Source organism: Ictalurus punctatus, chromosome 13, assembly GCF_001660625.3.
Source record: "Ictalurus punctatus breed USDA103 chromosome 13, Coco_2.0, whole genome shotgun sequence".
Classification (NCBI taxonomy): domain Eukaryota; kingdom Metazoa; phylum Chordata; class Actinopteri; order Siluriformes; family Ictaluridae; genus Ictalurus; species Ictalurus punctatus.
In genome coordinates, this window is record NC_030428.2 from 11,561,893 (window position 1) to 11,633,277 (window position 71,385).

Here is a 71,385-nt window from a genome sequence, read left to right on the forward strand (position 1 = left end):
CCCAATGAGAAGGTGCAAGCCCCTTCTATGATTAAGATGTATAATATTTAATAGCAATTTGTTTGGAATTGGTTTTTATCTGACAATTCAGATGTAATAGGAACATACAGGTTCTTTAATTTCTCTTAAGAGTCAGTGCAGAACTGTAAAGTCCATGGTCACATCATGGATCACACAGAGTCATGTCTCCTGATCTGCTCCTTTCAGTTTGTCAGTAAACTTCAAGGCTAACTATGATCTTAGACAAAAAAACTAAACATAAACTGGCAACTGCGTTAATCAGTAGAGCTAATATGTGTTTAAAGGCAATAAGATGAAATCAGCTCATTTATCATTCAGTGACGATACAGGGACTTTGTTGACATGGTTAATTTCCGCAAATTAACAACTTAGCACAAAAGTGGTTTAACTAGCATGCTAACTGACCAGTATTGCATCTAGACTGTATATTAGCATGCTGTTTACATTTTAATGTTGGTTAGCTTGATCATGTTGAGCAATTAATACACCTGTTGCAGCATTTATAATATGGAATGGCTTTTAGGCATCTTATCTACAGTATGTAGGCTTGATGTCAATGATTTTCCAAATAAATATAAATAGCCAGGTCTATTCCAATGTCGGCATGGACAAAGATATTGCAATTTTAGCTGTTTACTGGAGTTGAAATTAAATAATGAAATGCAGACATTTCGCTTTAATTTGGGTTGTTTTTTGTTTTTTTTGGGTTTTTTTTACATCCGAATGAGATGAATAGTATAGGAATTACAGCACTTTTTATATGTGCCCACCTTTTTAAGGGACTGAAATTAATTGGAATTCAGGTGTGGTGTTTGCGTTTTGAATATGTTGCTGTTAACTCTCAGTATGAATTCCAAAGAGCTGTCTCTGCCAGTGAAGCAAGCCATCATTGGGCTAAAACAAACAAACAAACATACAAACCATCAGAGAGAGAGCAAAAATATTAGGTGCGTCCAAATCAACTATTTGGTACATTCTTAAAAAGAAATGCACTGGTGAGCTTAGAAACACCAAAAGGCTTAGAAGACCATAGAAAAGATATAAGAAGGATGACAAAAGAATTCTGTTCCTGGAAAAGAGAAACTTGTTCACAACAGCTGGCCAGATGAAGAAAACACTTCAGGTGGTAGGTGTGTCTGTGTTAAAGTCAACAATCAAGAGAAACTTTGACCAGAATAAATACAGAGGGCTTACTACGAGATGCAAACCACGGGTAAGCCTCAAAAGCAGGAAGTTTAGCTTTGGCAAAAACATCTTTTTTAAAAATTAAAAAATTCTTTACCTGGCCTGTGGGTATTAAAAATGATAATTTAATTTGTGATTATGTTTGTCACCCAATTTCAGTGTAAACACCAGGGGCGTTAGCTGGACTGTTTATCATCCGGGGCTGAGCCCAAATTCTTCTCCATGCATTTTTTTTCAGCTCAGCTAGTAACCAAAGTTTTGTGAACATATGACATGATCAGAAAAAGTTGGATTTATCATAAAACTTGCCTCCGGTGTTCTCACTGTTTATAGGAATACCAGACCGATAATATATAGCCTAACACTTTTCAAACTAGATTAGATTGGTGTCTCTAGCCAAAGGGAGGCACAACTAAGCTATGGGTTTAGCTGCTACAGTGCCATGCAAAGTACATTATCTTTCCTTATGCTCTGCTCGTATCATGTTCACGTAAACTGGAACTCATATAGACATTTACACTCCTTGTGTTCCTGCTCAGCATCAGAGGATGTTACTGTTTCGATTTCAACCCCTTTACTGGTTAAAAAAAAGGCGTATATCCATTTTTCTTCACACTGATTGTGTGAGTTAGCATTTGGCAGAATTGAGAGCCGTCAGCCAATAAGACACAAGTATTTCCACATATTTTCCTGTAAACCCTGTCTGATAGGTCTCACCTCCGTTCACTGAAGATATAAAATTACAACACCACCATCTTCTTTTACTGACGTTCAGTTACGTAGTAACAAACCGCTCCAAGTGGAGAAGTATTCAGGGCTAAAGAAAAAATCTTCATGGCTACAGCCCCCAAATGACCAGGCCAGGTTACACCCCTGGTAAATACCCTCAAACTAAACCTCCAATACACTGTGTTAGATGTCTAAAATAACAATAACCTGCTAAAACTTGCCAAAATACCAAGTACTCTGTTTTATTTAGATCATTTCACTTTGATTAATGTACTTAACTAACAACTACAGATTCGCACAATAAATTGGTTATGCACAACACATACCTGAGACTGATTAATATTCTCAGAGTATGTGTGTGTGTGTGTGTGTGTGTGTGTGCGTGTGTGTGTGTGTGTGTGTGTGCGTGTGTTTGTGCCCGCACACAAAAACTGTGGCTTACACAGAGGAAATGAAACATTCTGCAATAAATCTGACAGAAGAAAAAAGTTCCCGACTTAGGGCATTTAGAGGGCGTTACTTTCTATTTCACCATATCTCATACAGTGACATCAGAATACAGATAAAATATCAATTACTGGATATAGTTTCATGAGCTGTCCATGTGCCTCTTTCACCTAGCCAAGACACTATACAGTATATCATAGCATGCAGCCAGTGACCTTTCCCGAGCTGTCTAAGCTCTCTCTTAATATAGACCAAGATGGAATCTGGGGTCATCTGGAACTATGGCGTGTACATGCACAGTGTAGTAAAGGGCATCTGAATGTATAATTCCCCAGTGAGGGCTGTTGAGTGCAGAATGATACCTGGTTTACAAATCGTGACCTTAGTATTAAAAGGTTCTATCTGGGTGAAGAGCTGTTTACAGATATGACACATCAAAGATTTGACATTGCAGCTAGCAAAACTGTAAAATAATGAAATTTACATTTATAGCGCTACAAGGTTTACACTTTATTTCACTTTACATTATGGAAATTTTGGACACTGGCCAAACACAAGATTAAATACTGTTCAGTTTTCAAAAGGTTCTATCTGGCTGTTTCTTGTATAAACTATCTCTGAATCCCATCAAATAACTAATAAAAGGTACAACTCATTTCAAGCCTATTAAGACCACATTATGATCATATACAATCATGGAGCTCTTTATTTGTATTATTTATTAACACTAGCTAGGGCTTCCCTTTGCACTCAAAACAGCCTCAATTCTTCATCGCATGGATTCCACAAGGTGTTGGAAACATTCCTTTGAGATTCTGGTCCATGTCGATATGATTGCATTACCTGATTCGTGCAGATTTTTCATCCTGTGAATCTTTCGTTCTACCACATCCCAAAGGTGTTCTACTGGATTCAGATCCGGTGACTGAGAAGGCCATTGAAGAACACTGAACTCATTATGTTCATAAAACCAGTTTGAGATGACTTTTGCTTAGAGATGTGGTGCATTGTCATGCTAGACCTAGCCATTAGAAGATGGAAAATTGTGACCATGAAGGGATGTACATAGTCTGCAACAATACTCAAATAGGTTGTGGCATTCAAGTGATGATTGATTGGTATTAACCGGCCCAAAGTGTGCCAAGAAAACATTCCCCATACCATTACACCACCTCCAACCAGCCTGGACTGTTGACACAAAGCAGGTTGGGTCCATGTTGGTGCCAAATTCTGACCTTGCCATCTGTGTGCTTCAGCAGAAATTGAGATTCATCAGACCAGGCTATGTTTTTTCCAGTTTTGGTGAGTCTGTGCCCACTGCAGCCTCAGCTTTCTGTTCTTGGCTGACAGAAATGGAACCTGATGTGGTCTTCTGCTGTTGAAGTCCATCTGTCTCAAGGTTCGGCATGTTGTGAATTCTGAGATGATTTTCTGTTCACCACAATTGTACAGAGTGGTTATCTGAGTTACTGTACACTTTCTTTCAGATTGAACCAGTCTGGCTCCACTGACCCCTCTCATCAACAAGGTGTTTTCATCCACAAAACTGTCGCTCACTGGATGTTTTTCTTTATTGCATTATATATTTTCATGTGTTTATTAAAATGCAATAGCACATGCAGTACATTTTCTACTTTTGTCCAATCACATGAACATGTCTTATAGGTCTGCCAGCTAGGCTTCAGTCACTGGTTACACTGAAAAGTTCAGTTTATTAAGTGCATTGCATGTAGCTATCGAATGTCAGTAATATTTCATGCTAATGTTAGCCACAATATTCAATTTCTGCAGGGATGAAGACTTTCTAATGTGCCAGAAAGTTTAGTCATTGTGAATACAGTAGACCTGTACTGTACCTGTTTTGTACAACTCATGGAATATATGTGGAACATCTACAACTAAAAATTATTAAAAAAAAAAAAAAAAATCTGTTCTCCTGTGTCAGATTGTAAATAAAACTTGGACGCTGATTGGCCAAGACCTTCTATGTTGCATCCTGGATGATGGTTTTCTAGCAGATAGAACTTCATAAAAATCAGGTTTATCTGTGAGTTTGGCGGTAGATTTTTTAAAAAATGTCATACAAAACTCTTTGCAAAATTAAAACGTAACTCCCTAGAAGAATAAAATATCCCCAGTGATATTTATATTTAACTAATTTGTGACCAAAATGCCAGATAGAACCTTATAATACTTTATGAATGTTTAAGAAATTTACAATTAGAGCAGTATTATGTCCCGAAGCTAACGTATTAAGTTCTTTAATTGAAAGACATACATTTGCCTTTTATTAATTTTACAATTAGATGTAATCTAGATAATTTTGCAAGCATATTAAAATGAGGGTTTATAATCATGCACATACACATGCAGTACTCAGTAGTATAAAGTTCTTTAAGTAGTTTTAAGTTTTCACCAGTTTTCACAATGCTTACTAAACTGAGTTAAGACCTGACAAACATCTATTATTATATGATTATATATAAACTAGCAAGTCTTAAAGGTTGCCAAGTCATTGCATTTGTTGCAATAAGTGCTTACATACCTCGCTCACAGAGCAGGTTAAAATCATCCAGCTCTGCCAGGTACGCATAATCAGAGAATTCTGGGATGTCTAACAGGCCTTGTGTACTGCTGTGTCCCCTCTAACAGTAAAGAGGCAGGGGGTATTTAAAGCAGGCACCCAGCAATGACTTAGTTTCAAGTCAAAATGTTATTTTAATATAACTTCATTATGACCTGCAATAACCCCAGCACACTAAGTCTCTTTGATTTAGGAGATAAGGTTATGACTGCTCTGGCTACAGTATGACTAATATTTCACCACAGACAGCGAGTGCCCTAGACCTTTCTAGAGCTGTCTAAGCTCCCCTTTAAATAGAGATCCAGAGGGAATATAGAATGACCTGTCTGTCTGCTATGGACGTGTACAGCATGGCACAAGGAATAACTTACAAACACACTTAAGTGTGTTTTAATTATGAATTCATAATTATCCAGTGAGAGATGTCTTCAAGAGGGACGCCTTGTGATTGATGTCTGGTTATTAGTCTTTCTTTGCAAAAAGCATAACTACTTTGTTAAATAAAAAACTAAGAAATAAATAAACCCTAAATTCTCCACAATCCTGCAAATATAACACAATTGTACTCTTTATAGCAGATGCATCAGGTTTATTATTCCACAATCCTGCACTTTTGTCCTATAAATCATTATATAGTCTTTTTTTTTATTTTATTTTAAATATTAAATAGAAACAGTTGCTTTAAAGTGTGAGGATAATATTGTAGATATAATGAAACGTTCCCTGACTTTTATTTTGCTTTTCAGCTTACCATATTTGTAAAGAGTAATAATTTGAGCTACTGTAGCTTTCTTATCAGCTCAAACCACTCACCAGCCTCCTTTGACCTCTCTCATCAACAGGGCATATGTATAGTTCTGCTCGCGAAACTGTTGTTCACTGGATGTTTTTTGTTTTCCACACCATTCTTTTAAAACTCTAAGAGACTGTTTTGTGTGAAAGTTTGAGGAGATTAGCAATTTCTGAAATACTCAAACCAGCCCACCTGCCACCAACAACCTTGCCAAGACTTTGAGACCCCCCCCCCCCCCCCCAATTTTTGTTTGATGTGAACATTAACCGAACCTCTTGAACTGTATTTGAATGATTTTTTGCACTACACTGCTCTCACTTGATTGGCTGATGTACAGGTGTTCCTAATAAAGTGGTCAGTATGTGTTTGTATATGTATATAGTTTTGCAAGTTTTTGTATGTACTATATATTTTGTCATAGACATACAGTGCCTTGTGTAAGTGTACCAGCAGGGTGCTCTGAAGCTGTAGATATAAACACGGTTTCCATGCATAGAACAAGCTCACACAATGTTCACACTCAATGGAGTATGTTGCTGAAGCATGTTGTTGAACATGATGAATAGAAAATACATATACTGTGACTGACTGGTCTGATGATTGAGAACTGGCTGTTTTCCCAATAAAACTTTGACCCATTGCTAAAGCCAACAGAGAGCAGCTGTTTAACAAGCTTAGACCCTGCACGCCTCCTCAAAGTCCATCACCATGGTGTTTCAGCACAGCTGAAATCCATCTATCTCTCCAGCCTGGCTCAGCTCCAGCTGCACACAGCCTTCCAAATGTCTGAAATGACAGCACGACACCTTACCATTATTCAGGCTTAATACGAAAGTTTCCATCTGTCCATCTATAGATGGTTCAAATATAACCCATTTACGTGACCACAATGAATTGTCACTGGTATCTGTTATTTTATTAATTTTTTCTGGACCTGGTTTCACTCTAAGGTGAAGACAGAGGAGTGTGATAAGACAGTCCAAATAAAGCCGTGAAGGTCATTGTGAATACTATGAAGCCCAGTACTGCTGATCAATCACTTTGAACCGGAGTCATCTTGCAAAAAAGGCCCCATTTAAATATAGACATGCTCCGGATGTCCTGTAGAATTGCTCAACATGTTTCGAGACCGTGTGCAAAATTTTCCCATGATGCCTCTGCAGAGATGGTTTGAATAGTAGCAAGAACAGGTGAAAATGAACTGCATGACTCAGCACGTGAGAGACATACACACCTTTACATAGGCAACTCTATTAACTCAATAGCAGGGAACATGTAAAGCATCAAGGCATGAAGAACTCTGAAGAAGTCTTACATGTATGCTTTTAACATTTCAGATCTTACATTGTTAGAATGCAAATGCTCCATAACCATACCAGACAATAACACAGGCTGTAACTTTTACAATCTACTTTATACAGTGACTTGTCCCTCATCTTTATGAGTTTATTGGTGTGTTCTAAATGACTTTTCTCAAATTCAAATCATACCTATATAACAACATAAGCACGCAACCTCTTGAGCCGAGCTCGTCTGACCTTCAAATTCCATAACAACGTGTACTTGAGGCTCGAGCGCATGTAACAAAAGCACTGATAATGTCCGGCTAGACCAAATAAACAAGAAACTGGGCTGAAAGCTATAAGAATAATTCAGACAATAGGGTCGCTGTATAACTTTAATCATTAAGAATGAGCAAAGTTAAAATAAATACATGGCAAATACATTTGTATTCAGTCATACAACAGAATCAACAATAAAGTGAACACTTGCAAGATTCTTGCTGACAATCAAGACAATAGAGTTAATCTAATGTCTATGGAGGCCAAAACCAGAGGTGAGATTTCAGTGGAGTGGGTGGGACAGGTCAACAAGAAGTTGATTCAACAGTCTGTATGGGAAAAAAACAAACAGACAAACCAAAAAAAAAACAAAAAACAATGAGATGTTTCTAACTAGTGGAAGTTCTATAATTATTGCTGCTCAACTATAATATAATTTTATCTGAATGAGCAGTAAAAAAATGACTATCCATAAGGCCACTATTTGCATCAGCTGTATGATTAAGTGTTATATATATATATATATATATATATATATATATATATATATATATATATATATAAAATAATAATAAAAAAAAGACAGTGGGACGGTTGTAAAATAAATTAATCTCAACAGTTTGGTGTTGAAATGTTGTACCTGCCGTTATCAGATGTGTCCGTTTTCCATTCAAGAATAGCCAGTAATAACTACCACAAAAGACTTTTTAGTACAGAGACACACCATCGGTGTGTTTTATAGCTAGTCACTGTAACAGACACAAAAAAAAAACGGACATTTACACGGTTCCTTTCCTTTCACAGAGAATACAAAATTATATACAGAACAAAAGCATCTCTGAGCATGAAAACAATCATCAGATTCACTTAGGGAATATTTAGAACAGTCCAACACTGGACATGAATTGGAGGAAATACCTAAATCTATTACACGCTAACATAGCCTTGGTTATTACCAGGGAGTCATGGAGACATGGCACTGTCACTTTAAATGCTCAGACCAGAAGCAGTCTCAGTGACAGACTGTTTGCCAGCTACTTTATAGCCCAGGCTTCTCTCTGGCCTATTTTCAGCCCTCCTCATTGCACAACTGTGGGACATTACATAAAATCCCTGCTAGTCAAACAGAATCAAACTCGTAAAAGTTGCCAAGTTTGATATGGTAATTTCATTTAAATAGTTCTGTAGCTATCCTGCTGATGTAGTTGGATATTTCATGAATACATCACATGCTGCTATTTTGCCAAAGCTATAAAAACAAAACCATATTCTATTAAAACATAATGTTTGGTCCTTGATATACATAACACAATGCAAAATCTGAACACTTCTAGGCATACAGTACAGTTTAACTGGATTCTTTCTCGAATCCTGGTTCATGACAGAATTCTTACCATATATACACACACACACACACACACACACACACACACACACACACACACACACACACACACACACACACACACACACACACACACATATCACAGCCATGTCAAATGGGCTAATGCTTGTGAATCTTCAGGTCTAGCTTTAAGGACGGCTACAGTGCGTAAATCATTTACTAATGGGGCCTATTGTGCAACCATTGAACAAAAATAACAGTTACTGAAAGGATGGCTTCGGGTATTCCTTTTCCTTTAGACCATCACACTACTCCAAGCCAAAGCCCTCAGCATAGGAAATGGCTATGGTTAGCTTTTGCCGTAGTTCTTTCTTGCTCTTGTAGGGTGGCAGGCAGATCTGGTTGAAGCATGTGTGCGAAACGGGTAACCTGAAGAGAGGAAATGACACACATACACACATTTGTCTTACTATCGTTGTGAGGACCTTTCATTGACATGTACCTAAATCTAACTCTAACCTTAACCTCAGTCATCAAAAGGTTTTTGACTCTTAGTTTTGCAGGTTGTTTTTGTTTTTTTTTGTTTTTTGTTTTTTTTTACAGGGGGAAATAAATAAATAAAATCTGTCAGATATTCTGATATGGAAAGATTTAGATCCCTACCAAGACATTTAGGTCCCCCCAACACACAAACACACAGATACACAAAGAGTGAGGAAATACTTCATGCTTACCAGTCTGTGGAAACATCAATCTTAGAGATCTTGAAGTTGAGGTCTGCCATCCCTCCCACAGGAACACGGTCACTTCCTGTTGTGAAGTGAAGAAGCCTCTTCTGCAGCTCCAGCGGGAAAGCTAGAACCACATCCCAAAAGGCACTGCATTCACAAACAAACAAACAAACAAACATTTACTAAGTGCAAAATATAATTTGTTTGCATAAATAACGGATATAGAAAGCACTATAAGCTATGCACACAAAGCATATTGTTTATATACACATGCATATGAAAATATATGAATTACAGTTGCAATCAAAACTATTCACCCTCATTGCAAATCAGGTTTATTGTCAATATTTGCAACTAACCAAGCCCTTGATTAGTTGCATCAGGTGTGCTTGAGACAACACCCGTTTTGCATAGTTTTGCTGCTTTGAAGGATTCTATTCAGGGGGTTGAATCATTTTGAGACTGGAGAAATCATTATAAGTTGCATTTTGAGTTGAATTTGGGGAAACCACTTCCAGCATTCGTTGTGTTGAACTATTTAAATTGCTTTTGTTTGATTTGTTCATTGCAAACAGATGAAAGTGTGTATAATTTTGATTGCAATGGTATATGCATTTTCTCTATAAGAAGGGAAAACATGTTGTTTTGCATAAAAGTATGCCTTGAACAGTTTGTAAAGCATGTTGTTTTATTTGCAGCTAGACAACAAGTGCAGTGATGTGTGCAGATCAGTGTTACCGGATGGTGGGGTCTGTCTTGCTGTAGCCCTCATACTGCGCCACCCTCTGCAGAGAGCTCATGTCCAGATTGGGACTCCCACAAACCAGGATCTCAACCTCCTCTGGCCTCAGCAGCTACAGTTAAATGAATTGCAATAATGTTCATGACAGTGATGGAGATGCGGTAATACAGACACGCACTGAATGCAATTACGTAACACACTTGTCTGGCAGGGATATTTATCTATCTATCTATCTATTTATTTATTTATTTTTCACTTCTGCTTTTGTCTTGTGCCATTTCATACTGCCCAAAGTGTCAGCAAGCATGGAGCCTTTTGGTACTTGACCAACCCCAACATCTTATCAAATGTTTTAAAGATACTGCCACACCCTGGAGTATTGCACATTTCATTACAACTCGTTCAACTCTAGGAAAAGTCATGGTTTTTTCGGTGGTTGTGATAAAAACAAGTGGCTTGCAAAAACACCCCAAGAGCGCAATCTCATCTGACAAGTCCCCTCCCCTCTCTTCTAACACCAAAGAGTGAGTTATTACCTTCCCAAAGTCTCCTATATAAGAATTTAAAGACGCGGGTATTCCATGTGGTCAGCCCAACAGGATTTCTTTCCCAGCATGAAACTGTGTACTGCCTCTGACACACAATCTCCTCCACAACTAGTGATACCACAGAGAAACACTGATGCAGTCAGAAAGATCCAGAAAGGGCCAGGATATTTCTTAACTTACACCAGATCTGCACAGTTATTGCATTCTCTCTCTCTCTCTCTCTCTCTCGCTCTCTTTGGTCAGCTGTATGCCTGGAAGAGCAAGCTTGGAGCAGACTCTCCTTACCATATTGGGAAGTGTAATTTTCAGTCTGAACATCGCCAACATAAACAAACGCAATTTTACCTCTTTTTTTTTTTTCCAAGACTCATAGCAAGCAAAGAGCAACCTTCAGCTTCAAGTCATTTCCCCAACAGTTAACATCATGCAAAAAGTAAAAAACTAACAAGCTCCTGTGGGTTGTGTTTTCACTGTGCCTTAACAGGTGATGACATGCATGGAAAGTTCCAGCACTCAGACAGTACTGACAATTCATTGAATCATACACAAAGCATGCAGGGCAAACATGGCTAAGAAACAACTACGTGTCGACAGTCGTACGAGTCACAAAGCTATTGAAAATCTGCATGAAAAAGGCTACTTGATTGAAATGCCAGGCAGGGATTTGGGGTTGCCGCTTTCTTTGCCATGTATTAATTCTACAGGGCTCACTGGCATATTCTTTCCCTGTTGGCCTGGATACAGCTTAGAAGCAGAGCACAACACTCCACAATTCTTTGGAGTAGGGCCAAGGGAGGGGGCGGGGACATTAGATTGAGCTCAGCGTTCACACACACACACACACACACACACACACACACACACACACACACACACACACACACACACAGAGAGGGCACATTACACTCCTACTTACTGTCTCAAAATCTTTGCACTTGCCTACAAAAGCACTGTACTAATGTAAGAAATCAATGCGTCCTAACTTCTGATGTGTGTGCATGTGTGTAATATAAATATAAAAATTAAAAAAAAAAAATATATATATATATATATATATATATATATATATATATATATATATATATATATATATATATATATATATATATATATATATATATATATATATAGTTAGGACGCATTGATTTCTTACATTAGTACAGTGCTTTTGTAGGCAAGTGCAAAATGCAGCTTGGCCCATTGGTGTCAAAAATATCATGATACTTGAAGGCGTATTTATGATACAAGATATGAATTATGAAGAAACATGGCTCCATCACAGTGATGCATTGCTTTAATCCTGAGCTTGGGTTACTGTCTGTATGGGAATGCTCTGCTCGTGAACACATGGATTTCTGCCAGGTTCTCTAGTTTCCCCCCAGCTCCCAGAAATATGCTGATTGGCTACTCTAAATAGGTGTTAATGAGTGTGGGCATGGTGTCCTGCGATGAACAGGCTTTGTGTGGTCAGTGTTTCTGGGACAGGCTCTGGATTCACTGCAATCCTGACCAGGAAAAAGCGCTTACGAGACTGGATGCGTGTATAAGCGTGCATAAGGTTCTATCTGACTTTTTCCTGGCACAAAAAAATATATATTATATATATATATATATATATATATATATATATATATGTATATATATATATATATATATATATATATATATATATATATATATATATATATATATATATATATATATTTTTTTTTAATAAATCATCTAGTTTGACCTCAGGGTGAAAACTTTAATATGTAAAAAAATAAAATCACAGGATTATCAGCTGGGGCTTTATTCCTCTTTGATCTTTTTTTCTCGCGCGTTTTCTCCCAAGCTCTAGCCATCTCTCTCCAATCACACGACAGCTGCGCTCTGGGGAGGGTGTGGGCAAACACGTGCTTGCTCAAAGACATGTGAAGCCAGCCAAGCGTATATTTATAACTGCTGCTGATGCTGTGTCACAGGGCAGCGTATCACACACAAAGAAAAGGGCTGTCTACCCTCTATCGCATACCTGTGCTGACAGACACCTATAATAAGATAGTGTAACTCTGACTGACGATGAGAGACACTAATATCATCCCTCCCACCCAGACACCATGGGCAATTTTGCTCTCTAGACTGCCAGAAAGATTTATCATTTTAAAGTACTTATAAATGATACATTTTATAAGTATTTTGCTGAACTGCTGAAAAAAGTGGAACAATGTTTTCAGAAATCCTAATTTCAGGGATGCTTTATTTAAAAAAAAATATTTAATGAGTAAAATAAGAGAAACCATTTGGTACTGTTATATAGTTATCGAAGCATACGAACATTAAAATAAAGTCCGACTCACCATCAAGGCATTAGAAGCACATACACTGTGAAAGCCATGGTAGAAGGCGGCAAACTGTCTGTAGATGAACTTATTCAGCAGGAAATCGATGTACAGCTGGACGTACTCTGCACAGGGATTTATGAATAATAAATAACACAGCATAGGTGATCAGAAAATTGCAGACAATATTGGGTGCAGTTTGTCGGAGGTTTAGTGAAGACTTCACTCACCTTTTCGGTTCTGGTTAGTCACAGGGATTTTATCTCCACCTGGCTTCAGGTTATATGACTTGACGACTCCAAGTTCTTCTTGAAAAACCTGCAAAGGCGAACATAAGCATTGATCTCTGCCGGTCTCTCCTTCCCTGAACATATGTGAACCTAGGGGAAAAATCAGGGCTTGTCGGCACTACAATGTAATCTAGGGCAACCTGAATATCTTAAATAGCCTTACAGTCCTAATCATTCTCAGTGACCTGAGCTGCACAGAGGCATGTCTGTGTGTGAGAGAAACACCTGAAAGGTCGTATAGAAGTCCTCTTCGACATTTCCCTCATAGCTGAGCAGCTCTGCAAGGCCATGAGCAAGATCCTAAAACAGAAAGGTTCCACTGATGCCAAATATCGACTTAAAATACAGAGGCACCATGCACAGAGCTACATGCATGCGAAAACATACATGATCTAGAAACAGTGCTGTGTCCAGTATAAAATATTTACATCCGTTAATCTGTGGATTTCATTAGCAGCAACATATTTCATAATAAAACAATATGGGAAATTTTGCATTAATTAATTATTTAGAAAATCAATTAGTAAAAAAAAAAAATGTTAATAGGTTTGTTATCCAGATCCAACTGAAGCAATTCATCCACATAAAACCTGAAAAATTTTAATTCACACCTGTGTGACCAATAAAACTAATAAAGCACTGAAAGGAGAAAATGAAAGGTATGTTTGACATAAGCTGTGACAATATCTATATTCTCACTGTCTCTTATTAAATAACCTTCAGTTTTTCCAGCTCCACACCCTTGTGGTGGGGAAAGAAAAAAAAGTTTAGCACAAGAGAGCAAACAACACCCAGAGGCACTCGGTTATATAAGTGTGTATGAGGGCAAAATCTTTCAAATGGAACATCTGGATCGCTTAAGCTTTACTCAGCAAAAAATACTGGAAATGATGAAGAAATGGCAACTGTGTAAAAATTTCCATCTAAAAAGTGATTGGTAAATATGCAAGATTCTTAAAACATACTAGGGGCTTGTTACTTGTTGCATAAGAGCAAGGCAGTAACACTGATAATCTTAGGGCTCCCTCTAGTGGACTTGAATTGAAGTGATTCAATTTCACTAGAATCTAAGAATTTATTACTAAACTAAACTTTTTTTTTTGAGTAAATAGCAAATGCTGATTTTGGTAGGGTCATAACCAGTTTGTAACACATTTGATATATAAAGCCTTTTCATACATACAGCAATTTCCAACTCAATTTCAGACTTTTCATGTAATTTATAGGAAATCATGCCTGACAGAGCTCAGGTTTATCGGCAGCAGTAAACGAGCAGTCAGCATCAGTGTTGTACTAACAGCAGCAGAAACAATGCACCATATGGAACGACACTTTATCAGCAGTGTAGAAACACCCTCGTTCTGCCTAGCGACAGCAACAAACAGAGCCACAACAATACAACAGGTGCCATTTTAAATAACAATGTGTAATTCTCTGAGACAAATACGATAATCAATGACCCAGTGTACTACCATGTGTGGTGACCACATGTATATGTATATACATTCTGTGCGTTTTAAATGTTTTTATTTGACAGTAATATCCATATTCTTTTGCATGAATGTACTGCACTGTAGAAGGTCGAAAAACAACTTCAACAGGCTGGCTGTCAATTTTGGGCCCAAGTGTGTGTGTGTGTGTGTATGTATATATTATATTATATTGTATTACATACAATCACCTTACAGAGTTAAAAACACTCATTAACACCGATGTAGAGTAGCCAATCAGATTTAGGCTTTAACTGTGTCTTAAAATCCAAGGCATGTTGATGGATCCAATGGATTCCATTGGATCCCAATCGGTCCTATTAGTTTCGATGTCAATGCTTGAAGTTGAGTAACAATCAAAATCTAGGGTCTTAAGGCATTAAAGGAATATTTCATCCAAAAATTAAACGCAGACCATTTTCCCTTAGCCCAAAAACATAATTAGCCAAGTCAGGCTTGGTGTTTGAGGTTTACTTGTACAGTTTTGCACTGGAGCTAGAAGGCAAATTTATAGCGAACAAGTACTGTACAAACTTGAAGGAAACTTGGAGGAACTTGGAGGAATTGTGTGTTACACCTCACCCTCTCAGACTGGCAGCTGTTACATGATAGGGCAGAAATAACTTGTGGTGGCTATATCTTGAAAATCACACACTTTCATAGCACATAGTCTGTAACACATGCAACACTCATTGAAGACAGATTTGTGTTAGAATAAATGATTGAATAGTTAGAACGATAATTTCAAATTGCTTTTAAACAAACATTCTGCTATTAAGTGAAACTGTTTATGTGTAAATTATATCGCTGTGTGGTGATTTAGACAGGTGGTTTGCACCATTCTAAGTTTCCCTTAACTAAAATAAACAGAACACATGACATAATTTGGCGGATCAAATGATTTTCGGAGTGTTTCTTTCGGAAGTGCAGAAGAGCAGCGAGAGTTTTAATCAAAACAATAGATGTCACAGCTTGTGTACACACAGGCATGATTTGCTGCAGGTCGTCCAGGGTGAGGGTTGCCATGCCAACAGGTGCATCAAGGTCACATGGCACGATGGGAGGAGTCAACAGCTTCTTGTAGATGCATGGCGGGAATCGGATGTCCAGGGTGATGCTGTTGTACACGGCTAGGCCCATGAGCTGAACGAAAGGGGTTAAGAGTGAACAGCTGGGGAAGAGAGCCGAGTCTACACACACAAGCTTATACACGCATCCAGTCTCGTAAGCCCTTTCTTTAGAGAGTGTGCACTTTGTTCTTGCTCCCGTTAAATTTATAACTAGCTTGAGATATCTGCTACTGCACTGGCCACACAATAGCCTTATGATAGAGCCCAGTCAGATGTAGGGAGAGAACGCCCAACAGGTGTATTAAACATTTAGAAGAGAATGTGAAGAGGCTGCTCCTTAAGTGCTTACAGCTGCAACTGACGGCACTCCTCCATGTGCTCTCCATATGCACACGGACAAAGAGAGAGCAGTGGAAAAAGAGAACGAGAGAGGGAGGGGGAAGAAAAAAGCTCCCTTTTAGCAGACAGAGGGAAAATTTTTCGTAATGGCTCGAGCATTGAGACAACACAAAAGCCAGCCCCGGGGTCGTTCCAAATAAGACACAACCAAAGAAACCTTTCATTCATTATCCTAGGCTGATGTGACAGCACTTCTGTGTGTACTTAAGCTCATAGCTCACAAATTTCTACAATGGGCAAGCTCAGAGGAGGAGAAACACAATGACACAGACACAAACCGAGCTGCCTGAGCCAGAGGGAATGATTATGTCAGGATATGGCTGCTACTGTCTTCTTTCCTACCTTATAGAAAGCAACGTGCGGATAGCACTGCCATTTCATTACAGCCTGCATGCATTAGTGTATGAGGCCATGATTGGTTGATCAGTCAGAAAAGCATTACACATGGTGCCTCCTCAGCAGTGACTCAAACTGAGGTCTAATGCTGAAAATAAGCATCTGTCCCACCCTGTGCTGAAAGGGAAACTTTTTACAGGTTCCACGAATAAACAGTGGATGTTTCTTCTAAGTGGAAGCAGACTGTATGTTTATGGGTTATTGAAGTCTCCCAGTGCCCATGCACAGCTACCTATGCAGCAGATGAAAGGATACAGCTCCAACCAGTCTGTACTCTGAACAGTTGTCACACTTCCAGTTGCTGAACCAGTGACATTGAGATTCCTTCACATATGTGAACATGCCTGTGAAAACGCACACAGCAGCAGTTTAAGTCCTCAGAAATTGACCTCAAAGATGAAAAAAGGAAAAACAAATCCAAAGGCAAACCCAAATCCAAAAATCAAGTAACAAGTACATTTGACTTTTCCAGTAAAGACTCTTCATATCAGTGCTATGTAAATCACAGGTAGGTAAATCACTTAAATCACCATGGAAACTATTTGCACATATATTTCCATTCTATTTAAGCCAACATCAAATCTGGATGTTTTTCTTGAAATAAAATTGACCCTCTTTTCTGAATCAGAAATATTCTAGAGCAGGCGTTCTCAGAATTTGCAGCCAGGGACCGCTTTACTGTAAAATCAATTTCAGCAGGTTCATTACACAAAAGTGTACAATAATATCCTGGCTATTTATTGCAGCCATCAAGCTTTTTATTCCTGAACTTTCTACTGACAAAACACATTAAGTAAGTGCAAGTAGACATTATTTACAAGCTTTTTGAGTTACGTCATTTTGGAGTTACTGAGGTTTTTATTACAGCCTTTTAAATCAAGGGCCCAGTCAAACAGGCTATAACTATAACATCTCAATAGTAAATATAATAACTTTGATAATAGTGGGTTGTAATTTCCAGCACTGTACCAAAATATCAAAATAACAAGGGGGGGGGGGGGGTGGGGGGGGGGTTGGGACAACAACACAGACCCTCTGGCTATGCTTCACTGACCCCACTTTGAGAACCACATCTCTAGAGACTACTTAAACCTTACTACCATTGAATACAAAAAAAAAAAAAAAAAAACAATTAAGTTGTCTATTTAAACATCATTTTGTTTTCATTCAGTAAAGCAACTGGTGTTCAGGAAACTAAGTGTTTGTGGTCTAAAGTTCTGGGGAACACACTCCCCAGCAAGTACAGAATGACTAGAAGAAATCCCTTTGGTTTTTATAGCTGGATAGAGTAAAGAATGAGTAATATCAGTGAAAGTGAACTAACATGAAATCACAGCTGATCATTTGCACCCTGTTTGTCCTGAGCATCTCACCATAGTCGGTGTGAAAAATCTGTCGAATCAGGAGAAGAAACCATTCCTTTGTGAGTCCTCCCATGTCCAAGCCTGCTTCCCCGACAAACGTCACTTTTAGCTTTTTCTTCAAGTCTGCTCTCTTTCTTGAAAGCTATTAAAAAAAGCACACACACACACACACACACACACACACACACATTCATGGTGGGGCCATTTTTCCAAATTAAGCCCTAGCCAGACTTAGAACTTTCCAGACAAGACTATACTTGCGCTTGGCCAAAAGTACCCTCTCTCAGTCTCGGAAAATAAAAATGTTGAATACGGTGCTGCTTTGAACAAAAATATATAATGCGTACAAAACCACTACATTATTCTTACAGTTCTGTAAATATTTCTTGACGGTTCAGAGTTAGTGGTAAAAAGTGAAGGAACAGACAGGCGCTGTCCATGTTCTGTGAGCGAGCGCTATTACCTCATCCAGTGAGTCACTGACCAGCTGCAGACGCCTTACTTTAATGTTGAGAAAAAGCAGACTCATATCCACCCTCTGTCTGCGAGAGACCTTGTCCACCAGGGTTTGCTGCAGCCGAAATAGAAAAAAACGTGCATTTAATCATTCGACATTCCCATGCTGGAAACCTGTTTACATACTGATGCTCACTGGCACAATCTGTCTTGGGAATTTATCTTTAAGCTTCGGATAAATGTTGGTGATATTTCTGTCTGTGTTAACTTCCTGAATGCTTTAATGAAGCTGCTATTTTGTCCTAATAATGAGAACATAGTGTACACTCCTGCAAGACTGTCTTTAATCCGACAGCCACGAGTCTGTCGAGCCTACGCTCTGGTCACATATGTTTGGGAGGGAGCTTGTGAGGATTCCACCCTAAAAAAAGAACATCTCAGGCTGCCCCACCCTACACAAGACTGTATCTTTATCAAAAGACTTTCCTTAGAGTAAAATGAATCCTGCTTGACTTTGAAATGAAGCTTTTGACACGAGTAGGTTAACTCACGTGTAATTAATGGATTAGGACTGCCTTTGTTACTTTTTCAGAGCAGAGGAAAAAATTTAAATTTTAAGTAAATCTCTGGACTTCACTGGGAAGTCTCCAAGGACGGGCAGCTTAGATAAACAGTCTTGAGTATAGGCGGCCATAGAGCAAGCATCAGATCCCACGAGACCCTTGGGACCAAACGGTCTAAATCCTTCGTTTCCACAGTAACGTTCCCTGCACACTCTGGCAGCTCGGCAGTCAAGAGAACTACAGAGGAAACGACAGTGACATGCAAACTCTTACCCTGGCCATGCTGATCATCTGTTGCTCAGAGTCTCTTTGGATAATAGCCTTCTTCACCACTGTAGACAGGATAAAAGGATACTGGCAGAACGTGAACCTGTGCGAATTACAATGTGTCAGACTCAAAGAAGTTATGTTCCTCGCCCATATTAACCATATATAAACAATCATAATGCATGGTTTTGTATGGTGTTGTCAAGAGCAATTATGAAGGTTATATTGGTCCAGTAGATGTAAACAATGCCCCAGAAGGTAAATGCAACTTAAAGTTTGTTCTAGACTATTTGGAACTACAAAAACAGCTCTGATGGAAAGAGTTTCAGTGCATGTGTGCTTAGAGGAAACTGGAGAGAGTAGCGCTCGCTCTGAATTATATTTTCGTGCCACACCTGTTGGAATTTCCATGAACTTGCCATGTCTGGTAGTCCTCCATGAAATCAATGTGGTCCAGTGTGAGATTGTAGAAATCAGAGAAGGGGATGATGGGAGAAGGAGAAATGCTGTTTGCAGCATCTGAATACAGAGAAAACGGAGATGCGGGAATGTTTTGACTCTGTCCCAGCAGACCGGTCAACATTTTCCGCAGTCTGGCATTGGTTTTCGTACTCACTTAGCAGGGAGAGAACCTTGGTGGCTGATGGGATCCACCATGAGCACTTGGACATGGGCGGTAGCTCCTCTGGTTTGGCAGGGAACAGCCGTGTGGTGATGAAGAGCTGTAGGCGTTCCACCAGCTGCTTAAAACGCTTCTGAGATAGCCTGAGAAACGACACGCTGTCCTGGTCAAACACTCACAATGTAGCTTTCTAAGCCTGTGTTTCTTCCTGTTATGGTGATTCAAAATTCTTTAAATCAAACACTTTAAAGTCTTGTTCTTTTCTGGAATTATTTTTTTATTTTGTTAATAGTTGTTGAATCCCTACATAATTGCTATGCCTTTATAATTTAGCCGTTTGTACTTATGGTTTTATTTTTGAATGGATTCCTTAAGCAGCCTGGACTGCAAAAGGCAGTGACAGAAGGAAACAATTCAGACTCACTTCTTAAACCAGTGCATCAGGAAATGGTGATCTGCTTCAGGCAGGGTCGCTATTTGCCGCAGTAAGTGAGCATAGATGACATATGTGGCTGTGCTGGTGTACTGAGGGTTCTGCAACAAAGAAGAGCCTTTTTAGAGCACTTCAAAAAGGAAATATAACTTTTCACTAGGGAGCTGCAGAAGAAGGTCTGGCTCTTTAATAACGAGTGGCGTTTCAGCGGAAACCAGTGATCCCCCCTTCCAACATGACCTCATCGGTTCCTCCAGCACAGTCAAAGGCAAATCATACCACAGGCTGACTTGCATTAGTGGCAGACAGATCAGCCCAATAATTGCGCTTGTCTTTCAATTTCACTCGGTCTTCAAGAGATATGTCGGTCAGGACATCATATCATAGCCTGCGGCTGACTAAAAGTTAATTTTGGAAAAGACTAACGTCAGGAGATGAAAAGTGGAGTCCAGTCTCCCAAAACATACAACGTACAAGTCCTACATCTGATGCATAATATTGGAAATGAACTTTTCACACTCTATGTCTTTCCCCTGTCTCTCTCTCTCATTAGTCTTTTCCAGATATTTTCCAGAGGCTATGGACTTATTTGGACACAAACACTTAACTCACAATATATATACAGCCTGGTTCAGACAGTCTGACTGTAGCTATGGCTGGAGTCAATGGGCCATGTGGTGAGAGAGGAGATCAAGAGTTTCCTGCCTTGCCTCACACTTTGACATGGCCACCAACACATCACAAGGCCAAGCTTGAGCCAGATTAGGTTGACTGTGCTCTACATACAGTATACGCCTATACATGTGTGCAGATAAGCGTCTCGATTTAGGGCAGGAAATTACCGCTATTACTGAAAAGTACCACATGCGTCTGGGTTATATAATCAAGGTAGTTTTCTATTAATAGTTCAGATTTGCACAATGACAGGCTCAGTATGGAAAACTCCACTGGACCATTTCTTTATTGGGAACTAAAACCTCTCTCATTTAAAAGTTTATAAAGCAGAAATAAGCATCACATCATCAAGCATTACCTGCACAAGTATGAAATACGCCCTCAGGTCGTCCTTTGTCCGCGGTCTAAAAGAAAAAAGTAGCAGCTCAAAAGTCTTTTCCGTAACAACACAACACTCAGCAGCGTTTAAAGGCTCGGGGAGTGAAAACAAAATAACACTCACCCTTTCCATTCTCTTAATAAGCTATTAATGATTCCCTTCAGGACTGATTTCTGGGTATCAGGGGGCTGTAAATAAGGAAGTCTGACATTACAGATCTGCATTCTTTAGGAAACAAACAACTGAATAATGATTTTTTAAAACACACAGACAATAGCTCTTTGTGTAGTGCAAAACCGAGAAAGTGAAGGTTTTTTTTTTGTTTTTTTTAAAAAAAGTAAGAGCTTCTGTGTACTTGGATTCATTACGCACCGTGTGAAGCAAAGCATCATAAACAGTATTGACAAATTTGGTGTTTATTCCTGAGTCTTCAATAGTGTTGAATGGAGCATTTGCTTCTCTCTGGGGGGGAAAAAAAGAAATTTCAATCTCTAAAAAATTACAAACTGTTTTTGATTTAAGTCTAATCGGCAAAAAAATAAATAAATAAATAAATAAACACTAATGCTGTATGGTGATAACAGTCCTTCAGAGTGAAAACATCATGGTTAATTACTATCATTTCTGTAAGATCCTACGTTACGACTGCACGGTTAGACGATCATGTGTATTAAGATCAATGCTCTGTATATAATCCATACGCAGGTGTTCTCTTTTAGTACTCTCTGAATGAGCTCATTCATTCAGATGGATCCCTAACACTAACGTTGGGTTTTTCCCTTTCTCCTGTTTTTACTGTTACTCTTTCACATGGGTCAGTAAAAACATTTGCACAATTCAAAGGAAACATTCTGGATTAACACCTTACATTCTGTCAAGCCTAAACAGTTCTTCTATGTACTGTAAGCTTTTCATTTATACTACACAATTCATATAAATTCATATTTAGGTGGTATAACTAACATGTACGTGAAGAACCTTTTTTAGCAATTGTGAAACAAATTTAATCGGAGATTAATCTCGCAAAATCATAATCAAACAACCAGGGCAAAACAAGCTGATAACATTTTGAACAAGAACAAGCAAACCTTAAAAGCAGCATTGAGTTCCAAGAAGGAGTCGAACGTGGTCATGTAGAAATCATGGACATGCTTCCAATCACCTGAGATAGTTGCCTTTTCAACGTCTTCTCTGGATTTCAACAAAGAAGCGCGGTTAAGTGTGGTTTAGTGCAAACAAGTTCGAACAAGAAAAGCCATAATGAACAAGCGTAATAGACTGAGAGCGCATACTGGAACTCTTTGGCAGTTTTAGTTCGGATGGGGATGATGGGATCTGAGACGAAGCGAGCTTTAACTTCTGGAGGCAGAACGTCTATAGAGATTCGCTGCTTCTGTCTCACATCTGGATAGATTGGGGGAAGCTCTCTCACTATAGACAAAAAGATAAACATGCAGGTGTACATATTTCTCAAAAGATATAAACACACACAAAACATGGTAATACTAGACACCAACAAAAACTTCTCAACTTTTTTCGGTGCATAAATGGAAATGCTATGGCTTGAACACAAAAGGGGTTCACTGATTAAAACATGCCCCTTGATCTCCTGGTAATAATTAAGTGTTTTCCCAAAGCACTAAACAATATGGTTAATTAAGAAGAAGCTCATCACGCTCCCGTTGAGGATCCTTCACACTTTTATGGGAAAACTAGACACACCAATTTTGTTTCAACCCAAAGGACATTGCCTCAGATGAGTCAGCCACAGTGACACCAGCTACCATGTAAAAACGGTTGATGGGATTCTGGATCATTTATGTTCGGTCAACACCAGATGAACTGGTGAATACCACTTTTTAAAATTTTAAAAGTACATTTTTCAATATTAGAGTCTGACTGTCTTGTTCATAAATACACTCTGATTTTTTCTAAATATAAACCATAACCTTGATATAATATTTCTACCTGCAAGTGAGTTCTAAAAGATGTTCTAGAATCGAATACATAATTATTGCCAGCTTTGTAGAGAACAGGGGAAAAATACTGTCTGCACACAAACAAGCTTGAGAAACTACAGACCTCGAACTAAAATAATTCTTATAACACATTTAAATAGGCATGGCCTGTATGTAAGAAAAATCATAATAATCCTTAAAGCTATTTCTAAAATATACAATATGCATCAAAGTAGGTTTGAGAATAATAACTCCAGAATTATATTAGTGTGGAATTTTAAAAAAAAAAAGAAGTTCAATACTTTGTTTAATATCTTCAAAAAGATATTAATTTGTATTTACATAAAACATTTTTACATAAAAAGTGACATTCCTTTTTATTTAACACTACGAGGAGAAAAAACTCAAACTGCAAAATGTCAAATGTTTTGGATTCAAAGATAAAACGTACAAAATTTTAACATCAGCTTCTTCCAGTTATTTCTTTTTTTTTTTTTTTTTTTAAATGAATCATTTATCACCATATTGATGTTCTAGTGTCATAATGTCCAGCGCTACGTTTAAATAGTATTACCTCTTAAAAATATACACTTACAATCCTTGCATAAAATCATGAGCTTCAGTTATATATTCACATCAAACATCAGAATGGGGGAGAAAGAAAAAAAAGTCACAAAAATCCCTGTGACTTTAACCGTGGCATGGTTGTTGGTGCCAGATAAGCCGGTTTGACTATTTCAGAAACTGCTGATCTTCTGAGATTTTCACACACACACACACACACACACACACACACACACACACACACACACAAAAAAAAAAAAACACACACACACACACACACACACACACACACACACACACACACACACACACACACACACACACACACACACACACACACACACACACACACACACACACACACACACACGTCTCTACACACACAGAATGGTGCAAAAAACAAAAAGCATCCTGTGAGCAGAGACTCAGTCGCTGTGTATTCTCTAGATCGGGGTGTCCAATCTTATCCGGAAAGAAGCCACAACTGAGTCTATTGAAAACCAAGCTCAACTGATTAAACAGGTGGAATCAGGTGTAGCTCCTGCTTGATTGGAATGTAAACCTGCACCCACACCGGCCCTTTGCAGATAAGATTGGACACCTGTTATCTACAGATTGTTGTGTGTGAAATTCCCAGGAGATCAACAGTTTATGAAATACTCAAACCAGACCATCTGGTGCCAATATCCATGCCACAATCAAAGTCACAGAGATCACACTTATTCTTCATTCTGATGTTTGATGTGAACATTAACTGGAGCTCTTGACCTGTATCTGTATGATTTTTATTTTTATTGCACTGCTGCCACATGATTGGCTGATTACATAACTGCATGAATGCGCAGGTGTATTTGTTCCTAATAAAGTAGATGGTGAGTGCATGTGGCAAAACAAGTGATAATTAAAACAAAACCAAACAAATCGTCATCCTTGAAAAAAAAAAAAGATTATTTCTAGAAAATGCTGTCAGTCTCCTATAACCTGTCCAATAACGCTCTTTTTCCATGGGGTATAAATATAAGATTGCACACATGTGAATCCCTGACAACCAGATCTTACAACCCAAAAAAAGGCAGATGGTTGTTGACTACAATTGACCTAGCTTCTTTGGCATGGCTGCGGACTACAAACAAACAAACACTATACCCAGTGTAAAATATGGTGGCTCATTTATAGTTTGGGGCTGTACCGGGATATTTTCCCCCAAAATCCGGTTGCCTACGTCAGGAGATTTGGCTGTCCATGCAGCAAGACAAACTCACTCTGAATTCAACAATTTATTTTCCCGGATGCAGTTTAAGACAAAAAGCCATAGAGTCAACCCTCTCAGTGTATTTTTCCTCTTTGCCTGTACAAACTGAGGCACTTCTTACCCAATCTCATGCAGCAGTTTGTCTCAGTGGTTGAGCTTTGAAAGGTAAGCAGCAAACGGGGTCAAACTAGAGCTTGATTAAACTTTAATTACAGCTGCAGGGCACAAAATCCGAAGCGTGACACTCTCTCTCTCCATAGAAAAACAGTGGTTTAGCCAGTGATTTTATCTCACATCATCTGTCTGCAGTCAACTGTCTGTGCTGCAGCACACTACGGAGTCAGTTAACTTGGCTAGTTTATGTACTCTGTAAGTGTGTTGAAAAATGAAGTGTCACATTCTGTGCGTATATGCGGTTAGCAGTTTGAATATTCATAATACCTCAAAAAAATGTAATAGTATTGTTGACTGAAACGTCCATCTCTACTTTTAACATAATAATGACCTAAAACACAGTTACATATCAGAAAGTATATACATATACAGTCCACACAGGATTGGTTTTCTTGTGTTTGTTGCAGCCAAAAATACTTTTTAATGTGGCGTATTTTTAAAAAATTTGTGCTGCAACTTGTAGAGTTTTTTGTGAAAAACTACTTGAATTGTTAAAATTGCACCTGCAGGACATTGTTTCGCAGTGATGTTATTAAATGAGATCTTTTAGCTGGATTAATGTTCGATGCACTTGAATCAAAGAGAGCTTTTTCTGAATGCGTGTTGCGATGACATCACATGACGCGTCTTGGCCCAAATCTGCGGAAAATCTGCGGTAATTTTCAAAAATTGAAAAAGCTCCTCCGAATATTGCGGAATATCTTTGATTTTGCGCTAATTTCTGTGATTGCCAAATCCTGGAGGGAATCTTATTAGATATCTCAGGAAGAGGATCAATTGCAGAGTTGTAGAATTGCAATTATTATTTTTAATAATTCTACATTTTAGGGGTGCCAATAGTTTTATAAGTGTTCTGAAAAACTCTCTGCACTACTTATAAAAACTTATGTTTGTGAATATAATTACCAAATAAAATATAAAGCATCCTTATGAATTTTTTTTTTCTCGTTGCATGTGATGTTCATTTTATATCTTTCATTTTGCTCATTTTTTAAAAGACTAGAAGTAAATCTGGATTCTGCAGTTGACCATATGGCTGAAGACAGAATGCCAGATTGTTAAGCAACTGGACATGAGAGGGAGTGTGTCGCTGAGAACTGATTTGGCCGACAAAAGGGGTGTGTTGCTATGCAATAAAGTAAAATACAAACAAACATTGCTGGAATTTCGTATTAAGCGTATAAGTTACTTATATACAAATTTAAAAAAATTCTAGCTGTAAAGCAGCAAAACAAAGCTGTAGGTTATCACTACGTTTCAGGCTAAATGTGTTCTCAATGCATTCATTTTTCCATTTCTGTATTAGATGAAACACAGATTGAATACAGATTGAATCTATGAATACGATTAACAGACTGCTGTTGTGAAGCGCTACTGAAGTCTCAGACTGTAAGCGGGATGATAAAGCTATAGACTAAAAGGTGAAATATATTTTCCCCCTGGAATATACAGTATAATACAAGCACAATGCTTTTCAACAGATCAAGTAGTGTGGTCTGATCTTACTGGTATATAAATTCCTAAAATTTTAAGCTCACAATTAAATAAAATTGTTTCATGGGGGGAAAAAAACAATAAAAAAAAAAAACGCTGAATATAGTGCACATTTTCATCACTACCCTCAAACACAACTACTCAAATAAATGCCATTCACTCAGAGGCAACTACCAATCAACGTCAGCACAAAGTGCTGTGATTAAGAAGCAAATTATAGATGCTAGAACCGCTCTCGGTTCCTCTGCCAGACAGGCCCTCAGACACACACTGAGAACTCTGTACACCAAAAGATAATGCAGATCACTTGAGTAGAAATGAACAGCAATGATTATAGCAAAAAGCTCTTCTTTAAAGAACTATACATTTAGACCATCATAGAGTCCAGCCTCTACAGCATCTTCAACATACGCAGTCTGATTAGCCCTGTGTGTGACACACTGATCCGCAAGTCTCTTAAAACATCTTTGATCTCAAGGGGAAAAAAGATAAAACAAAACAAAAACACAACACATCTGCTTGCAGTGTTGAACTGTTCATTAATTCATAGCAGCTAAAGAGAACTCTTTGAAATGCAATTAGTATTTTGTCCTGTGTCTAAGCATTACCTTTAAATTGCATGTGCATATCATTTAATATCCCACTGACCTTTGCATGAGTGTTTCCGTAACATGCATAAAACACAGGCTATCAAAGCACATAATCTATGGCCACTTCACCCTTTTCAATGTAGTTCTAAGGAGCTTGAAAGCCCAAGCTGTTTCTACCACAAATCTTGTGTCCAAAACAGTGACGGAGCCAGGAAATCATTTCAGGGAAATGAGGATACACCGTATATTAAATAAAATCATCATGTACAATTAAATTGATGCGTGTATTCACACAGAGTACAAGAAGCAGTGATGCTTCTTGACATCAACCAATCTTGCCATATTGATAACACAACCATCTTCATAACACAACCATATTCATTCAACACATGTAATCTGCTGTCACCTCGATATCTTTATTCTCAGTGTGTACAGTAGCGCGTTGGTTTGTAGCTTTCAAATGGAAACGGAAAAATGCATAATCCTGTGTACTTAATTCTGGTTCTCAACATAGCATCTGTAGCCAATAAAATGTGATTTTTAAAAAAATTGAGATGGGCTTATTGTATATTTTAGGCAGTTAAATATAGAATCATAATGATGGTTTCTTAACCTATTTTTATTGACCAGTTATCACACAAAACAATGCTATTTGTCATTCACACACATGGACATATGCGTGTATACTCTCTCTCTCTCTCTCTCATTATATATATATATATATATATATATATATATATATATATATATATATATATAATATTATATTATATTATATATATATATATATATATATATATATATATATATATATATATATATATATATATATATATATTATATTATATTATATTATATTATATATATATATATATATAAAATCCAAAGTAATTTAAAATAATTTAGTATTTCAGCATCTTCAAAGTAGACACCCTTTTTCCCTAGAATTTCCAGAAATGTATTCTTGGCTTTTTCGCAACCGATTTCTTGAGGAATCTCCCTGGGATGATTTTTTAAACAGTATTCAAGGAGTTCCCACCTACACTGGACACTTATTGGCTGCTTTTCGGAATATTTCGCTCAAGTCATCTGTTTAAAAAAAATATTTTTTTGTAAATAAAATGCTAGTTTTCTAATGAAAGAAATGAATATGTTGGCACAATTATATTTCATCTACAACACTGATTTCAAACATTTAATCATACATCTTCAGATCAAAAGGTTTTTAAGATCATGAGAAATTTTTCAGTCTCCAAAGTGTCTCCAAATGTTCGACTGGTACTGTGTAATATATATTACATACACATGTACATACATACATAAAAGGGCTGGGCAATAAATCGACACAATATCCATATTGTGACAAATGATTATGCGATGCACTTTTCTGAGATATCAATTTTATGGTGATATATTTTTTATAATTTCAATAATTACAAATTAAATGGTACTGAACGGATGCTGTTGATTTGACGTAATTTTTGTTAAACTTAATCTTCTTTGTCTTTGTAGGCATTAAAGAAAAGTATCGTCAAACTCAGTTAAACTTTTTTTTATTTTTTTTTAGTTTGCTAACTAAATTATATATTGTGATACACATACACAAAACATTGGGAGGGGGGTTCAAACCCAAAGTACAGCTACACCTGTGTGAGCTCACCTTGTCGGACGGCAGGTAAGAGGAGGTGTGTGGACAGGCTGTGACTGCCTGACTCTCTTTTGTGGTTCAGGGTGGAGATGAAACTGCCATACGAGGAGAAAGGTAGCTTTGTTCCACGATCCAAACTCTGTCAGGGGAACGAACATGAGGCATAAATCCCATTTGAATTGTGACCAAACATGTGTGTCACAAATTAGTATGTGATCTACTGTGAACATTACAATTAGCTGGAAAGCACCAATTTACTTGCAGCACAGAAGAGCTCAAAGCCTGAGAATGCTGTGCTGCTGTGTGTAGGATGTGAAAAGTAGTGATTTAATCAGATTCACCGGCCTGTAATCACCGCATCACCAATCATCAGGACGGACCAACAAAGCCATGCTTGAAGCAAACAGAGCAACTGGAAAAGCAAAACCAAACCCAATACAAAAAATAAAAACCCAGCCCGTCTTCTTATTTGATCTTATCAGAGGCAAATATCGGGACTCTTCTTTTTTTCTTTTTTTAAAGAAGAAAAGAAATCAAGTGTTCACCAGATGGTCCCACCCCATTTATTTATTTAATTAATAACATAAGTTTTACTCATCAGAAGCCAGGAGTGATGCTTTGGGGTTGTGTGTGATGTATTACATAGACTAATGCATTATTTATTTATTTATTTTTAATGTGCAGTACAAATCACGCATGTGTATAAATTTCATCTCAAAGTAACTTGATTGTATAAAAAGCATCTGATTTCAGTGTTTTCTTCTCTTCTGTCCATTAAGATGCAAATGTTCTGTCAGAGTCCCAAATCCACCATTTTCCCAGTGTCGGGAATTTCCATCAGCACTGGGTTTCCCTCAGCTGAAGTGCTCAGATAACAGCTAAACTTATCACGACATAGGCTACTTAAAACTTCTTTCTCAGACAAATGCAACTTGTGAGTTTGTAGTAAGAAACCGAAAGAAAAGAAAAAGAAAAGAAACACACCGACTTACAGGGTTTATGATGGGAGGAAGTCTGTCTCTGTCTCTCTCTTCCAGCGGATAATTATTCTCACTCATGTTTAGATGCATGTTTTCCCAAACACGATCACATGGCTTGTTTTGTTTGGGGAAAAAATGAACCATTTAAAGCAGCGAAGAAGCTGCGGGTCGGTTTCTTTGCCGTTTTCCTCTGAGAAGGAGTGTTTACACTGCTGCTGCTGCTGCTGCTGCTGGAACACTCACTGGGAACGCGCTGTTCCTGACGGCAAGCAGGTGAGTTTTGGAAGTTGTCACGATAACCGAAAAAAAAAAGAAAAAAGATGCTTTTTTTGCCCTCCAAAGTCGAGTATCAAACTACAGGTCCATGTATGTACACGATAATACAATGACAGAAACGACAAAATAATTCTTTGCGAAGCTGCGTCGGTACACACGGTTGTGTGAGTTAAGTTAGTGAAGCTGAGCTGAGGCGCGCCGCTGCTGCGCTCCAGCTGCTGCACTCCGCCGCCATGTTGGTGAGGATGAAGCTCGCGAGGAGCAACTTAGTAACGGTCGCTAACGCTACGTCACACCGAGGGCGGGGCTTTCAGTGCTAAATCAGATTTATCGCACACGGTTTATTTATTTATTTATTTATTTATTTAGCCTAGTTATTTATTCATTACATTGCATCATTTAAGGCAATTATATATAAAATAATAATAGAAACTAATTATATATATATATATATATATATATATATATATATATATATATATATATAAATAGATAGAATAGAAATAAATAATAGAAATACATATTTTATATACAGTACTGTGCAAAAGTCTTTTTTTTCTATAAACCTTGTTATAGATTTTTGTTGTTGACATTTTAGATTCCAAAACATTAGTTTTCCAGCACAAAATGAAATCATACAGGAAAATGTTTCAATGCCAGTAAAGAAAGCAGCATATTATGTAAGAGAACTCTTTTCAGACAAAAAATAATAATAATAAAAAATAAAAAGTAAAAACAAAATGAAGGGTGCTGGGTTTTGCTGCAAAAATAAGAAGCAAGTGTGATAGTCAAAGTCTCCTGAAAATCTGTGGCTGGTTATGCAAGATGCACAGTAAAACTTATCAGCTAATTTCTTTATAAAACTGCTCAAAATGTATCTGGGACTACATTATTATTATTTTTTTAGAGCAAAAAAAATTGGGCGTTGTCCATTTGCATTTTTGAAGGCATCTTTGCTGTAGGGCATTTCTTTAGAAACCATCACAGTAGAAACCATCACGGACATTCAAATGGTTTCCACTACAAATACCATTACAAACCATCAGCTAACCATTAAAACCATTACCATTACCCTTATTAGTCCTTAATGGTATACACTAAATATAATATGCCACCAGTCAAAGGCAACAAATTACCAGTAGAGAACATTTAATTTTGTGCTGGAAAATGAATGTTTGGAAATCTAAAATGCTTTTGTACTGACTCAATAATGTAGAAGTCATAAATTAAAAATCTATAACAAAGTTTGTACAAAAACAATAGGATGCCTAAAACTTTTGAACAGTACTGTAATCCTGATACTTTTGCGATGAACTGGTACATTGTATCCCAGTCCTCCTCAGCAAACCTCATTAATGCTCTTGTAGTTGAATAAGCACAAATCCCCTCAGCCACGCTCCAGAATCTAGTGCAAAGCCTTGACAGAAGTTTGGAGCTTATTGTAAGAGAAAAGGGGGACTAAATCTAGAATGTTCAAAAAGCACATATGGTTTGATGGTCAGGTGTCCACAGACTTTTGGACTTATAGTGTATTTCAAATTGAGACCAATTATATACTCGAGTGTTGTAGCTGAGGTTGAGGAACTGTCAGTGAATTCACACACCATGCTGACAGTGCAATTTAATTTAAAAAAAAAAAGTAAAAAAAGAAAGAAAGAAATAACATTGAGGGGGAAAAAACTGTTCAGGCCATACCCACCTTGGGTTTAAATGCAGATACAAATTCACGGAGTGTCACTGTTACACCCCTGCTACAAACTTTTATACCCCACGAATGAGGAAATTTTCAGAAAAACTATCTTAATAGATTTGTGCCCTCTAATAAGCAATTTTAGAAAACCATAAAATGAAAAGTCTAAAAAGAATAGCCTAAAAACTACAATGTGTCACCCTTTTATGAATGTCACTTAATTGTTTTGTTCTTTCTTTTATAAATTTTTATAGACTCTCTTTCGTCCTTTTTTCCTTTTTTTCCGCTATTTGGAATGTCATCTTTTTGTAAACTGATTTATATTGCATTTATTTTTATTTTTAAAAAATGAAACTTATGGTGGGAGCACGTTGGTTGAGTGTTTAGCACATTCGCTACACACCTCCAGGGTTGGGGGTTCGATTCCTGCCTGTGTCTGTGTCCCTGTGTCTGCGGAGTTTTCATGTTCTCCCCATGCTGCGAGGGTTTCCTCCTGGTAACCACGCTCCAGGTTCCCCATGACCCAGTAGGATAAGTGGTATAGAAATGGTTGGATGGATGGATAAAGCTTGTGAAAAGTGAAAAGTTTGAATCCATAGAGTGATGTCTTTCTGTGAATCATTACAAAGTTTTTCTGACTGACCACCTTTATCCTACGATAAAACGTGTCCTGATGACAGTTTCCCCATACACAGGGCATGAGGGCTCAATGGATAGTTTGATGAGGATAACAATGAGGTAAATCATATGACATGGCCTTTGCAGTCACAAAATCTTAAACTAAATGAATATCTTTAGACAGCTCTCTCCTCCAGCACCAGCACCACCATCAAAACATCAACTGAGAGAACATCTTTTGGAATAATGGTATCTATTACTTAAATACAGTTCCAGACATGTGTATAATATATACCAAGGTGCACTGAGGTTGTTCTGGTGGCTTGTGGTGGTGCAACACTATACTAATACACTTTATGTTGTGGGTTTTTCCCCCTTTAATTTGTCACAAAATTATATTGATCAGAATTAGCAGGATTATATTGTAATATCATCACACATTACTACAATGTTGAAGTCTTCCTCTATGGTACATATTCTCCTACCTATTACCTTTTGTTAATCCTCAACATTACCCCAGCCAGTTAAGAGAGCAGTAAATGTGCAGTTTGTCCCACAGGTTTAATCAGAGGCTGAGAAGACTTGCATCAGTCAGCAAAATCTCTGGAACATAGCCACCAAATGCTCTCACTCCTCCATTCACTTCTGTCTCTATTTATCACCCAACAAAACCTGCCTGCATGGAGGAGGTGCTGTGAACAATTATTAAGCTCAGTGTCTATATAAGCCACACTCACAGTCCAGTAACAAACCTCCTGAATCAGCATATATTATTATAGCAGATCTGTTATTTCTGACAGCCTTAGTCAAATTCTCTTTGGTTTTCAGATCATTTGCTCTTATCTGCTCCATGAACATGGTAAAACTTTAAGACATTGAAATAAGTTTTTAAAATATTCTTTTACACCAGGGTTTCCTCAACTTTTGACATTTTCTTAAGATTTAAAGTTTTATTTGGGCTATGGATTTGCAGAAGTGCTGTGGTGTAAATATCTGGTTTAATATATTTAGCTTAGTTTGCATAGTTTGCATATATTGTGTCATGCTTTTTATTTAGGATTCTGGCTTGAGATTGAGGTTCATTTTATAATTGTATGTCATTTTATTTTCATTTGATTTTTATTTATTGTATATTTCATCATATTGTATGCTCTGCTCTTATTTTACTCACCTCAGATTAATTTGCCATCATTGTATACCAACATCTGTTGGTCTTAAATCTGCTATATAAATGAATCAACTGCTATAGTTCCTTTCAGATATTTACAGTCAACTCCAGAATAATTGTACCAGAATTATCATGTAAAATAAACATTATACACAGTGATTTATTATGAATTATGTTATTGTTTTCTTTCAGGACCTCCCCAGACAGTGAGGAAGGTGGAGAGGAGGTTAAAGTGAAACTCAGAGATTGCAGTTTTAGAATAGCACATTATTTATTTGTTTGTTTGTTTGTTTATTTATTTTATTTTATTTTTAGGGGGGGGGTTTCAATCTTCATAATCAATTATCAGATGCACACAGGGCAGAGGCTGGATTTGAACCCCCAGCCCCAGACATAGGGCAGATGGTGACTTAGTTGTTAACACATACAACTCACACCTCCAGGGTTGGAGGTTTGATTCTGACTCTGTGTCTGTGGAGCATGTTCTCCCCATGCAGTGGGGGTTTCCTCTGGGTATTCCTACCGGTTTCCTCCCTCAGTCCAAAGACATGCATGGTAGGCTGATTGTCATGTCCAACGTGTCCGTAGTGTATGTATGGGTATGTGAATGTGATTTCACCCTGCAATGGATTGGCACCCCGTCCAGGGTGTACCCTGCCATGGGTTCCCCGTGGCCCAGTAGGATAAGTGATGTAGAAAATGGATGGATGGAGGTGCGAGGCAAACATGCTAACCACTAAGCCACTGTGCCCCTATATTATAATATAGTATTTTCTGTATAATATATACCATATATATAATTATGTAAAGATTGAAGCATATCATAACACTATAGCTGGTACACAGATTTAGCCAGCAGGGGGAGAGAGAGACTTCAGTTAGACTTATTTTACCCAATACACTGCTCAACTGCAAAAGTTATTTAACTATATTATACATACTGTATGACAGCTGTATATATTTTAATTAACAAATATTTTCATGGAAACACGCATGCTCAGGTTTGATTAAAATGAAATTCTGTTGATAAATGTAATATACAGATTGAATAGACTATAAGCAATTGCACAGTGATAGTTTTAGTTATAACTACATTATGTGCTATTACATTCACTATAATGAATGTTAATGCTGTTTATACCATATGTGGTAAAAGAATTCAGAAGAGTTTCACAGTACTACAAATGAGACACTGATACTGTATGTCTAGTATAAACCAAGCACACATGACTCCTGGTTTTTTGGGATAAAAGCAATACTGAAGAGATTCTCTTTTAGCATCATTATTTAATATAATTTTATATTTAGCATTTTAATAATTTATACACATAGTGTTGCTCTTTCACAGCACCAGGATCTGAATTCAGGTTACAGTTTGTGTAGTTTGAGTTCTCACTGTGTCTATGTAGGTTTCCTCTGGATTCTCTGGTTTGCTTCCACCTCCCAAGAACACAAAAACATGCTGAGTGGTTGATTGGTGAAATTCAGTACGTTGATTGGTGAAATTCGGTATGTGCCTTGCAACCAGTATTCCTAGGATAGCCTCCAGACCCACCACAACCCTGTCCAGGGTAAACCACTTACTGAAGATGAATGAATGAATAAATGAACATTTATGCATACACATTGTATTGTATATACAGAGTAGTCTGGAGGTTACTGTTAAAAATTCTGCATTATTGCCCCAAGTGTTGGACAAATTAGTATTTGAATAAGTTTGCAGTGTCTTGTGTCAATCTTGTTAACATACATTGACACACTAATGTACCTTTTGTTAATGTACATCTAATGTACATTTTCTGTTTCAGAATCTCTTATGAAGGCCATGCATGTTAAAATCAAGACTCAAAAGAAAAAAAAATCAGCAAAAAGTTGTTGTTCCTATAGTAAAAAAAATAAATAAAAAAATCATACACACTGCCAGGGGACACAGTGGCTTAGTGGTTTGCATCGCGCCTCCAGGGTTGGGGGATTGAAACCCGTGTTGTAGGCTGATTGGCATTTCCAAATTGTCTGTGGTGTGTGATCCAGATTGTTCCCCATCTCGTGCCCCTGTATTGGATAAACAGTACGGAATATGGATGGATGGATATACACTGCCAGACAAAATATTGGACACACTAGATTGAATATATATTCTTCATTATCTTAAAAACATTTTACTAAAGGCTTTTATGGTATGTCAATATCGAAGCTAATGTTAATTTATTTCTGAATGAAACAGTATTTTAATAAGTAGCTATTGCTTAAAACAAGTACTTTATTTCCACAACCAATTAGTTTCAAGTTCATTTAGACTTTAGGATAAGCTGTTAACAAATTGTCCAAATTTAGCAACTTTAAAGTTTTAATTTGTTTAACACTTTTCTTGGTCCCTGTGTGTTTTTTCATAGTGTTGAAGTTTTCTTAGGATAAAATACTAAAAATGCTCTATGAGCAGTTGTTTCCAAAGCTTTGCCTAGTAGTGTACATTTAACATAGTTGCAATATCTTTTTATAATGATACACCATTAACCTGTTTATTTCTTATACCTTATAATCATAACCACAGCACACATACTGTACAGTACATAAATAATAAACTATGCAATTATTGTTGGCATAAAAAGTACCAGCATACCTACAGTATTTGCCTGTAAGAAACACTCATATAATTAAACAAATTTATACAAAATACACAAAATATCCAACTCCCAACAAAACAAACAATTGCAGCAGGCCAATAGAAGCACAGTTACTTCACTGGCAGCAAATAAATTACAACAGCCATCAGTGTGCAAAAAAGTGTATAAAAATGACTGATTTCATAAACACGCTGATACACATACAGTACCAGAAGCAGAATGAGGAGGGATTTTTTGTTAGTATGACTCATTCATAAGGATGTCTTACACATTATGACTGTGTCTTTCACATATCCGTACATATACACGCATGCTCTTACATCACACTTGCTCTGGCTATATCAGTCTGGCAACAACCTCCAAACTGTAACCTGAGCAGGTGTGTACTGTACCCGACCATGTGGCCTCAGACAGCATTAGTACCCCTGCACTGCTATATCTTTCTGTCAGTATGGCAGTAATTCTATCTGCAATTATCTAACACCAGGTTGATTATTTGATATGCTTATGTCTTCAGATTACCGAAGACACTCCTGTCACTACTGCAGCCACATGCTGAAACTGGATCATAACATTTTAATTAATAAGAAAAATTAGTTAGAAATTAATAAGAAAGCGTTAAAGTGTTACATTACAGACAAGTTTTGTCCAGAAATCCTGCTTTAATTGGGCTAAACTCTAGAGTGTGTGCAGTAGCCACACTGGAGCACAGCCAGCCTGTTTCCATGTTCTTGGCTGCGGTGAAATGCAAATGGAGCACTTTGAAAAGTTGTGAGAAGGTCTATCTAACGAGACAGGGGGAAAAGTGACATTATGGGACAAATATAGTTAATCACTGAAAGTTGAATCAAACAAAAGATTTATATGTAATTATAAGATGCATTGTGATTTCTTCAAATAGTTCGGGGACAGCATACAAAACATTACACATTGTAATGACAGTGTTATTATTTTGGCCTGTTGCAGCATGTCTCACATCAACAACTTACCTACCTATATACAGTCTTATTAAAAAATAAGTACACCCCATGGAAATGTCTGATCAGAAGGTTGTGAGTTCAAATCCCAGCACTGCTAATGCCCTTAACCCTCAACTGCTCAGTTGTATAAATGAGATAATTGCAAGTCGCTCTGGATAAGGGTGTCTGCCAAATGCTGTAATGTAATGATACACTCTATCAAATGACACATAAAACTGACAATTTGTAGTAATGTTCACATGTCAAATGAACAAAAAACAGATCAGTCATATGGAAAAAGTAAGTATACCCTGACATTTATTAAACCTTCAAATCCATAAAATTAGAATCAGGTGTTCAAGATTGGGTGCCAGTTATTAGAACCTGCTTAGGGAGTGCAGGTGGAATCTTTCATATTTATAGCCCTCTCATATCTAGTGTCTGGTGTTCCCATTGCTATTGAGGTGTGTGGTGTCATCTTGCCCAGCTCTAAAGAGGTCTTCAGGCCTTCAGAAAAAAGATTGTGGGTGCCTATGAACCTGGCAAGGGATTTAAAAAGGTCTCCAAATTATTTGAAATACATCGTTCCACTGTAGGGAAAATCATCTACAAATGGTGTAGATTTCAAACGATTGCCAATTTGTCCAGGACTGGCCGTCCCAGAAGAAAAAAGACTATCTGATTCAAAAAGCAGTTTCCAAGAACCCCAAAATTTCATCACAGGATCTGCTAGTAAGTCTTGGAACTGATGGTGTCAAAGTGCATGCTTCTACAATCAGAAAGAGATTGCATTAATTTGACCTGCATGGGAGGCGTGTCAGGAAAAAGCCTTTGCAAGACTACAATTTGCCAATGAGCATATAGGCAAAGACCAGGCCTTTTGGAATAATGTTCTCTGGACAGACGAATCAAAGATAGAGTTGTCCTTCCGCAGTAACAGCCGACATGTTTGCTGCAGACAAAAGACAGCTTTTCAGAAGAAGCACCTCATACCAACTGTGAAGCAAAGTGGTGAAAATGTTATGTTTTGGGGTTGCTTAGCCGCCTCGGGGACTGGACAGCTTGCATTCATTGATTCAACTATGAATTCTGCATCATATCAAAGAGTGTTGAAGATAATGTGATGCCATCTTTCTGAAAGTTGAAGTTGAACCAAAAGTGGAACTTTCAACAGGATAATGATCCTAAGCACACTAGAAAATCCACAACGCTACTTACTTTTTCCTCAGAATAACATCTATTGATATTTCTATTGAATAAATGATTGAAAAAGCTTGTGTGTTTGTTAAAATATATCAACTTTATTAATTGGCACTATTTCAAAGATGATCAAATGTTTGCTTGTACAAATATGTCAAAAAAGCCAACAAGTTCCAATTTCTTACACTGATTTCAAGTATTGTATCTTGTATTAATATTAATTCATCCAAAAACCTGATAATAATCAGCAGCTTTGAACACAAAACATTTTCTGTATATTTTCAGTGCATACTATAGTATGAACAGACATCACAGGCAAAAGTGTTGATTTTGCTTCCATTGCTTCTGCTGTTTGGAAAATCTCTAACTCATCTCTAATCATAACTCTCTAATCATAACTCTCATACTTCTTTAATATATAAAAAGAAGTGATCGATATCATACTTGATATCAATACTTTATTTTTATACCAATACCTTTAACTATGCATAGCAAAAAAAATAATTATTCACACATTTCAAAATCTCCTCATAATGACCAGATTAAATATATTGTGTTTCAAAATGTTTTATTATTTTTGACATCATATTTCTAAAACTATATAACATTATAAAACTATGAAAAACATCCATGTATACATGTGAATAGGTTTAAAAAAAAAAAAAAAAAGTATAATTCAATTCAATTTCAATTCAGTTCAATTCTATTTGTATAGCACTTTTTACAATGGTCACTGTCTCAAAGCAGCTTTACAGAAATATATAAACACAGGATACAGATTTTATATGTGTGATTTTATCCCAATTGAGCAAGCCGGTGGTGAAGGTGGCAAGAAAAAACTCCCTAAGATGTTAAGAGGAAGAAACCTTGAGAGGAAACAGACTCAGAAGGGAACCCGTCCTCATCTGGGTAACAACGGACAGTGTGAAAGTAAAGGTTATGGTTTTATATGAAGTCTGTATGTTGAACTAGTCCACTGTTCAAAGGAGACCCAAGTGCAAAATTGCGTGTTGTAATTGCAATAATTTTGATAAACTATGAACTAATGATGAGTTAAGGCATGTTCTAATCACAAACGAATGAAGAGCTAACCTTAACTACGACACGAGTCTTATGAATTCATGCATGAATAACGACCGCATTAAGTACATTAGTACACGTTTGCTAGTTAAGTGTTCTCTCAAACAGTTAGGCAAAATGACACCTACGTCAACCAGCAATAGCAAGATGATTGAAAGCTGCTGCAGTATGTCTGATGCTAAAGAATATTCATCACCCAAATTCTTCTTGCTGCTTTGGATGTTTGGTAATACAAGATGTTCACAATTCAACAGAATTCTGCTGGATCTTGTGCATTTGTAACCATGTTAGTCATTCATGACCAGTGGGTCAGCAGCCTTCCAGACCGTTTTCTCATGATGTAACATCTATATATAGGTCTGTTTAAAGAACTCCATTTTAACTATTTACACCCAGAATCCACTCAAACCACAGTTCACAGAGACTTTAGTCTTGCATGAATGAAACCTACAGGTTGATGCAAATGTTGCCAAAAATATTGTAATATAGTATATTTGCTAAGTATAATATACATTTAATAAAGCCATATTATTACATCATACATATTACTTTATCACAAATATAACTATAAGAATGTGAGAAATATAATTCACACAGCATAAAACATTTGTATCAAAAAAAATTCTTTGCTGACATTATTTGATATGTACAGTATATACATTACAAGACCTTATTCTTATTTACAATCCATAGTACAGACGTGTGGAATTTTGAAAATCAGATTACCTATCAATTTATCGGTGTGACTTAGAAGCCCAGGTTAGCAGAATTGTCTTAATTCTGGGAAAACTATCAGGTTTAGATATTATACTGATGTATATTCACCCGAAAATTGTGTAAAAAGAGTAATAATTAAAAAATTTTAACATGACCATGACAATGTTGACAAGGCTGTTATTAGGCTGTTCATTTGCTAATGGTGGGTCTGGCAAGGGTGACTTTAAAATTTTAATAGTGACATGATAAAATACAATTACGCATTTAATTAATTGTGTTTGGGTGTGTGTGTGTGTGGGCGGGGGGGGGGGGGGGGGGTAGTGTTTTGTTGTTTGTGCTGCCATGTTAATAAACCCAATAATGTAATTTGGCTGGAATCATACAGAGTGTTTAATAGTTTAACTCTGAGGGCACTGAGAAAGGCTCTAACTCTGTAATTACACTGTGTTATTGACAAGAGGTAAGCAAAACCTGCATCTCCCAAAAGAGTAGAAATCTGACAGATATGGTAAATGGTGCACTTATATATCACTTTTATCCAAAGTACTTTACACTGTGTCTCACTCACCCATTCACACACACTCACACACCAATGGTAGCTGCCATGCAAGGCACTAACTTGCCATCGGGAGCAACCTGGGGTTCAGTGTCTTGCCAAAGGATGTGGTATGTGGAGTCACGCGGGCCTGGAATCAAACCGCCAACCCTCCGATTAGTGGACAACCCTCTCTAGCAACTGAGCCACAGCCACCCCAGGTATACAGGAAGTTACACAGATCAGCATGTTTCACTGCTCATAGATGCTCTAGATTTCGTCACGAAGATTCGTATAACATTAAACTTATGCTTAGATTGAGGTGTAGTTTCAACGCTTCAACTTGCAAATTCAACTCATCAACTTGGGGTAATCTTCTCAACTACCAGTTCCTTCTTTATTTACAGAGTGACATTAAATCAACATGGCCACTCATACTGTTAGTGTTAAGAATGTGCATCCATTGCTATTTGAAACACCATAAATGCTGCATACAAGTCATCTTCAGGGCTTTTTCGAGCCTCCACAGAGGCTTTGTGTCTCACATACCAGCAAAGCATTTTCATGCTCCACTGTTTAAGCCTCTTCATTTGAACTCTCCCTTCATCCCTCTAAATTCTATAAATAACATGTCGTCTCTGAAACGTAATGTCAGCTGACACATTGTCTCATAGCAACAACAACCCTTTCCCATAGCTGAGAAGCCCTGGAGTTCATTTAATATTGAATGTGAGAAGAAAAACTATGACTTATCGTTCTGGCCTTGAACTTGTCTTTGTTAAAGGAAGAATAATTCCACTGGCCACATGACTCAGGACTGACTCTGCCTCAGGATAATGTCAATTCCCTTCAAATGAGCTATAATATAGAGATTAACAGACAGTGAAAATTAAGAAAGTATTAAACTTCACATGGTCAAATTTATGTAGTTTTAAATTGTAAATTTTTTGTATGAATTATAATTCATGTCATCGCATTAAACTTTCCTTATGGGTCCAAAGGAACTTGGAATCAAGAAGAGGTAAATGTTACCTGTTGGAATTTCTGGATTTATGGAAAACGAATCCAAACATCCATCACATTCCTATGCTTTTGCTCATAGCCTTTACACACATTCCCTTACATAACACAACAGACACCATGCTCTGAGGCACTGACAGGTGTGACCAGTCAGTCACTTCAATCACCAGTTTGAGGATAATCAAATCACATGAGATATTTTGCACCATTTTGCACAGCTCACTCGTGGCTTGGCTGGCCACCATTACTGCTGCTGACCCTAACACAGGAAAAGGTTGTAGTTTATTGATCCAATGAGATATGGTTGCTACAGACAGTAACAAAATCATTGACAGTGTGTATCACATATGTATACTACTATTTACACATATATAAGATGCAAAAATCAATGCAAAAACAAAAAACAGTGGAAAAGATATTGGCAAGCTAAATATTATATTGATGGCCAAATATATTGATGGCCAGATGAATACCCAATTGTGCAGCCAAAAGAAAAAAAAAAACATACAGTATAGCAGAGCATGGAGATGAAGTCCACTAATTCATCTAATCTTGAATTAAGAATCCAAGTATTTTCTTGAATCCAACAAACAAATACACAAATAATTAAATTAACAATAAAAAATAATAAATTTGTGTGACAAATCAAATGATCTTAAGGTCTTGGGTTACCACGAGCTACCAGCTCTGATGCACTTTGTCATAGATTCTACACGTCTCTGGCACTGTACTGGAGACATGAACGCTGTTCTTCCATATTCAGTCAGTTAGTGTTCTGATGATGGTGAGGGAGACAGATGTTTCCTCTGAGACACATGTAGACAGCCACTGCATCTTTTCAAAATGCTGCTCATGCTACATTATTTCATTTCAGCTACACCAAGCTGGTACACCAGTTTAAAAATGCTTTCACTTGCTTCATACCCAGCGTCACCAGGCTGGTGTACCAGCTCTGACCATTTAAGGCTGGTACACCAAAAAAACTGTTCAGGATCTAAGCTGGTCTAAGAAGAATTTTCCACCAGTGAATAAAAATGCCATTTGAAGTTGAAAAGATGAATCAATATTGATTAAGAATTAATCAATAATTCTTCCATTCTTATTGTGCATTCAAGTCTTCCTGGGAAGTTCGTATTTACGAGTTGGGAAGTTGTAATTACAACATCATGTGTGTTCAAGTCACATTGGTGGGAGCAAGAAAAAAAACAGCAAGGTTTATTAACTCTAATTCTAGAAAACGTAGAACAAAGAATGCACATCAGGTGTGTTTTGCTTTTTTATGTTTTCAACCAATTCATGAAGCCACTGTAAAATTTATCGTTACATATTTTATCACAATTGTACAATGCTATCATATTTTGTGCAGGCAGTTATCTTGTTTTATTGTAAATATAAAAGCCTGACTTGTTGCATGTACAGTACCAAACACATAATAATTGAAATCAGCTTCTGAGACAAGTAAACATTCAGTTGCAACAAATTTACCGTCAAATGCAGACATTGCATCCATTGATTCTACCATGTTTTCTTACTGGCACGCCCCCAACTCGGAAACTCTGAGCTCAAGGAAAATCCCAACTTTGTGCATTCAGCTTGTAAATACGATAATTCATGACTTGAACGCACAATTAAACAAACAAATACATAAATAAATATAATATCATGCAAATAAATGTGTGGGGCAAATTAAAGGCATAGCCAGCATACACTGTCTTACAATGTTGGGTTACCATGAGCTACCAGCTTTGATGCATGTTGTCACTTTGACATGTGAAGCACATACTGTGATTGGCTATTGTTGTCCTGATTGACAGGGGAGAGAGTAAAGCCATCCCTCCCAGCCAGAGAACAAAACCAGTGTCATATCACAGCAAACCAGTGACTACATTTCCCATCTTGCATGCGGCCTACAAACAATGCCGCCATGGACTACAGTTCAGTAACCCCCTCCCCCCACAATAAGAGACATTTTGAACACAATGACTTTGTGAAGTATTGAGTGTTATTACTATACCAAGCATTTGTACCCTGTTCCTCATTTTGATTCATGTTCATTGATCGTGCTTCTTCCTCCTCATCCTCGTTTCTTGCCTTGCCTAGTTCATGCCTGTTTACAGATCGCCTGACCCATTGCCTGTTCCTTGATTACGCTATTATCTCATGATTTGGATTTGTCTGTCTGCCTCACTTTATTAAAAGCTCTTACCTGCACTTGCATCCATCCTAACCGTCATTACGTGGAATACATGACAGAACGTAACAACTAGTTACACTGTCTTGCACTCCCATTCACGGATGGCTGTGGCATCATCAAGATCCTATGATCTCCTGATGATAAGGCAAATGCTTTTCTGTTGCGTCACTCAAGAGCCTATAATACTTTAGAAATGGAAAGTCGTGTGGTTATTGTTCTTGTCCCTATGTCAAGTCTACTACACAGTACATCATCTATTGATGACCTATTGTGATTCTGTGAATCACACAGAACTGTACCTCAAGTACTCAGAGTGATGTTTTTAGTTTATTTTAGTTTTTTACTGGAAAATTTCCGTGTACAAGATCTCTTGAATTCAGAAAAGTTGCTTCACACTCTTCAGTTCTTACTGAAGGCTAAAAACAGTGAGAAACTGCTAAGTGTCATTTCTGAGCTTGTGTTTGTTTATTCTTTGTAAAGGATAAAGAGCCCTTTGACATACTGCACTCCAGCCAGCTTAGTCTTGGCTGGAATATGTGCCTATGTGTGTGTCTGTGTGTGTGTGTGTGTGTGTGTGTGTGTGTGTGTGTGTGTGTGTGTGTGTGTGTGTGTGTGTGTGTGTGTGTGTGTGTGTGTGTGTGTGTGTGAGTGAGTGAGTGCATGGTGAGGATATCATGACAGCACCTCTCTTTTTCTTGGCCATGCAACACAGTCCAAGCAGCTGTAACTAACCTCTTTAACTGTTAGGAAGGATACCAATGATTCTGGCAATGTTTTCCGCTTCCCAGATGTTATTTTCTTTCTTTCCTTTTTCAGAAATAAAAACAACTTTCCACTTTTTCTGCACGGCTTTTGGATTCCGAAAATGTTGTGTTTTTGTTTTTTTTGTTGTTTTTTTTAACAATGCAATCTTCTGTATTACCAAATCATTCAGATTTTCTCCCCTGCTGAATTCATTGCTATTTACACTGTTGGGTAAACCCATCGATATATCCAGTGTGCATTTTCAAAATGTCCTCTGAGGATGCTGTAAGTATATCTATTATTAAAACTTTATTAAAAATGTCATGCATTTTGTCTAAAGGTCTCACTAAAAATACAGCACTGCTGTTTTACGTGATTAGAACTGCAACCAGAACTTTGAGACTGCAGAGAGGGTAGTTTTACTGGCCCCCATGACCTCTTCCATTCTGTAACATTTCAGCATTTCGTTATCATTGTCATGCAGTATTTTCCTTTAAAGTTGTGGAGCAGACTGCCTCTTTAGGAACCCCATACTGATAATCAGAAGATTGAGAAATTGCATCCTAAAGACAGTAGCAATAAATGTTCTGCCACTATTTTCCATCTCCTCAGCTAAATCACAAGAAATCAATCTGTTTGGTGGAGTAGATGACTGGAGGTTTTACCGACAGGTTTGGGTCTGAATTTTTTTTTTGTACACAATATCCTATTAAAACTGCTAAAAACAAACAAATAAATCATACGTATGTTTCCGAAGTGTCAAAACAATAAAATTACAATATGTTTACAGACAGTGTTTAATTGGTGTTCTTGTACCTCATAAAATCTTCCCCTCGGTTTACAACTGAAGCAAGGTATGGTCTGCAGTTTTACTGATATGTCAGTGCAGGTTGATGTGATTTTCAGTGTGAGAAATGTCAAAGCACTACAAAATAAGCCTGATCTTCAAACTCAAGCTTTGATCTACTGCACACCAAAGTGTTTGTCAGCAGGACCAGAGGAGATGTTTCATCCTCTTTCTGGGCCCCTGAGAGAGTGATGTCATTTTAAATCCACTGACGATCCCATGAGCCCATTGCTAGTTTTGAATATCCAGAGAAACTAATGATTTATAGGATACAACGATTGCAAGTATTTGAATTATACGTGACAAAAGCTGTAACAATAACAACAATTGTTTACTGTTAGAAAGTTAGCTAAATTAAATGACCATGAGTTGTCAGGCATTGTGGCTTATATATTGTATATTATGCCAAAAAGCATTAATGATGCTCTAGTCAGCATAAACATTATGATAAATGTCACAATAAGCCCTCTGTGATGCTGCTATAGACTTAAATAAAACTCATAATAAAACTCATATACTTTTATTAAGATATAATAAATGTCGTATCACATCAAAGTCAGAGAAGATGTAACACTATGTCTAAGCCATGTAGGATCTCTTTAGGAATTCAAAAAACTTTAGCCTTTGAAGAACCATTTTTCTGAAAGACTAGAATTAAATAATTCACAGGTGAACAAATATCCTCTAGGTCTTTTACTAGTTGTATGTTCAGCTTGGAAAATGTCAAGAAACATACAGAATATATACACATGCCAGTAGTAATGATTAATCAACCCTGCTAATAGCCCTGATTGATTACAGAAATTACTTGGTACTGGCCTTTGCGTTTTCCCCCCTCATGTTTGTTTGACAGTCAAACTCTCAAAGAGCCTCAGGTGAAAATGTGACACATGCTGAACTCAACATTTGTGTCAAACAAATGAAAGCAGCTGAATAAATAAAGACCTGCAATTACAGCTATTTGAGACATAGTGTCCAGTGTAACAGAGCCTCCTGGGTCCAGGATTTTCACTTTCCTCTGCTGCGGCACTGAAGCTACTGTTCTTTTTAGGACACACTGAGGGAGTGACTGATGAAGATAGACTCCAAGAATGGCTTCAAGTCTCCTTTTGTCCAGATGGAAAATAAATTTGGCACAGGTCATGAGGCAAAGACAGAGCTGAAAGAATCTTTGGAAAAAGTGACTGTGTCTTTGGCTGATGTGCCGAGGAGAAATACAGAGGTGTAGCGACTAGCTTAGACATTCTTCTGGTGGAGAGGTTTGGTTTTTGCTAGTGCAGAGCTTTTGACTAGCTTTTACAGAGCAGCGCTTCATTCAGAGGATTAATGTAGAGAAAGCAAAGCTGACCACTGACTGTGAGAGCCTCCTTTTTATGTGCTGTGTACTGTGTGACCTTCCTGTCTAGAAAGTGAGAACGGAAGCAGACACACACAGCTATATCCCCTGATCCCCATATTCCCACTCTCATCGGACGCTACAAAAGGACAGTGTGTGTGTGTGTGTGTGTGTGTGTGTGTGTGTGTGTGTGTGTGTGTGTGTGTGTGTGTGTGTGTGTGTGTATGTGTATGTGTGTGTGTAAGACAGACAGAGAGAGACAGAGAGACAGAGAGATAGAGAGAGAGAGAGAGAGAGAGAGAGAGAGAGAGAGAGAGAGAGAGAGAGAGAGAGAGGACTGGCTTTCCAGCAGAACATTTTTTGGCAGCTTTCCCCACCACACAAAAAGCCGAGGCAGCAGAAGGACTTGAAATGTAGATTTAGCAGAGGGGAAATTCTACTCTTGGCAGATAGATCACAGATGAAATCACAGAGAAGATATCAGGTGAAAATATAGCAAGCCTGAAAATTTTGACATACAATAATTGTCACCAGAGAGGTATGGCTTATATTGCTGTGAGGCTCTGCTCATGTGGCCGTGTGCTTTACATCCAAGTCTCAACCAACACTTATTACCAAATGCCTAATCTTACGTCGTAAAGCATTCTGTAATATTTGACTTAAAAAAAACAACAACAGTAAAGTAGTTAGTCATTGAAACTAATTAGCCAGACATGACCACAATATATTCTTCTAAAGTTCATTTACAAATCATTTTGACAGCTTCCTTGGCTCTCCAATAACAGTCTTTGATCATTTAAACATTAATTCACATTAATTAAACTCTGGATAACCACCAGAGGTGGTGAGAATCACATAGAAACATTCTTGTACACGAAAGCACACATACAGAGACCTTCCAACATACAGTAATCATCAACTGACGTATGATGCGTTATCTCCAATATACCACTGTCATACAGTCATCTTTCATTGACACTGTCACCACATTCTCACCAGGTTTGCACTGGGTCTGAATGACAAGTAACCAAAGCAGATATCCAGGATTCATAAAGCCACAGTCACATATGACATTAATCTTGTAGAATTTAGAAGGTGCCCAGTGATGCCCAAGTAGCTTCATGGAGTGGCATGCCTTGACTATAAGAATTAAATGCTCTTCATAGAGCATCATCTCACAGTAGGTCACAGGAGCATCCCCCAGTCTGCATATATGTCATGGAGATGATGTCCACCGCATAGTGGACCAGTTATTAGACAATAACAAGTTTCCTGCAAGACAGACGAACAGATGGTCTGAGGATAGGATCGCCTCCGTTCAGTCTAAGTAGCTCTGCAGGTGTAAACACTGGACATAACATATGCTCTCCAGGTTCACCTTCATTGGGTAATATATCCTTGGGCAGAAACCCTGGGTTTTACACTCTACACCCCCACCCCCAACCCTTTCAATCAGTAAAAAAGAATTACTGTATGGTCACAAGACTGTTATAAGTTTAGTCAAGACACTGTTGGGTTTCTGTATGTAGAGTATCATGACTCTGTGCTTAGCTGCGGGTGAGCAGGGCGATGGGAGAGGGACGGGTGTGAGCCCCATGCTGAACAAACAATTCACACCTCTCCACAATAACATTGGTACAGAGATAAAACAAACAGCACAACTAAAGCTTTTTTGATATTAAAACACTGTATACAACTTCCACAATAAAATTATAACATTTAAACCTAGAAGGCCATGTAAAAAAAAATAAAATAAAAAAGAGGAAAGATATACCTATGAAAAACTGCAAACTCTTAAAGCGCTGAGTGTCTACTTTCATATGAGCCATTACACACTACTATGGAGTGTGACATCACAAATAAATTCAATTCTGAACACAGGCACCCCCCAAAACACCCCACTGTTTGGCCTCTGGTAAAAAGAGTTAAGTTAATGGTAGGTCTTAGAACCAATGTTTGTCCTCTCACTTGTCTCACAAATGTCTCAAAATATGTCCCTACTGCTGCTTTAGTGTCAGTCATTCTTATGTTTTTGTTTTCTTTGTTGTAATAGTTTGCCATGTAAAATAAAATAAAAATACAAAAAAATATAGTTTTTAAGATTTTTTTTTTTCAAACTATGCCTTTATTAAAAGTTACAGTATAGCTTAAAGTGTAGCATAAATTTTACAGTAAATTACAGTTTTTGGGAACCATTTGCCAATAAACAAATGTTTTTGTACAGTTACTTACTGTGCAATAGCTACAAATATGCTCAGGTAATTTACTTTATGGCAAATTTCTTTTGTAACCAATATGAGTGAAACAACATAAACAACAATAAACGTGGTCTTATTTAGATCTTACAGCTCGTAGTTGTTGGTTTTGTTTTTTTATTCAAACAGTTGTGAATCCAAATCACACCACAGAGGTAATTCTACATTCCATCACATGTGTGTATTTAACAAAGCTTCACATTTAGAGTAACTTGCATACAGTGTGTACATGTCTCTAGAGGAATGATATCAGGCACATTGAAAAATAGAATAGATCATTCTAAGCAGAATCGGATGTTGACTAAACATTCAATCACTTCTTTTGAAAAATATTTACAAGTGCTTCTTGTTACAAAAATATACATTGTACATTGCAGCACAAGGACATTTAAAAGATTATTTGATTTAAACATTTATTCAGGTACCACTTTAAACCACTGTTGGATTTTGAAAGTCACTTGTGTTTTTTTTATTTATTTATTATTTTTATTTAGGTGGGGTTTTTTTTTTGTTGCAAGCATTATAGATATACATACCATACAGAACACACGGTTTCTTAGGCTTTGTTTCAGGTTCGAGTTTGGAAACCAAAAGATGATTTTAGAACAAAAATGCTTTAAATGAAATTTGCTAAGATATTCGTATATTAAACGTAAACCTGTGTGTCCAATTCAGTACAATCTGCTGAATTTCCTGCTAAGAAATAACAATAATAAAAGTAAAACAATTGATTTGACTTGTCGGTTAATAAACAGGTTTAGACTGAATGTCTGAGCGTGAAAAATGCCAAACTAGTCTGGATTCCAGATAGGCAGCACTGGAACAATGCTTCTCATTATTGAATGAAACAATGCCTCCATGTCTGGTTTGCTAGGTACTTTCTATTATAGATAAATGAAAGCCATATTTTTCCCTTAAGTGTTCTTTCAACCTTTTGTGAATTTAATAGCAGAAAGGAAGTGTTATTGAATTTTTCTTGTGTGTGTGCATGCGTGTGTGTGTGTGTGTGTGTGTGTGTGTGTGTGTGTGTGTGTGTGTGTGTATGTGTGTGTGTTTGTGTCTTTGGTGTAATACAAAAAGCCTAATAGTAGAATATGGATTATATCTGTAGTACCATCTCTGTACAGTCATGTCAGATAGAAAATTGTGGAATCAATCAGTAAACATATTAATTATATCCTTTTGCAGACGGTCGATGTAGATTTGTAGATTTAGCACTTCGTGTCAGGACACAGGTCACCAGACTAGAATGGCTAGACAGGCTGTAGAAAACAAACGTGATCTGTGATGAAATGGACAGTTCAGAATCAACATCACCTGTAGTTGAATGAATTTTTTTTTTTTTTTCATGTCCAAGATAATATTGAGGGACACTCCAAAAACGGAGTGTGTGTAAATACAGAGCTCTCCAATGGAGCCAGGGAGTGTGACTTCATGCAGATGTGGCAAAAAAGTGTGCTACTGTATACTGTGTACTGTACTGGTAAAAATGTATGTCACTGATACAGTAGATAAAAGTGACCAGTGATCTATCTGGGTTTCTGGGTTATGTTTTTTTTTTTCTTTTTCTTCTTCTTTGGAGGAGTTTAAGTGCTCCAATAACATCTAGGAGTATTTGTACTTAAATTATTTATGGTTTTAGAAATCATAAGAATGGATTAAAAGAATGGAGGGATGGATTTGCTCCACGTGTAACTATATTTATTTTACTGTGCAAATTTAAATAAATGAAAAACAGGAACTCACTAATTATTTGAATTTCCCTTTTGGTAATTAAGCAAGCGCTTTATCGTAATTAGATTTTTTTTTTTTCTTGATAGAAAAAGTTCAGATCAATTTACACGTGAATTCATTATTCACCAATATGTATTACTTCCATACATATATATTTAAAATAATATAGATATTTTATTTTATACATTTGCAAGCACTTTGAATACATGTGGATTTCCAGGATCCAGATTCACTTTTAAACAAAGCAGCGTTTCATCAGTAAATCTAGTGCAAGATTTCAGTGCTTTTCCTCACTGCTCCTAGTAAGGCTTTTCCTTCTCTGTACAAAGACATTGTTGGAACAAATGTCAGGGGCCACCGTATACCCTGCTATCGTGTGTGGTTCAGTTAAAGACAGAAAAACAAGTAGCTTATTTGAATAATAACAAAGGATGCTTGGAACTGATAACGCCATTGTGTATTTCCTTACTAGCTATGATTTAAAAAAAGGCTGTTGAGATCAGCAAAAACAGGATATTCAGAAAAGGCACTACTTTAACTACTGATACCAAAAAAAAAAAAAAAAAACAGCTGTCATGATTATTGAACACATTTGTTGAGTAATTATCTCATATCATGTGAATTTCCTTGGGTCCATAACTTCATGACTGATCATGTCAACAGTTCCTCTGGTAGACCAACTAAATGGAACGAGACACACATGCCAAGCCAGGATGGGATTAAACACGCATTCAGACAGCTACAGTTGCAGCTGAGACAAGAAGTCTGATGAATGAGGAAGTTTTAGAACATATAAGGAAAAACGAAAGAAAGAACTCGAACGAATGAAAAACAATGGTGTGATTAAGTCCCTCCTGTGCAGCATGCCCATTCACTGTTCCGTCTTTTGTTGGGCTGAGAAAAGTGCAGGAGCCTCAACCGGTTTAGCCAAAATCAATACGAGGACGATATTCCAGTACCATTGGGTAGGCCTGAAAAGAGATAAATAAGAGAAATGAGTGTCACTGCAAATCACTGATCATATTTAATAAAATACAGAGTATGATGAAATTTTGTCACTGTATGAACGGATATACTTTCAAAATTAACTTTGATAAGAATTGGTAGGGACAAGCAACCATAGATCAATGAATATGGAAACAAAAGAGGAACTGCAAATTGCACATAGTTCATAAAGCTTTGTGCTGCGTCCCAATTCGCCTACTATCCATCCTAAATAGTGTCTGAGATTAGAATTAGAGTGCCCCAAATCATAGTATGTTAAAATGTGTATCCTGGATGGTCTACTTTTTCTGGTAGATTTCTGAAGTATGGATCCATGGACACTTTTTCAGCTAATATTGCCCAGAACTCCTTGCATGACAGAGGAGGAGTTTTGTTATGGTTTGCTTCACCATATTGAACCTGCAAACATGGCGGACGAGTGTAACGTCAGTGATGCGTCTACGATATTTAGGTATAGTAACTTAAATGTTAAGCACTAAATATAAATAAAAAATTTAAATAAATCAAGGGAATGGTAAATTAAATTATATAGTATAAATTATATAAGGAATAATGAATGAAGAAAAGCTGAAATGCAATGAGGAGTTTGTTTACGGTGACAGTGTGTGTAACTAGGCAACAACGTTCTCTTCTGTTACATTCCGTGTCCCAGTACTTGAATACACACTCTATAGTACATACTTTTTCTTCACAAAAAGAGTACATACTTTCGGTGTATAGTATAAGTAAGCGAATTTGGACACAGCATTAATATATATTTTATGTAAACCATTCTGAACTGACAAAGGATATCACATGACATCCTTTTCAGAAGGTCGCTAGCAGCTCAATTAGAGTGATAAAGATTTCAGTAAAATAGTCTTGTATAAATATTCCTTTGTTAGATTTTCAGATGAAAAACATAAATTTAGATTCCATTTCGACAAAAATATAGTGTTTTTTGGAATATATATACAAATACTGTTGTTTGCACCCAGGCAGACTATTTTTAGAGAGAGAGAGAGAGAGAGAGAGAGAGAGAGAGAGAGAGAGAGAGAGAGAGAGAGAGAGCAGAAGTTTTCTGTGTGTTACCAGAAAGGGGGGAAATGAAGTACAGGCCCACAGTGACCCAATTCTGTGCCTTTTCAGCCTAATGAGAATTCGGGTAGAATTTCAGGTAGCTGTCACACCATTCGGTTCGAAGTGTTCAGAAAATAACACCTTTGTGGTACTACTCATTTGTCATCCAGAGTACTTGTTATGTAAAACACCTGTACCACTAGAGTATTGATTTATAAAGCATGTGATGAATGAGGACTGGTTATATTAGTAACAGCTCATTAGTAAACTGCTCCTCAGAACACACATAAATATGCAAATTTCAAATGGCATCATTTCACAGTGTGTCACTGGTCTGACCCTGAAAAAACAAAATCTACTCTACCATAGAAAACAGAATTGCAAATGCACATAACTGTACTGCCAACTGAATGTAGCACTTACATTTGACGTACTTCCAAAAAAAAATTTCAACTGGACCAAAATAGATCATGATGTGTAAGCTATCCAAAGAGTGACCAAGCTTTTGTCCCATCATTAAGATGTCATATTTGAGATATCTGAGAGGGGCAGCTGTTAGACAGACCTCAGCTATTCCCTGTTTGCTTCCCCCCAGACATTTTGGACTTGACCTCTCACCTAAAAGTGGCACTCACAGAGCCAGATTTAGAGCGACAGTGCCAAGATTGTTAAAATGATTAAAGTCAAAGAGTTTATTCCTGTATAGACCAAGCTGTAGGTCAATGCCATTATGCAACCATGACATGATTTTGAGGTTATTGGTGATGTACCTTTAGAAAATAACACCTGACCAAGACGTAGGTCACTGCCATGATGCAACCATGACATGACCTTGCAGTTATTGGTGACAAGTACCTTTCTTTATTAAGGCTGAGACATGGTAAAATTCTTCCTGGCATTTGAATTGGTTCTAAACCAAAAGCTGCCTTTATAAATACTTGAGGATAGTTTACCTGAGCAATCGTTTAAATGACTGGGTTACCCATTCCAAAATAAAGAGCCACTAGCCAAAGTTAGCTCCTTTAATGCTTTGTCAAGTTCAAAGCAAATAAAAAAACATGAAGTCAGAATGAAAAAAAGAGGTCTCAGTCCACAAATTTGCACGGTGTCCCAAAAGTCTCCATACATAGGAGAAATTAACCGTTTTTTAGCAAAATGCCTTCCAAATTTTTCATACTTACTTTATATTGTGTATATAGCCTGTAATCCATTACACTTTATGTAATTTGACGTTAAAGGAAGAATCCATCTGAATTAGTTTCATAGCAATATTTCTAATCAATAAGTGATCTTGTGCAAAAATATTTAGCTTATGATGAAATTCTTTTCATTTTTGAAAACAATTCAAAGTGAGTTAAGAATTGGTTTGGTTCTGGTTTAAACATTCCTACATCAACAAGTACTCCGACATCTATTCCTATGTTCAGTTTCCTTCCTGTTTAAGCTCACAGAATTTTTTTCTCCTTTCATTTTTCATTGTAACCGTGGTAGTGATATCCCCCTGTGACATCAGCATGACACAAAACTTCTAACTTAACAGAAATAGCGAAAAATATAGCATCAACAATCATAAAGCCAACTTTTACTTTAAAGTTCTTATCTGTAATTCAAGAGTATATACTGTACATCTAAAAGAAATGTGCAGGAAAAAAAATATACAGGAATCTTAACCGTTTTTTAAGCCTTTTAATTTCAAATTTTTATGGATTTCACTGTACTGGAGTTCTTTTTGTAAACGTCAACAACTTTGGAAGTCATTTGCAAAATGTAGCTGCTTTGAAATTCAAAATCCAAACAAATCTAGACCTTTTACTGTTCCCTGTAAAAACCCGCCCCCTGAAGACATGCATGTGTGATGCCTAGGCTTAAATAAGCGAATGCTGATGTAAGCATGAAAGTTTTCTGATCGGACAAGGAGATAGAGACGGCTCCTTTTCCTGATGGTTGAATGTTGGTGGTCATAGTTACAGAAACTAGATTTTCTCTCTCGAGTTCTAATGACAGCTGCGACGCCGAGAAGAGTACGTGTGTTCTGATTTAACTATCGCTAACTCAAAGCAAAGGAACATCATGTCGAGAGATCATCCATAGAATAATGAAGTTAATTATGAAGAATTATGAGAGGTTTCATCCATAGAATTATGAAGTTAATTATGAAGAATTATGAGAGGTTTCATCCATAGAATTATGAAGGCAGTCTGAGTTCCCTCAGAGGATAATGAGCTTAGAAGCCAATACTGACTCGGGTTAATTCATTATTTATCTTCATTGAGGTGCAGATTTAGTACATGAGGAGAGAATAAGAGACATTAACACATCTTACATTTTCACCTCGAAGCCTCCACCTCGTCATGTATATGAACTCCATGGTGTGATCTTTTCCCATAATCTCGCCGTTGCATAGAACGTCTAGCTGTAGAGAAGGCCACATTGCCACAGTGTGAGGAACTGCTAGACTTCAGCTAAGGAGATATATTCTACTGTGTGTTAGCTTAGCAAACTAAATGAAGTTACATCTTGCACTCAAGCTGGGTTTCCACTGTGCAATTCTGCTCTGAGAGAATTTTGCCGTTACTGACTCTTTTTAAAATTTTTATTATGAATAAATGATGTAAGAATCACTTATACATCAGGTAGAATTTGTCGCACAGTGTGAGAATGTAAACAATGCAAGATTAAAGTGTTTCACAAGCTTTAACAAAAATTTTTATTGTAATTCATCATCAAGGAGTTGAGCAGTAATCTGAGTAAATTTCAGTGTAAACCCAGTTTTGTTCTATTGGTTCGTGCTCTGTGGGTTATACAATCAGGTCCATAAATATTTAAACATTGACAAAGTTATTGTTATTTTAGCTGTCTACCACAGTACAAAGTTTCATTTAAATAATGAATATGCATTGGACTAAAATAATTGGACAAACTAGAATAATCATACATAAATGACAATTTCTAATACAGAAGACGCTGAGTTTCTTCCCTAGTGAAGCTCGGCCTGGTCTCTACTGCAGCTCTCTCTGGCTCCTGCTTGTCCTTTTGGTGTTTTGTCTTTGGTTTTGACTTCTTTGCACTTCTTTGCCTTAAATAAGTCTTGGTCACTTTCGAAAGTATACTTCAGGTCATTGTCCATCTGTACGGTGAAGTGCCATCCAATGAGTTTTGAAGCATTTGACAGAATCTGAGCAAATAATACAGTCTATACACTTCCGAATTCATCCTGCTGCTTAGGTTAGCAATCACATCATTAATAAATACAAGGGAACCAGTTCCGTTGGCAGCCGTACATGTCCACACCATAAAACTACTTCCACCATGCTTCACAGATGAGGTGATCTGCTTTGGATGGTGAGCAGGTCTGTCCCTTCTCCATACTTTTTCTATCATTCTGGTACAAGATTTTCCAAAACCATACACACTTTTTAAGATTTAATTTTTTTGGCAAACTCTATTCTGGTCTTTCTGATTTTGAGGCTTACCAATGATATATCTTGTGGTAAACCCTCTGCATTTACTCTGGTGATGGTTTCTTTTGACTGTTGACTTTGACACAGACACACCTACTTCATGGAGGGTGTTCTTCATCTGGCCAATTGTTGTGAACAGGTTTTTCTTCACCAGGGAAAGAATACTTCTGTCATGCATGACAGTTGTTTTCCATGGTCTTCTGAAGACAGTTGTTTTCCATGTGGCCACACCTATTGTTTTTGCTGTCTCTCTGATGGGTTTGTTTGATTTTTTTCAGCCTAGTGTTGGCTTGTTTCACTCACAGTGACAGCTCTTTGCACTTCATATTGACTTCATACTGAGAGCTAACAGAGAGTTAACACTGAAAGATAATAGAGTTATCTGCTTACTTGTAAGTGAAATAATGAGGGAATAACACAGAAAATAAAACACACCTGGCCATGGAACAGCTAAGCAACCAAATGTCCAATTATATCTGGTCCCCTAAAAAAAAGGGCGTATGGGGTATGGGGGGCACATATAAAATATGCTGTAATTCCTAAACCGTTCATCTGAATTGGATGTAAATACTTATTTAATTTAAACTCAAATGTACTGTGTTGGACAGCTAAAATAATTCTTTTGTCAACATCCAGGTATGGACCTGATTGTGTAATAACCTGTATAACCCGACTATAGGTTGGCACACACACACACACACACACACACACACACACACACACACACACACACACACACACACACAGTGCACATGTTACCTCATAAGAACTTGGAAGCTTTAACTTTAGACTTAAGAACTTCTTGATTGTTCCTACAGTGACACGAGTTGAGCAGCGAATAAATTTCTTCATTAAGCCCTGAAGAGGGAATAAAATACACAACACACTGTCACAGCTATTCCAACATTACGCTATACAGTGGTGCACTCAATGTTCAGAGTAACCATTACCAGCAATTAGCAGCTTCTCTTCACATTTCACATTAATCTTCCAATTAAAAGCTGTGCAAACGTACTGTAAGGAAGCAGGGTTATAATGCAATCGCCATCCTTGTTGTGAGAGAATATATGAACATAAAATTCACAAAAAACCCTAATCAAAGGGTCAAACATCTCTAGTGGAGTAAAGCTTGAGACCATATATGATAAAATGAGCCATTAAAGCTTGGCAGGAGAAATTAAGAGAGAGGACAACTGGAGAGAGTGTGAATTACTCCCACATTTTTATATTCCAGCAAACAAATGTTTGTTTACTGCATCTGCATAGTGGATGAGTGATTTTATATATATATATATATATATATATATATATATATATATATATATATATATATATATATATATATATATATATATATGTGTGTGTGTGTGTGTGTGTGTGTATGTGTGTGTGTGCCTGTGTGTGTGTTTGTGCGTGTGTGTATAATGGAAGTCTAAGGGCAGTTTTTGGGTCAGGCATTAATGGCTTATGCAAGACATTTTGCAAATCAAGCTCTAAACCGGTATAATTCACCCTTTCAAAGACAGGACTACTTTTTTCAGTGGGAAGAATTTGTGGTGATGCTTAACCAGCATAGTCAATTTCTGCCTGCTCATGCACAGATACCACAAACATTCAGGAAAGGTAGCCAGAATAATTTTTTAGTACTCCAGTGTTGGTAAGACAGTCTCATAATAAGTCTTAGTGTGTAAGTTCAGTGTGTTGTAGTTTTGCATTACATTAGGTTGCTGACATATTTTAAAAGTTTAGTGACAGAATTCAACACCTGCCCTTAGACTGTTATTAGTGAGTTGTGAGTGAACTGGTTTACAGTGTTTGTTTTTCTCCTTATAGTACAATGTGTTGAAATTATATCTATTACTATAGATGCATTGGATAGCGATTCCATTGAAACCAGTCCGTACAGGATTTTGCGGAGGGTTTTTTTCTCCAAAATTTGCGATGCAACTTGTGGAGTGTTTTGTGCGGAAAGCTACTCGAATTGGCGAAGTACACAAAATTGTTCTGCAAGGTTTTTCGCCAATGATATGAGACCTTTTTGCTGTACTCATGTTCTACGCATGTGAATCGAAGAGGGTTTTGGCTGAATGCGCATTGTGATGATGTCACATGGTGTCTTGGCCAAAATCTGTGGAAAATCTGTGGTAATGTTGAAAAATTGCAAGCTCCTTCGAATATTGCGGAGTTCGACTGGAGCTTGATTTTGCGTTAATCAATCGACATACTACTTTCAATATTAAACACATAGACAGGAGCTTCAAACTGCTTTTCTTGTCATGTGTAATAAAGATCAGCCTGGCCTTTCACTGTGATAATTCACTGAAAAAGATTCGATCTTAAAAAGTGACGATATCTTGAATAAAGGAAAGCTTATCTAAGATTTCTCAATATTTAATTATTATATAACAAATATGAGACAATTAAGCCTATTTCTAGACATGTTTACTGATTTTAAGCTTAAAATGATCTTGGCAGATTTTGCTTCATCCTGGTGAAAAAAAATGATTTCAAGCTTGAAATGAGTAAAGAAATATATAGAAATAGGCTTAATCACCTGACATTTGTTTAGAAATAAATAAGGATACATTATTGAATTTGCCTATATTCAAAATTTATTAACTTGCTAAAATATAATATTTTCTCATAGACACTTTGGGGCAAAGAGCGTATGATCATTATGACATACATACTAAGAGAGAGACAAAAAAAAGTGAAATACAAATATCAGTGTGAAACACCCATAGAGTGTAAGACAGCTAACCTTAACTATGTTCTCTCCTATTGGGCCGTTGTTGCGCAGACAATCCAGGCAGATGGCTATCTGTGGGTCATTCCTGTGGAAGTCCCCATCCCCTCCATCATCAATGTCCTCGTCCATCTTCATCCTCTTACACTCGGGGCCGTCATCTGAAATGAGACAGAAGCCCATTAATGACTGTGTATGCATACACTGATGACATCAGCCGTGACATTAAAAACACTGACAGGTGAAGTGAATAACATTGATCATCTCATTACAATGGCACCTGTCAAGGGGTAGGATATATTAGGCAGCAAGTGAACAGTCAGTTCTTGAAGTTGATGTGTTGGAAGCAGGAAAAATGGGCAAGTGTAAGAATCTGAGCGACTTTGACAAAGGCCAAACTTTTATGGCTAGAAGACTTGGTCAGAGCATCTCCAAAACAGCAGGTCTTGTGTGGTGTTCCCGGTATTCATTTGGTTAGAAACTACCAAATGTGGTGCAAGGAAGGACAACCAGTGGCAGGGTTATGGGCGCTAACACCTTGGTGCCAGATACCGTAGGACACCTTCAGAGGTCTTGTGGAGTGTTTTGATTGCACAAGGGGGATCTACACAACATTAGGCAGGCGGTGATGTTTAATGTTATGGTTGATCGGTGTATGCAGCAATACAGACGTGCGTGTAGAAACAGTTCAGTAAAAAAAAAAAACCCAAGGGAATAAATGAAATAGACAAACACATGTAGTATGCATGAGATGCATTGTTTTCACCTCCCCTGAATGAATAACCTCAACATCAAGCGAATCCAAAGCCTGACAATCATTCTGCTGAACTGAACAGATACGCTGTTCTTGTAGCGCAGCCGTGTCTTTCACCAATTCTTCCTTTCAAATTAGAATGATGATATACAAGAAGACACACTTGGGGGATATGAAAAGGAAAGTAATTACACAATCATTAAGAATTGCTTACAGCTGCACACTCTTTATAAGCGGTTGTGGAGATTGAAGCCTTCAGGAAATTCTGTGTGGCTGATGCATGATTGGGTAATTCAGTGAGCAAATGGATGGCAGGAACACAAAGCGACTTTTCTAATGTTCAATCAAAGGCCAAGCCACGTTTCTGCGCAGGCAGTATTTGCATTTTTCAGACCCATGAACCACACAAGGCAGTTTTTGATGTATAAAACGTGATCCTGCGTTACGTCTTTTTACCAGCAGACTCGAGGCTTTATTTAATGTCTGCAGGCTGTACCTGACATCAAGCTGGAGCAACATGACTATGGCATTAAACCTCTATCCTGGTCACTTCCATTTATTTCAACAACAAAGACATCTAGTCTCCTAATCTTCCTTGAGACAATCTCAGAAATTGAACAGGCTTTCGCGTGAGAATGCACTTGATGTGTCACTAGAGAACATAAGCTATAGCTTAGTTATTTGTAAGTGACTGATTGCTTTCTTAGCGCACCTAAGTCTGGTGAGATGAAGACAGATATAATCAGAGTTCCTTGGAGAGGGCTGTCAAAGACCAGCTGCCTGCTGTCACCTTTAAAATCGAAATTTAACACTCCCATATGCAGCTACACTGCAGTCTGTCTCAGCTGGCTCTCAGTCTCAGTCTTATCCTTTGACTTATAGTACACAGACATTCCCACTATGAACTGCGTAAGACTCACTCTAAAAGCTCTCACTGACATCTCATTGTGTACAGTACTGTATATCAACTATGAGGAGAAGTTTAGGGCTAACTTATACCACTGCACTGTTGAATTATTGAATCTTGATTTGTTTTCTATAAAAGCAGCTCTGGCAATACTGCCAGCTCCATCTAATACGTTATTGTTTCTATAGCAACAACTTATATAGGGACTTGTAGAAAGTAGGCCTAATAATAAATAATTAAAAATGTGTTTTTACACATCCATCCATTTTCATACTGCTTATCCTACACAGGGTCGCGGGGGAGCCTGGAGCAAGTTCCCTGGACTGGGGGCCAACCTGTTGCAGGGCACAATCACACACTCGGACAATTTGGAAATGCCAATCAGACTACAGCGTATGCCTTTGGACTGGGGGATGAAACCAGAGTACCTGGATGAAACCCCTGAAGCACAGGGAGAACATGCAAACTCCCAACCCCAAAGGTACGAGGCAAGCATGCTACTAACCATTAAGCCACTTTGGGACATGCTGTTATATGAAAAGAATCAACTTACCGTCATTTTCTTTCAACTTATTCTTTTTCCAGAATTCAATCTCCTGCTGTTGTTCCTCTGAACAGAAACAAGAAAACACAAAGAGAAATAGAAAGTCAAGGATTAAAAAAAAAAAAAAAAAAACATAACTGAGTAATCGGCTCTGTGTTCTGATTCATCAGCGAAACACAAAATTACTGTATTTAAGTTTCAGTAATTAACTCTATCACCTTAATGGAATACTCCAGCTTTCTTGACCTAATCTCTAATTACTGCATCTGTAGTGTATGTATGATGAAGAATCTCAACCTGTTTCCCTATAACGAGAAGCAAATTAAAAACTGTTTTACTGAGGTTTTAATGGTATGTATAGTACATAGGCAGTTAACGTGGCCAATAAGTGTTTACGCTAAAGATATGCTTTCGGGAAATGTTGAATGAGTCCTTCATTCATAAATTATTTGTAAATTAAGCATTAAATCATAAATGTACTGGCAGATATTGTGCTCCTTTTTTCCGAGGGAATCATTTGTTTGTTTTTGCCTGATCGCACATGGATAAGTCAAAAGTTTAAGAAAACATATAAGTAACTGGACTTCTCCAGTGTTAAGAAAAATACAACGTTATGTGAATATAATGTTTTCACGTTATATAGTCATATATTTGAACTGCTGTTGACGGAATTCGACAACTACCCTCATACGTCTCAGGTAAAATGGTTTCTTGTTCTCTTCTCAGTACAGGGAAATGTGTTAACGCTCTTATTAGAGATGCAGTAGACAGTGCTGGAGTATTCCTTTAATCGAGAAGAACTCGAGTGCACTTACTTTCCCGAAGTCCAGGCACAAGCTTGAATATAATTTCTTCTAATGTGTTGTCCAACCTTTGAAAACAGGACACAGTTAGAGGGTGGACAAAAAAAGAGCAGAAATTTCACAATAAGCCGTAAAAACTACTCCCATAAAAATAACATTTGTGTTGATGTAACTGAGGTCCAGCCCAGACACACATACAGAAGCAGTATATTGTGGCTACTATGTTCAGGCTGAGCTACTATGCAGTACCAGGGCAGGGCTGCACCTGTGTGTGTTGGCTACACTGAGCAGTGCAGCTGTTGGCTGGAATGCATTTCTGCTAATACCAAATTTATTGAGTAGCCCACACACACACATACACACACGCGCGCATACACACACACTATGGTCCTGCCCAATGGCATGCAGCTACGGCTAGACAACTCAGCGTCAGCTCTGATACATGTGGAGAAATCTATGAGAAATTTTCAGCAGTATTCCCAGTTTGGTGTCAATCTATTTAACTGGGAAATCACAGAACAGTTTATTTAGCTCTGTTTCACAAAGTAGCCCTTTAACATTAACATTAGTTGATTTTGTTATCTGCATTGCAAGAAGATGCTGCAGTCTGCTTTGCTTTGATCATTAATTATGAAATATATCCAGATCTCTGATGTCATTTTGCGTTGTCTGTTCATTAATGAGACGATGAACAATAGGCTTATGAGTATGAGATGTTGATATTGGAGAATATTTTATAGTACAAAGTACAAGTACAAGTAAATGAGACTGGTGTTGGACTAATAGTAGTAACGCTATTGATGCATCCCAATGCAATCCCAAAATCACCAATTTACCTGACTTACATTTATAAGTCATAAGGCCATGGCTCGTTGGTTGCCATGGCCCTATTCTTATATTCAGCATAAAAACTGTGCCAAAAATCTTCATTTGAAAGTATTTGTTTGACAATGACCATATTTTAGGGCCTTTTGAATTGAAAGCTTTCCAACAGTTCATTTTAGAACAACACCCTGAACGACTAGCGTTGGTGTTCCCCCTGCAAATTGGCCTACAGCACTTCAGAATGGACTGAAGCTAGACACAGAGGGGGTGGAGCCAGCTGGGGGAGTGGAAAAACAGTCCCTCCAGGATTTCGCCGTACTGTGATCGCAGAAATGAACGAAAAATCAAGCAAACTCTTATATTCGGAGGAGTTTGCAATTTTTTCAAAATGATCACAGATTTTCCGCAGATTTGGGCCAAGACGTGTCATGTGACATCATCACAACACGCATTCAGCCAAAGTCCTCTTCGATTCAAGTGTGTCAAACATGAGTACAGACGTCTCATTTACCAACAAACATCACTGCAAAAGACTCCGATTTCGCCAGTTCAAGTAGTTTTCTGCAAATTTTGAAAAAAGCCGCAGCAAAATCAAGCATTTTTGGCCACAACAATCACCAAAAAAAAACCTCAGTGAAATACTTTAGGGATTGGAAAAATTTTGAAAATGTTTTCACTGCAATTGCGATTTACTAGACTGGCTGCACAGGGCTCTAAATCTTACATACTGCTGCTTTAATATCTTTTATCTTAATGAACTGTAGGTTTAGACGTTTTTATCTTTTCTCACGTAAAGTGCTTGGATATCTAAACATACAGTACTGTGCAAAAGTTTTAAGCACCCTAGTCTTTTAGTACAAACATTGTTGATTGTTTATTTTATGACTTCTACATTATCAGGTCAGAACAAAAAACATTTTACATTCCCAAACACTAGTTTTCCAGCACAAAATGAAATCTTACAGGAAAATGTTTGCATGTCATTAAAGAAAGCAGCGGATTATGTAAGAGACACTTTTCAGACACAATGAAGGCTGCTGGGTTTTGCTGAAAAAATAAGAAGCGAGTGCGACAGTCAAAGTCTCCAGAAGAACCGTGTCTGGTTCTGTAAGATGTTCAATAAAACTTACAGCTCATTTCCTTATAAAACTGCACAAACTGTACCTAAGACTGCTATTTTTATTTTTATTAAAAAAAAAATTTGTCACACCAAATATTGACTTTGTTCAATTTATTATGTTTATTTATGGTATTATTTTTTAAAATGTAGAAACATTTCATTTCATTATTTTGAAAGCATCTTTGCTCTACAGAATTTCTTTGCATGTGCCTAAACCTTTTGAACAGTACTATATATAATTAATTAGTTATTTACATATACATACGCATTATAAAACAGTCCTACCTTAACATTTCCAGCGGATTTGTTTCATGGACTTGGATACCACATTTCGGACATTCGTTGCTGTCTTCAAAATGCTGGACGATGCAACTTTTACAAACTATCAAGTGTAGAAACAAGAGAATAAGAATGAGAGAATTCACTCAGATGTTTTACAATTCAACAAAGCTGCTACGCACTTATGAAAAAACATTCATAACTCACAAACATTTCCGAATTATTTTTAATCATGCATTCATTAATATGCCAGGACACACACACAAAAAAAAAATCAAACAGCTTTCTGTGGGAAACCTCACCACTTTCTCTAGGCAAACTGATTTCATTGACTGAATGTCTGAATGTCTGCCAAGAGAACATTTGGCTATTTGTGCCATTGGTATAATCTCTTATATTACCCATTTCAGATTTACAGTTTCTGGGAACTTCAGGGTCTGAATCTGGATGACTGATATCTGCATATCTGTGTGGTGTGTAAGTAAAACTAAGCCTGAGGCCTGAAACTGAGATAAAGGACCGAGCTGCATCATATTCACTGAGCCAACTACATTACACACACACACACACACACACACGCACACACACATACTGTACACATCATCTTTTACCACTGTGTCTTACAGCAATGAAGCTGCTTTCAGCTGGACTGTGCACTGAATCGGAATGTTATAAAAATGAACTGGGCTGCTTTTCTCTTAGAACAACCAAAGACACACATTCAACTCTCATTCATCCACAAATCAGTCATGTGAAACCCGCATTAGACACAATTAGGACAGCAATATACAGTATGGTCTGAGAAAAGAGGGAAAACATAGGACTCTTTAGGCCCTTGAGCAAATAGTAAAGTGTGTATTACTTCCTGGCTGTACACTTAGGGATAAACCTATACATCATGCATGCCCGTTGGTTACTCTGCTCTCACATACTCCCCCAGAAATAACAATCAGAGTCACACCTGAGCAGATTTATAGGTTAGGCAATAATAGGCAGAGTACAAACAACCCTAGCTGCTGATTCATTCTAATGCATTTCACACTGCTACAGGATAAGCAAGTTGAAGAAAGAGAGAGAGAGAGAGAGAGAGAGAGAGAGAGAGAGAGAGAGAGAGAGAGAGAGAGAACTAAATCATCCTATCAAATGCAAGACTCCACAACCAGGCTTTGTGTTGAAATAGAAGCCTTGTTGTTTGTCTTTCCCCCTTTGGATTACAGTTTGTAGAAAGATAAGAAACCGACTCCTACAAACAAATAATTGGAACACAAAACGCTCATTGAAGGTGGAAAGACATTTGTTGTCATGGTGACTGGGGCTCCAGATATCTCCGTTCACCCTGAGGACTGCAGAAGTGTGTATCTACAAGGGCACTTTCACCTTTACTATTCCATCAAAACATCAAGAGGTGTAAAATAAATACACTGATGACATGGTGGGTAAAGAAGCACAAACACAAGCCAAAAAAATCTTTAGGATCAATTCTATCTGTGGTCCCTTGATTTATATTTTATTTTCATAAGACGTGCCACTATATAAACGAATGTGGCAAAAGAATTGTCCTTAATGACATAATACATGCATCAGTTACATATAATGCATCAAATTACAAAATTATTGGCACCCTTTAAGTGAACAGGGAAAAGCGAATAAAAAACAATTAAGCACGATGATACAAAGTTCAAATAGATAAACTATTTCATGCTTTTGTTTAACAAGATCATTCTCGTAAGCACTTCTTTAACCCTTTAAGCTCCTGAGACACCTCAGTGACTCCAGAATCTTGCAATTACACCCATTAATAGTTTCCACAAACTACTGCCACAACGTTGGAGGCACACAATTTTATAAAATGTTTTTTTATGCTATAAAAAATAGCATTATAATTTTCCTTTACTGAAACTAAGAGTCCCAAACCTGTTCCAGCATGACAATGCACCTGTGTACAAAGCAAGCTGCAGGAAGACATGGTTTTCGCCATACCACAGGCGAACACTTTTCTGTTTCCAAACACACTGAAATTGAGTTTTATTCATTTTATATATTCATTTTGATAGTTTTTCATAAAGGGTGCCAATAATTTGGGAGTTGCCTGTAATTCCATACTTAATGGTCCATTAATGGAGTCCTCAGGAGGCACGAGAGTTGTTGGCACTGTAGCAGAAGGTTTTGATAATAACAGAAGTACGAGACTGAAATTCAGTGAAACGTAGCTAACACAGTAACATTCCAATGTTTTCTATCAGATTTCTCCAGCACTACATACCTCGCTTACTTCATTTCCTGACTCAAAAGTACATCTCACTTAGGTCACATTGGTGGCCACTAGCTGCACAAGAGAAGGAGTTTGGAATAACCTGCACAAGAATAATGTAGTACTCTAGTGCAGTTCAACGTAGTGGTAGCTTAGCTTGTTTATAGAAAAGAAAGAACTAGAAACAGCGAATCAAATACAATTTTTTACATTTTACTGCTCATACTTAAAATACAATCTTTGTTTTTTTCACTGTTAGATTACAACACCTTCTGGATAAGTTCTACTCCTGAAGTTATGTTGACTAAATCCATCTCACGCCTCCGTGGGCTCATATAGAAATCTTTATTTGAGCTTATTAAGTATAAGAATGGCCCTACATGTCGATTGGGATCCCTCAAGGGAGAATGATGGGAAGCTGATGAAGGAGTTCTAGCAGTCATGGAACATAGTGTTAGTCTCAGGGTGACAGCAAGCCTGAGTTGGCAATTCCTGACTGTGGCTTTAAAAAAACAAACATGTTTGTTAAGGCATAGCACTCACAGGTATGCAGGCACTCTGTCACTGTGGTGGGCTTGATCAGGTAGCCTTTACACACATAACAAGTGATGAAGTGGTTGAACTCCTTGACTAAGTGCTTCCTCTGAGTGGCCATTTTCACCTCTTGCCGTCGGACAGGTGGAGGGATATTGGAGATTGTGTGTGAGGTGTGGAAGATCTATGGAGTGAACAGCTGAGGGTAGAGCTCAAAGCACGGCTCTGCCGCAGAGCGCCTTGCCCTTACGTCCTGGCATGTTCGGCCTCTGGTGACATCACGCTATCATGTGTGCTGCCTTTTTGTCATCATGCTCCTTTGATATCTGTAAGATACCTGAAAGAAAGAAAGAAATGATGTACACCAGGAAACTTTTTTTTTAGATTGACATTGACAGGATTTTTGGAAACGGCCCTTATCCCGAGCAGCTAATAGTCTCTGCTGAAAACATATCCTCATACTCGTACAAATAGACCAGGGGCTAAGAATATCATTAAGCCCAAACCCTGTTAGATATGAGCTAGTACAGGAATAATAACACAGTACTAGGCAGTTCTTAAACTGTAGCTACACTCATTAGCCATTTTGTCAGGCCTACTATACTACACCTATTATAAAACTCCATTTGTAGTGTACAGTTACTGACTGTGCACTGTCAGCTGAGGTTTTTAAGCACTGGGTAGTTACTGGCTGCTTTATTAGACATACCTTCCTTGTTATCCAACCTTATAGGGTATGGTTAAATTATTCATTGCAGTGTGAATTAATTGCCTTCTAAACCAGGAGCTTCAAGCACTGTAGTCACGGACCCCTTTAACTATTAAAAAAAAAATCACAGTAGTGAATTCCTATCAGTACAGATTTATTTTACAAACAAACAAAAAATATACAGATAATTTAAATGATCTTAATTTTTTAAAAATACTTTCCATTTTAATAATAATTTACAAATTTTAAATATTTATTAGAATTTTCTTTTCTGAATTTCTACCCATAGAAGCCATTTTTATTAAAACTGTCAATAGAATCCAGTTAACATTATTTATATAACATATAATTTATATATTTAATTTATATAAATGTAATAACTTTGATAATGGTCAAATCAAGAAATAGATGAGCTATAGTCAGTATAGCTACAAAGTGCATCTTTCGCCCTATTCAGATGGGATTCAATTTACATGGGGTCCTGGAGTAATTTCCTATTTTACAGGTGTTAATCTGTGATTATTTTCCATCCAGATCGGCCATGTCAATATTTTCTTTCATCATTCTCTAACAAAATTACAGGCCAAATTTCCTACCTACTGTTTTTTTCCCTAAACTCAGCAGTCGTCTGATAATTTTAAGTCCGGTTCAAATACACGTCTATGATTTTTATGCAGACGTCAACTTGTGTTAGAAAAAAAAAGATGTTCGGTAGCTGCTACTTGCTATATTTAGTCTCATAAAACGTGTATCAGTAAACCCTCCCCCAGACGTTAAACACTTTCCCAAATCGTGAATTCAAAAATGGATGCTTTAGAAATGACACTCAAGCACATGCTTGGTCTGGGAGGTCACAATCTTACGGTTATAGATTTCTATATACATAATGATTAGTTGTATCACTGACAGTTCCTTAAATACCTAATGTTAAATGCTGAAGAATTAATACTCTAAATTATTTCAATATTTCAAAACTGCTAACCAATTGCAGTTTTTAATTTATTTAACATTAGATATTTAAGGAATTGACCATGTGATGCAAACATTCAGCTTCATAGACATTACATCCCACTAGAAACTCGCACTTTCTGTGTTAATTTTATTGATGTCCAGATATGAGTTTGATCACTGAGCAGAAGTTTTAAAAAATCAATTATTTTCACCCCTCTTTCTGCTCTCGTTTTGGGCTTGCCAGAGAGGATCACCCGTCTGCATATTGATTCTGTTTCTGGCCAGATGCCCTTCCGGATGCAACCCTGCCCATTTCCCAGGCTTGGGACCCGCAGTGAGAGAGCACATGCAACCCTCCAGTGACTGGGGTTGGTCCCTTGACCAGGAATTGAACCCAGGCCTTGGCGATGAGCGCACCACATGCTAGCCACCAGTCCACCAGGGAACCAAAAAAAATGTATTAAGTTACGCTCAATTTTTCTTAACTTTGTTAAGACTAGATATGGGCGTGTCTTCGCCGGACCGCCCATATCAAGTCATCAACACACGCTGTCGTTCATGTCGGTAGAAGTTGTCAGTTCTCTTTGAAAATTAATGTCCTCCAATCGCTTTGTCGCTGCGAGTCTGTATGTGTGAATACACCTTTTCATATGTCGCTCAGATAAACTAATCCAAGCGAATAGGGCTTACATTAGACCTGATAAAGTGGCCCAAAAAATTTATTTATTTATTTATTTATTTATTTATTTATTTATTTATTTATGCAAAATGATCATTTCTGTAAGTAATGTCATTTATAAACTAGCTACACTCGGGGAGCTTATTTGCCATGCGCGCAGGTGCGTGTCGTGTTAAGCCCCGCCCCCTCGTACAAAGCGAAAGCGATATGCCTTCTTCTTCTTCTTCTTCTCGACTCTCAGCGCCTTTAGCGGGAAGAGCACCAACAGCACACACTACTAGCCTGCTACATAGTACACAGAAATAGTGCGCTGAAAAAGTACACACCACAGGTGCCTCCGTAAGCGGCGTACTATTTTAACATACTATTTAGTACAGTAGCACTAGTGTTGTTGTTATTGTTGTTGTTGTTTTTTACGTAACCTATGACACTTTACAAACCGCCGATATAGGCTATTTTACACATCTAGAACCTTCTGTTTTGAGGGGGGAAAAAAGCATGGGCGTGAACAAGTGCCTAGCTTTCCTCTAAACTTCCAGGAAGCCTGTGTAAGAGTAGAGTAAGTGGCTCCATGGAGCTGAAGAGAGAGTGGTGTGTTGTTTTTACAGTTTGACATGTTTGGTATGTTTGTTATCTCGGCCTGTCATCTTTAAGTATAACGCACCAAAGTTTAAGGCTCTGTGCGGTCAGGAAAGCTGAAAGTTGATCAAAAGCCCATTGTAACTCGCCGGAAATCATTTTAGTCGTAGATACTGTATCAATATGATCAAAGCGGATTGATACATCACATCACATCACATGGCTGGACTTGCTAAGCTGTTACAGTCTAATATCAGCACCATCACATCAACACTGCCAGTCTGATTATTTTATTTCATTCTCTATCACCCCTGTCCGAAATAACCCACGTCCAATAACGTCCTCATTTCAGTTCACTAGCGTGTGTGTGTGTGTGTGTGTGTGTGTAAGAGAGAGAGAGAGAGAGAGAGAGAGAGAGAGAGAGAGAGAGAGAGAGAGAGAGAGAGAGAACGAAGCCCTGACTAGTTAAAGTGCTGTCCGTGAAGCTGTCACCTCACACCGGGAGCTACACATGCCCTGGAAACTCTAGACACACTGTATGACACCCGATCGCGTCGCCATCCCAACTGAAACTTTACTACACCAGGCACCTTGTAAGAGGTAACCGAAAGGCGATCGTCATGGCTCCGTGAGTTTAATAACAAGCCCCTGTCCCTTACCTTGTGAAATCACGAGTCCTCCTTCATGGTGCTGCGCAATCATTTGGCGAGCGTGTGCTGTGAATGTGACATGCGGAAAAGTCGGCGGGGAGAAGGCGGAACTGCTGCTCTCAGTGTGTGTGTGTGTGTGTGTGTGTGTGGACGCGGATGATGATGGGGATGATGAAGGGCGGGGCGGAAGACTCGTGTTTACGCCGAGCTGCTTCAGCGCTGAGACTCTGATTGGAGCCAAAGTGGGGCGCAGCTGCTGTCGTAACGGCGGGCGATACGAGGCACAAGAAAAATCCTCTAAACCTGTTTGTCAGTACACATTAAAAAGCCAGAGGCTAAAATATGTCGATTCATGATAATTTACATGTGTCTCTTTTTTTCTTTTTTCTTTTTTTTGCTAATCTCTCTCTCTTTTTTCTAGCTGGAATATTGGTAGAGGCTAGGTGAGGACTGACACTAC

The 71,385-nt window shown here is 37.6% G+C and overlaps 2 protein-coding genes across 3 annotated transcripts; both read right to left on the reverse strand.

Moving 5' to 3' along the window:
- Positions 1–7,424: 7,424 nt before the first annotated feature.
- Positions 7,425–30,604, reverse strand: hectd2 (HECT domain containing 2). 2 transcript variants are annotated; one of them, XR_006983521.2, is made up of 22 exons: positions 30,085–30,604; positions 29,105–29,231; positions 22,705–22,843; positions 22,501–22,603; positions 21,785–21,874; positions 21,536–21,600; positions 21,392–21,437; positions 20,350–20,459; positions 19,920–20,068; positions 19,699–19,822; positions 19,310–19,406; positions 18,481–18,588; positions 18,027–18,159; positions 16,909–16,997; positions 15,773–15,931; positions 13,524–13,598; positions 13,239–13,326; positions 13,027–13,133; positions 10,136–10,251; positions 9,401–9,544; positions 7,962–9,095; positions 7,425–7,650 (listed from the first exon to the last, which is right to left on the reverse strand). XR_006983521.2 is itself a non-coding variant. In XM_047159438.2 (21 exons), the coding sequence occupies exons 1-21, from the start codon at positions 30,214–30,216 to the stop codon at positions 8,975–8,977; spliced, it is 2,322 nt and encodes a 773-aa protein (XP_047015394.1). In that variant the 5' UTR covers positions 30,217–30,604; the 3' UTR covers positions 7,425–8,974. The 2 variants fall into 2 exon arrangements, 1 of the variants encoding a protein (XP_047015394.1); XM_047159438.2 differs by having other exon boundaries at positions 7,425–9,095.
- A 19,194-nt stretch (positions 30,605–49,798) lies between these two features.
- pcgf5b (polycomb group ring finger 5b) lies at positions 49,799–71,089 on the reverse strand. Its single transcript, XM_017484260.3, has 9 exons — positions 70,935–71,089; positions 67,367–67,694; positions 64,579–64,675; positions 62,361–62,416; positions 61,555–61,611; positions 59,356–59,501; positions 57,354–57,452; positions 55,457–55,546; positions 49,799–52,040 (listed from the first exon to the last, which is right to left on the reverse strand). The coding sequence occupies exons 2-9, from the start codon at positions 67,476–67,478 to the stop codon at positions 51,993–51,995; spliced, it is 705 nt and encodes a 234-aa protein (XP_017339749.1). The 5' UTR covers positions 67,479–67,694; positions 70,935–71,089; the 3' UTR covers positions 49,799–51,992.
- Positions 71,090–71,385: the final 296 nt, after the last annotated feature.

Excerpts from the sequence above, each read along its gene's own strand:
- hectd2 (XM_047159438.2), bottom strand. The coding sequence starts at position 30,216 with ATGGTTCATTTTTTCCCCAAACAAAACAAGCCATGTGATCGTGTTTGG. Across the intron at positions 29,232-30,084 it reads TTCCTCCCATCATAAACCCT|AGTTTGGATCGTGGAACAAA; the intron begins GTAAGTCGGTGT and ends TTCCCCTGACAG. Across the intron at positions 10,252-13,026 it reads GTGCTTCTAATGCCTTGATG|CTGCTGAGGCCAGAGGAGGT; the intron begins GTGAGTCGGACT and ends ATTTAACTGTAG.
- pcgf5b (XM_017484260.3), bottom strand. The coding sequence starts at position 67,478 with ATGGCCACTCAGAGGAAGCACTTAGTCAAGGAGTTCAACCACTTCATC. Across the intron at positions 59,502-61,554 it reads TAAGTTGAAAGAAAATGACG|ATGACGGCCCCGAGTGTAAG; the intron begins GTAAGTTGATTC and ends GTCTCATTTCAG. Across the intron at positions 52,041-55,456 it reads GGAGGCTTCGAGGTGAAAAT|GCCTACCCAATGGTACTGGA; the intron begins GTAAGATGTGTT and ends ATCTCTTTTCAG.